This window comes from Rhamphochromis longiceps, linkage group LG12 (assembly GCF_057381845.1).
Source record: "Rhamphochromis longiceps isolate RC_006_pf linkage group LG12, R_longiceps_female_GT1.1, whole genome shotgun sequence".
Taxonomy (NCBI): Eukaryota; Metazoa; Chordata; class Actinopteri; order Cichliformes; family Cichlidae; genus Rhamphochromis; species Rhamphochromis longiceps.
In genome coordinates, this window is record NC_140568.1 from 35,905,544 (window position 1) to 35,977,632 (window position 72,089).

A 72,089-nucleotide genomic window follows, 5' to 3' on the forward strand; every position below is an offset into this window, starting at 1 on the left:
TGTGGCCACAGTTTGTGAAATGTTCAGTGCACACCTTTTTAAGAAATTAAAGATGTGCATTCTGAATATGCCATTATTCATGCACATATGAGTCCAGTTCACATTTAAACAAATGCACATTTAATACCAACAGATCAGTTACTTTCCGGCTTTTCTTAAAGAACTGTATATTTTAACCTGCATAATTGTGTGAAAGGCACAGTTCTCTAATATACTAACACTTTTTGTAAAATTACACTGACCGAATACATTTCCTAGACAATTTACCCGATTGAAACGACCACATTATTACTCTAATGATTATCCTAACAATCAGCCAATCTGAAAACGTCCAGTTTTCAACTTAAGCACCTTGAGGGACCAGTTGTTGTGATTTGGTGATATATAAATAGAAATGAATTGAGTCTTCATTTTAAAATTGGATTATTTGTTTTCACAAGGAAGACAGATCCCCAGAGTGTAACTGTGTAAATAATGTACAAGAAGAGTAAGGCAAGCACACACACTCATGTAAGTTCAGCTCAGCTGTAGTGCTTTTAAAATCCACATGATGGCAGCTTTGACGTGCGATGCTCTGCTTGCTCTCATGCTTTCAGAGGAGAAATATCAACAGAAGTTTGCAGTTCTGGCCCTTGGAGCCGATGCATAATTATTATTATTATTTTTTTATTTCCATCTGAAAATGGATCTGCAAAAATTTATTCAGAAGCCGATTTACAACCTTGAGGAATAATTTACCAATTTAGGCCTATGGACAATAGATAGTTGGGAAAATATTTAGATGGGTGTTTTTTGTTCCCATCACAAGGCTAGAGAAAGAATTTAAAAGCTACACCTAAGCTACACCACAAAAGGTTTTAGCAGCCACTCTAAATTTGATGCAACAAATATGAAACAGTGCTTACTTCAGTTACAGCAGTACTGTTTTCATAACAAGAAGAACCTGAACGGGGATCTTATGGTAAAAAAAAAGTGTTTAGGCTTTTAAAAAGATGCAAGATTCTTTACTTATATTTTGTTTAATTATAGCTATACCTTTACTGGTGCATACAATTCAAATAACAGATCAAGTCAAAGTCAAAGTCAAAGTCAACTTTATTTGTCAATTCTGCCACATGTACAGGACATACAGAGAATAGAAATTTCGTTACTCTCAGATATACTAATGTGTGTGTATGTATAAATATATGTAGATATGCATAAGACTATCTATATTATATATAAATATGTGATTTTGGAGGATGTAAACAGTACAGCTTGACAAAAGAATTGCACATCAGAGCTATATATAAGTAAGTTTAAAAACTAAAGTGATAGAAAATGCTGCATTTAAAACCACTCTTTACACTATTTGTGTGAAGCTGTAGAAAAGGCTGCTATAGGGAGCTTGATTTAAATATTTCAACCATATGACATAATTGTAGGATTTAGAAGTAACAAAAAACAAGCAATATTCATAAAAAAAATGTGGTGCATTTTCACAAATCTGCACATGTAAACCGTTTCTTTAATCAGAAGGTGGCGATATGGAGCTCTACTTCCCCTGCCAAAAACCACAAAAGAAGATTACCGCTAGGTTACCTAGCAGGCTAGCAGTTGCTAAATTTGATCCCGTTTAGTTAGTCGAGAACATTTTAAAATGATCCTGCAGTCATTCAAACCGTGGCTGCTTCGTTGCAGGAGTCTGCCGTTGGCTTGCACAAGAGCGTACCACGCAGATAAAGTCGCTCGACTTGGCTCACAGCCTGATAAACAGACTTCTGAATATCAGGTAGGTTAGCCTGTTGCTAACGCCTGCTAGTCAAACAGTAAGGTAACAGTTCGGAGAGTTCAGACGCATCCAGGTGAGGTGTTTTACACCTGACGGGCAACAGGAACTAATAACGTTCCCAGACACGAAGGAAAGTGTTTGTTTAGTCTGTCCCCTATGTTGAAGTTCACTCTAGAGGTCAGACTCCTTAAAAGCTAAGAATTTATCAGCAATATCAGCGCTGAAGAATTAAGTGAGTTGTGGAGCTAAACAGCGTGCAAAAAAGTCTACCAGTCTAACTGTGAAGGTGCAACCTCTGAAAGTGAAAGACACAAATAACAGCTTTGCATGTCATTGCAACAACAATACATTTCTTAGAATAACTGATTAGTGAGGCTTGATGTTTTATTGCTTAAAGTTGCTAGTTTGAAGCTATAATTTTGTGATTATATCAATGGCACAAAACAGTCAATTCATCCTCAGTGGCACAATCATCAGCTGTTTAAATACAACATAAAAAAATCATATGCACACAAGGACTGTAGTGCTTTCCCACTTACGCCATTAAGGGTTAGTTAGTGGAAGCCAGTTACAGGTACAGATGTCTTGTATGAATCAGACTGGTGTTAATAGCAGGTTACTGTTGGGGTTGAGTGGTGTTTTAATTCAACAGTTAATCTGTTTTTTATGACAGCGTGTTTTTGTCATTCACAATTTATATGTGAATTACAAGTTTCAAAATACAAGATGATCAACTGCCCTTGAAGGTAAACTGTGTAAAAATCTCACCATGTCACGAGGTATCAGTCGATTGCCGATTGCAGTCAACTGAATTTTTTTTCTTACATTAACCAATTCAAGTGCATAGTACTAGCTATGTTGACCACTGTAGGACAAACAACTCTGCCTGCCATTAATCTGTAGTGCGTGTAGGTGTAGTAGGTGCATGTAGTATATGTCCACGTTTATTTACTGGAGGAGGCTGCAAAACCTTGTGAAAGGAGTCCAATACAAATCGATGAAGCACTGCTGTCTTTGCTGCTGTTTTCTGCTGTTTTATCAAGTGCCTCTAACATCTCTGGACTCAGACTCTTAGCAAATAAACTCTCACTAGGTGAGAATCCAATCAAACTGTTTGTTAGAGGCAAAGTGTGATTTTTAGTACAATCAAGCATAATATTAACAGACACAATATTCGCTTATAACCAGCTGTTGCTGTTGTTTAGCTGGTTTGTAGACAGCTGTCCAGAGATCGGAGGTTCGCTTGTCCAATCTGATGACAATAAGTCACTGTGACAATATCTAAGCATGTTTCCATGTGTTAGAGCCCTGACTTCAGTTCAGGAAATAAGGCTTGAGGTGAGCAGGATGAGGATGAGTTTCTAACCACATGCCGCTTGCTCCTTCACATTTTTGCTTCTTTGGTGAACAAGATCTACTCTCAGTTTAAAAACCATAGGTATGATCCTTAAATCATATCACATCTTGAATCTGAAGGTGCAGGCATGAATTAAAATTTGCCTCCATTGTACTGCCTGTGTGTTCTCGTCTCCTCTGCCTTTGGCGTACCACGTATGCGGTCCGTCTCTGGCCACACATATAAAAGGTTATTTGGCAGAACGGTGATGCCCGTCTTGTCCATTGTATTCAGTTTGCAGAGCAACATGGGAGCTTCCACAAACTGCTGACCTCTTCTGTGTTTTTTAATAAAATTATCAATTTGTTGGAACACATAACTAAACACTAATCAGTGTATATTGTATATACAATTTTTTTTATATTAAATAAACTCAACAAATGACTGGAGAGCATTTACATCATCATCATCATTTACATTTTCTTATTTTAGTGCAAATCTCTTACAGAAATTGGATTAAGAGGAAACTCTAACAAATGAATTTCTCTCTTTTTGTTTTTTAGGAGAATTATGACCGAATGAAAGTTCTTCTTGATGAGCTGAAAAGCCGGACAGAAAATATTAAATTGGGTATGTGTTCGCACACAGCAGGTTACGCACTATCCCAGAGATAAATTCATCACTTTGTGTTTTCATTTCAGCAGTTCAAATTAGTGCCTGGGTGATGAAATTGTTGCCCAAACATCATTGCTTACACCTATGTGTTCTAGTAAAGTAATCAGGTTCCACTTGTAGATGATTAAGCCTTAAGGGACCTGCTCTAACACGTAAATGCATAAAAAGCACTTTTTATATGGGAGTATGTGTTAAACTGCATGCCGTTTAACACATAGTTAGCTGTTTACTTGATCTTAACATAATGTAAAAAACATAAAATAATCTACTTCCAAACTCTGTAATGAGAGGTTGCTATTATTAGAGAGGCGTAGCTGGAACTCAGGAGAAAAGTTATGTTTAAAAGCAGTAGACAAGACATATTAAAAAATGTATAAGTTATTATGATTGTGTAGTCTACTGTATAAATATATAATAAAAGTAAGAAATATAAGACTTGTGTAAGATTGTTATTGTTTATAAAACATTTGTTTTTCTCTTCTGTTTATTTGTTTTTAATTCTTTTTCTCTTTTTGGTGAAATGTAGTTAAAAAAGTACAGTATTGCTATTTAGAGCAAGTTCTGTAAAAAGTATAGGTGTAATAAGGTTTCAAATTTTTATTCTTTTGATAAATGATGACATGACTAAAATAAAATGACAAAACATTGCAACTAATTGACCCAACAAAAGGAATAAATGTGCTGAAAGTGACAATAGAAATGATTTTCAGTAAAACACAGAAAGTTGTGACCCCGACCGAGGTACACGTTCGCTTATTTTTCAACCCTACTGGCACACAGAAAAACATCAGTAACTACAAAAGTCACAAAGAAATGAATAAAAGCCTGTCCCACCAGGGATTAACAATTCTTGGTAATTTTATGTTTTTATTTGTCTTACACCATCAGCACTGTCATCAATGCTACTTGCAAGAGTAGTAGTAGTACTTGCAAAATATTCTCAAATTGTTAAGTTTGTAATTTTGTTATTATTCATTTATTACTTTTTAATTAATTCAGGAGGAGGAGAAAAAGCAAGAAGACTTCATACTTCCCGTGGGAAACTGTTGCCTAGAGAGCGCATAGACAGACTGCTGGATCCAGGGTATTACTGCTTACTTCTATCTTTGTCACAGATTTAAAAGTCATGGCTGTTTCATCCCCCCTAGCTTTTGTCCTAGAATTTGTCCTTACACAAACTGTGGTATCACTAGTTTTAAATGTCTGATGGTGTCTACAGTACAGTTCTCTGTACAATGAGAAGAAGCAAAAGAGGATAATATTTCTCTAAACTAAAATGTACTATTTTAAAAGAACTTGTGCAGAAAAACATGGATGCATGGATATGAATTTGTCTTCTTTTCCCCGCTTTTATTTCATGTTATTGCAGGTCTCCATTTTTGGAATTTTCCCAATTTGCAGGATATGAGTTGTATGGAAAAGAGGAAGTCCCAGCAGGCGGTATAATTACTGGAATTGGGCGGGTTTCAGGGCAAGTGCTATAAATGTTTATGATATTCACCAGATTTGAATGTAATGCCTTTAAAAAATAGTGAAAGTGTTTCGTTCTGATGATCATATGTAAAAATGGTTCAGTTTAATAATTTGTCACAGATGAAAATTTATATTTTTAACCACAGGATCAGAGCCAAAGTAATTACAGTGTAGGTTTTCCACTAGAATCTCAATTGAGTACCCCAGGTGCATAATCTAATATTTATTTATTCATTCTTTTCTAAATGTTCATAGAGTGGAGTGTATTATTGTTGCAAATGATGCTACTGTCAAAGGGGGAACATACTACCCAATTACAGTGAAGAAACACCTTCGTGCACAAGAAATAGCCCAGCAGAACCATCTGCCATGCATTTACTTGGGTGAGTATCTCCATATTTGTAAGGGTTTGTAAAACACTAATAAACGATTATCTACAGAATCAAAGAATAATAATATTATTAATAATAATTATTAGTAATAAAAAATAATAATAGTAATAATAATTTTCTACTATCCCTGTTAGAATTTAACTTTAAAATACAGTAGGACTGTTGGGTTAGGGTTTGTCAGTTCACCTGTGCAAGTAGAGCCTGACTGATATATGCAATATGTTATAATGGCTAAAAAAATAAACATTTCAAAAGTAAGAGCGAGATGGATGAAACACTTTAACTGTGTTATAAGTGATGGTGTTGCATAGTTTGTCCACCAGAGGACACTCTGCAATTTCCCTGTTGACAACACTTATTTGGTTCACCACAAACACAACAAACCAGCTTACCCGTGTTGTTGGCAGAATGTAAATGAGTAATCAATGACTTGTAACAGTAAACCAAACTACATTTTCATTATATCTTAGTAAACACTCATAAATAACTGCTGGGGAAATCTGTTTGTTTCACACATCTGAAAAAAAAAAACACTGGCCAGTATATCAGATTTTTAAATCACCAAATATTAGTATCAGTATTGGGCTTAAAACCCTATAACAGCTTCTTAAGGACCTTATGGGAAAAATCCTAATATTTGGGTTGTTTTTTTTTTTTTTTTTTTTGGTCAATATTTACACCAGAGACATCCCAGAATGCCCTGCCTGAGGATAGCAGGGAAGTCTGTCTCTGTAATCTAATTATAGTCGAGATGTTTATAATAAGTGAGTTTGTAATGTTTTTATCTCCTTCAGTGGATTCTGGCGGTGCTAACCTGCCCAGGCAGGCTGAAGTCTTTCCAGACAGAGATCATTTCGGGCGCATTTTCTACAACCAGGCCAGGTTGTCTTCAGAGGGAATAGCACAGGTGATGCATTGTATTAACTCATTTAATGGGCACAAAAGCAGAATGATAAAACCCTAACGGAGTGGCTTTATAATTTGCTTGCCTCCCCCGATTACATCTTTACTAAAGCCCATTATTGGGCTTCCACGATATATTTGTTTACCTTTTAAATAATGACTTTTGTTATTCTTTCATTCTATACGTGTAGAAGGCAATATAAATGAATATACATGAAAGTCACAGTCCTCTATTATGTATTTTTTAAATTATTTAATTTTTTTCACCATGCTGTCTTGGGGCAAAGGCCATTTTGCTGCAAGGCAAAGGCAATAAAAATACTGAGCGACAGATACACAAAAGAAATTAATTATGGCAGCAGGGGCATTCATGGCCTGTTGGAACATTGTGGGAAAAGCTTCCATGAACAGAAATTGACAGCAATCACATGATAAACTGTATTAAATTGAATTTAATATTTATTTAAGAACACAGAAGAGCCTTTATCACCAGGGTTATATCACATTATACTGCTCAGTGTCTGTATTTTTTGCAGTTCTGGTAGCTCTCTCTTTTTTCAACCATACGTGTGTTTACATCCTTGTTGAAACAAGAAAAATATCAAAGAGCAGAGGTGGTATATTCAAATGAATTCCACGCTTGAAGGCTCTTCATGTTTTGCACCTGCAGGCTACTCAAATCCATCTTATATATGATGATGAAGAGAACTGCAGCGGTTTTGCACTGTGCACGGTTTTGCACCTGTCTTGCAGTCACATCTCTATTGATTCAAGGATGATAAAAAGCAGGATATATTGCTCACCAAACCGACCTTCACTGTGTGTTAGTTAGAAAGCTGTTTTCAAATTCATCTGCAGGAAGACGAAAGTTTTTCAGAGCTATAAAATGTTTTGGCCAGTGTAATGTTCTTTTGGAATTTATCCTTCTCTTGGCAGAATAATATATGTTCAGAATTTATTTCTGGAAGAGTGGTTTTCTTGAAAATGGAATGTTTCTATGAGCCCACCTGAAATAAGAGTTGTAGTTCCCACATCTAAATTGAATACCATTCCCTGTCCAATAGGCATCATAAAGTCTGCAGTACTCATAGCTTAAAAGTTGTTGTTCAGTGATGTAATGGCTATTTTGTTTCTAGTATTTAAACTTTTCAAGTGAAACTATAACCAGATTTTTTTTTTTGGTAATGGAGTAGTCATAGGTGGCATTATAACTGCACATAAGGTTAATTGAAGTTTTAAAGAGAAAAACCCCCCTAATCATATGCAAATTATTCAAAGCAGAGTAATGAAGATATCTTTGAAAATGCCTGAAGGATATGTTTTAATATTGTACATGTCTGATATGAGACCTAACTATTTTTCTTCTCTCTTCAAGATTGCTGTCGTGATGGGCTCCTGCACTGCTGGAGGAGCATATGTGCCAGCAATGGCAGACGAGAGCATCATCGTACGGAAGCAAGGAACCATTTTTCTTGGAGGACCTCCACTGGTTTGTTAATTTTTTATTATTTCTGTTATTATTTAACATTAAGTAACTGACAAACAGACAAATATTGTGTTTCATTTTATAGAGCTAAATGTTTGTTCATATAGCAAGCTATATATTTGAACTTGTACTGAATACAAGAGATGAAATGCATATTTCCTGGTAATATAATTCTTTAATAGGTCAAAGCTGCCACTGGGGAAGAAGTTTCTGCAGAAGATCTTGGTGGTGCTGATCTACACTGCAAGTATGAACAGATCATTTTTATGGGATATGTGGGATTCAATATTAGCTCTCATCTTGACTTTTAAATACCAAAGAGATAGCTAAATAGTTTTCGCAAAATATATACATCAGGACTTGATGTTCGAATCCCTGAAAATGACGATTTAATGTCCTCTGTGACCTTGTGTTATACGTCCAGTTTGGGTATTCAAGTGATGCTAATTACAAGCTGGGTTGATAGAAAAGTAGATTGTTCTCTTACTGAAATCATAATGTTATACAGATCCTTAAAGCAAATTCACTTTCCTTGTTTCTGTGTCAATGAGGAGGCAGTACTTCACAATGACAAAGTGTTGTTACACAAAAGAAAAAGACTAAAATATCCAAATATCCCATTTACTTAAATATCCAACTACTTATTGTTATTTTCCCTTATTGTCATGTTGGGAAAGTTCCTACAAGCTTGGAACACCATCATTTTAGACACGTGTCCCATTACTCTTGATAGTTGTTTGGTAGAAGCTTCACCAGGTTTTTTTTTTTTTAGACATCTCTAGATGCTTTGTTAGGTTCAGGTCTGGACCCTGACAGAGTTTTTCCCCAAGCAACACCATTGTTTTCTTGGCAGTATGCTTCAGGTTAGTCTTGTGTGATTCTAGTTGCTTGTTTAACCGAGGTCCTTCTTCCCAGATGACTCAATTCAGTTGAGCAGCCAAATTTAGGATGACTGTTCCAGGATTAAGAATGATGGAGGTTATTGTTCTCTTGGATATTATTGTGTCTTTCCCCAGATCTGTGCTTTGAGACAATCCAATCTAGCACACCTACCAATAGTTCTCTCGACATCATGACTTGTTTTTTTCATCTACAGTCTGCTGTGTGTGCCTTTCCTGATTATTTCTATTTAATTAAGTTAGGCACAATTGGAATCCAGTCAAGTTATATAGACATCTCAAAGATCATTGCTCTGAGTGTCATAGCAAAGGATTTGATTTGACTTGGGTAATTAAAGTGTTTCTCAGTTTCTTTCTTTCTTATTTTGAACCAATTAACAAAATACATTTTGGGCTTTGTCTTTGTTTCATATAAAAATGAACTCAATCCGATTATTAACCCTTTCATCGAAAGCATGAAATGTTCAGGAAACTTTCTACCTACACTATGTACTACATAGAAAGTACTGTAGGTTTTTTTCCCCCACAGTAATGATTTATAAGGTAATATTTCCAATGACTGCCTTTGTTTTTTCTTACTTTGCAGAAAATCTGGAGTGACAGACCACTATGCTTTAGACGATAACCACGCTCTTCATTTAGCGAGAAAGACAGTGAGAAGCCTTAACTACAGAAAAAATATCGAGGTCAGTCTGTTGTTTACAGTCGACAATTTAAATCAAACTGTTCTCTCTGTAGCTTCATTGACACTGAGTCTTTTTGTTTGCTTTTTTTTTTAGGTTACTATAGAACCTCCTGAGAGTCCTCTCTATCCTGCAGATGAACTCTACGGCATAGTCGGAGATAACTTGAAACGTAACTTTGATGTCAGAGAGGTAATTGCCCAGTTTCCAGAACGATGGTTTCAAGTCGCACTTAAAAAAATTCCCTTCTATATTAAGTGATACGCTTTCACAGGAGTGTGTGTAGATCTGTGATGGACTACACCCTATTATTCACTAGCTTGTAGAACTAGAAATAACTTGGAGTAATAATGTTCAGTGTGACTTTATCAGTGTTTCACATCATTGTGGTGGATTGTTGTCCCACTATTCTAACATTTCTTCAGTTCATTGATTTCTGCAGAGCTCTCCTAACATACCTGCACAGCATTTCAATCAGTTTGAGGTCTGGGCTTTTATTGGGCTGTTGCAGCACCTTGATTCTTTTCTTTTTCAGCCAGTCTGTTGTAAATTTTCTGCTGTCCTTGAGATCGTCATCCCGTTACGCAACTCAGTTGTGCCCGTGCTTTAGCTGTCAGACAGATGGCCTCATTTGGCTTTAGAATATGCTGGTGTACAGAGGAGTTCATGCTTGACTCAGAGACTGTAAAGTGCTGCAAAACAAGCACAAATCATCTCTCTTCCACCATGCTTGATAGTTGGCGTGAGGTGTTTGTGCAGATCTGCTGGGTTTGGTTTTCACCTTACATGGTGTTGTGCATTATGACCAAACATCTCCACTTTGATTTTGTCCAAAGGACATTGTTCCAGAAGTCTTGTAGTTTGTTCAGAAGCAACTTTTTGAACCTAAGCTGTGCTGCCATGTTCTTTTCAGAGAGCAGAGGCTTTCTCCAGGCTGCACTAACAAACAAGTCCCTTGTATTTCTAATTGTATTGTCATGAATGTTAACATTTAACATGCTAACTGGACCCTGTAAAATCTGAGATGAAGTTCTTGTTTTTTTTTACGCCACAGAAATAAAAGGCTGATGGAGTATTGTTGTCACCCTCCTGGGTGAGTGGGCAGGTGGGCAGTGTGGGCACCCACAATTGTAAATACAATAACTCAAGAAAGATGCGATGCAGATTTGGAAATCTTTACCATGGGTGCAGCTGCTAGAAGCTAGAGCATTGCTGGGCCTGAACTTTGGTTCGATTTCCTGGGAAGATTGTGGCATTGTATTAACACACACCTGAATATTCCAGACTAGAAAATTTCTGTTCAGTTTTATTTATACAGCTCCAATTCACAACAAACTCTCAAAGCTTCTGCTTTTATAGGTCACACTTGCTGATGATCAGTAAATCAAATACTTCTGGTTAGCAACACCTGGCTGCTACTTATCCTGTTCCTATGGAATTCCTTTGAAGCAATAAGAGTGTACTAAGCTTTTCACAGGACTGCTTGGAAGATTTCTTTACCATTTCTGAACATTTCAGAATCTTATTTGGATATTTTGTAGGATACTGTGTTGAACCTCTTAGTAATTAGTTTAAAATGGTGAGATAAATAATACGACTTTTCTTTGCTATGATATTATTTCTTTAATGTGAGTCAAATATAATAAAATCATTCATTCATCTCATTGTTTAATACAGCCAAAAGACTGATTTACACAATGTGGAAGTGCTATGACTGCTTTAAGATTTGTAAATAAACCAATTTTGATTGGTTTATTTATAAATCTGGCTGTCAGAGGTTCAGAATGCACTTTAACAATGTTGAGTTGTCATGTTCTCCTATCAGCAGCTGAATCAATAATAAGGTGGCTGGCATCAGTCACTTTGCTTTTCTGCTGTGTGGCAGTGCTTGCCAGATATTCTCTATTGGTTTAAAGCTTGTGCCCTTTGATTCTTGATGTAGACCCGCGAGCTAGAATTACTGCTTACTCTACAGATGCCAAAGTGTTTGTAGTGTAGAATAGTATTGGCAGTCCATTTAAGGTTGTAAGATCAACTGAGTGCAGCCTCTTTACAGGAGTTTTTCAAGTGTAGCATTGCTTTTAGCAGAGTGAAAATCACTTAAATAAGTAGAAATTGTTGAAAAGTTGTCACTATCTGTGTTATTTGACATTGCATCACATTTTTTATAACTTTTGTTTACTGATTGGATTGCAGGTCATTGCCAGAATTGTAGATGGCAGTAAATTTGATGAATTCAAGGCATTCTATGGAGACACGCTTGTTACAGGTATGTGAACTAGTATTGATTTCAATTTCCAAGACATGGTTGATTTTTTTTTTCTTCTCTAAATTTAAAACCTGACCATTGTTTGAGTTCATTCTTGTGAATTTGTACCTTTTAAGGATTTTCAAGGATATTTGGTTATCCCGTTGGAATCATTGGGAACAATGGAGTCTTGTTCTCAGAGTCTGCAAAAAAGGTAAAGGCACTTTATAGCTACAGATAAATCAAACTGTAAAAACTGTCTTTTATCTGCAAAAACAATACAATAAATAAATAAATAAATAAAACCTATACAAAGTTAAAAGCTGAATTTCCAGGAGACTGAGCTTTGTACTGTTTTTGTGCCTCTCAAAATGTCAAGGACTTTAAACACTGTGTGGAAATAGTACAGATAGCGTGCTCCACAGATATTTGCTGCTTATGAACACCAACATTTTTCTGTTTGTAGGTTATTTGCACTTCTCATTCACATTAGAGTTGTAGTGTTTCTCCTATGCAAGAAGCCTTAAAATGCACCTTTACATCCTTTCACGAGTAGTCTGATAACTATGATAGCATTTAGAAACCATGCACGGAGAACAGTAATAATTTTCATTCAGTGTAATTCACTTAATTCTCAAGCCAATTTGCTGTGCACAGAGCTGAACTTTATACAGGCTTAGGGAAGATGAGGGGCCAAATTTGTGATTATAGACTAATAAGTTTTTCTAAGCACGTTTTGAATTGGATTACAAGCTTGACCTGAACGAAGATTTCTTTCATTCATTTTTATTTTTTATTTTTTGCGAGGTCTCAACATGACATTATAAGCATTGGCTATCTCGTCACTATAATTACTTTCAAAAGGGTCTGATACAGTGCCTCAGACAAAGATGTGGAACAGACATGCTCGGGGAGCATATTCAAGAAAAATCAATACAGTACCTGCATTTCTGAGACACGCTGTCATCGCTAAAGACATGCCCAGGCTTCCATTATGCTAACTTTTAAACTGTTAAAAGCTTTTTCCAGTTTTTTCTGTTTTGATAAAAGGGAGAGGTATCAGAGATACGATTAGATTTCTGTTGTTCACACATTCAAATTCAAATTTTATTTGTCACGTACACAGTCATACACAGTACGATATGTAGTGAAATGCTTGGACAACTGCTCGTGACCTAAAGAAAACAAAAAAGGAAAAGGCTATGAATAAGATAGGAAATAAATATGCAAAATTAAAAAGGGTAAATTTAACTAGGAAGGAATAAAATATAAATTAAGGTTAAAAATGAAATAACTGTACAACACAAATTAGAATGAAGGGTAAATTTAACTGGGAGAATAAGATAAAATATATAAATTAAAGTTGAAAATAAAATAACTGTACAACAAAATACACAATATAGAACTATATAAGAATGTATGAAGAAATATAAATAAATATATACACAATAACAGCAGCATATACACAATAACAGCAGCGTGATTTAAGTAATGAAGTGAAACAATGTCCAGAATGTCCAGTGTGTGTAAGAACCATATGTGTGGGTCAGTACTGTGTGGTGGTGTGATTGAGAGACCGTATCGCCTGCGGGAAGAAGCTCCTCCTCAGTCTCTCTGTGTTGGTCTTCAGGGAGCGGAATCGCTTTCCTGACCTCAACAGAGAGAACAGTCTGTTGTTGGGATGGCTGAGGTCCTTCACGATCTTCCTGGCCTTGGTCCAGCACCGCCTGCTGTAGATTGAGTGCAGGTCAGGGAGCTCGGAGCGGATGGTGCGCTCAGCTGACCGCACAACCCTCTGTAGAGCTCGTCTGTCCTGCATGGTGCTGTTCCCGAACCAGGTTAAGATGTTTCCCGCCAGGATGCTCTCTATGGTGCACGAGTAAAAGTTCCTGAGCACCTTGGAGGGCAGGGTTAGGGTCAGGAGCAATGTTATAGATAACCTTATCTCATACTACCTCATGCTACCATATTATCTCAATAGAACACTTTGCTCTCAGACTGCAGGCTTACTTGTGTTTCCGAGAGTATTTAAATGTAGAACAGGAGGTTTCAGGCCCCTCTTCTACGGAACCAGGTCCCAGTTTGGGATTTGGGAGACAGAGACCCCCTCTTTTTTTAAGATTAGGCTTTTGTTCTTATAGTTAGGGCTGGATCAGGTGAACACACTCTTAGTTATACTGCCATTGGCCTAGGCTGCTGGGGGCTTCCCATAATGCACTGAGTGTTTCTTCTTCTTCACTCATCTGTTTTCACTCTTTGTGTTTATACTAATAAAGAGTGTGTTGCATTTAATCATCAGCTACTCGTCTTTTGTCCTGTCTCCCTTCCCTTACCCCCAGCTGGTGGCAGTAAATGACTGCCCCTCCCTGAGCCTGGTTCTGCTGGAGGTTTCTTCCTGTAAAAGGGAGTTTTTCCTTCTCACTGTTGCTTGCTCAAAGAAGGGTTTCTGACTGTTGGTTTGTTCTCTTTATTATCGTAGGGTCTTTACATTAAAATATAAAGCACCTGGAGGCAAATGTTGTTTTGATTTAGCGCTATATAAATAAAGTTGAATTGAAATTGAATAATTTCACAGAGAAGCAGTCATATTTCACATTGTTTCCAACTGTTGTTTGCACTTTGCAACACACAAAAAAATGCTTCACTGAAAGAGAGCCAGTGGAGGAAACTGCCAAAATAAAGAAAACACCTGAGTAATTCAGCAATACAAATATATGGAAATGAGTTGTCTCCACATAGTTCAGTCTTTTGTATGTGTTTGTCTGTTCAATATTTCCTGGCAGCTCTGTGTTATGCAGTGATTTTTTCTGACATAACTGAAGGCCATTCACCGCCTTCGTATTTAAACTAGAATACAGAAAATACAAAGTCAGTGTAGCGGCAGGTGAGCTCGCTCCCAAAGTAACTGGTTTCTGTTATTTCTGGATGGATTGAGGGGAGGCCATGAACTCTGTTGCTTGTTTTATTTATTTATTTATTGTATTAACAGGTGTAATGCAAGATTCAAAAGCATCACCTCAGGCAACATTGTGACAGTTTACATCTTCTTGTGAAAATACAAACTCCAGATGTAATCCAAACTTTTCAGTGGGTTATTACCCAGATTTCACTTCACTGGATAAACTTGTGTGCTTTGAATATATTTTCTTAAAAATTTACACATCTCTTTCCTTTGGCAGTTCATTTAAAGTTTATGGTCTCTTGGTTATTTCTTGAGAGGCCCAAAAAGTAAATCATTACCATCTTGTACTATTTTAAGGTAATACATGTTTGAACTCTGGGCAGTTGTTCTTTAGGTCTGAGAATGTACTACATGTAATGAATATCTGAAATTCTTTTCAGGGGACGCATTTCATTGAATTATGCTGCCAACGAAACATTCCACTTGTTTTCCTCCAAAACATAACAGGTCGGTGGGAATTCTTTATTTACATCGGTAATTTTGTTCTGTTGTGGGGTTTAGATGTTGTTTGTTACTCGGCAAACAATTCTGAATATTATTTACTTTAATTGCAATGTGATCTGTGATCATACAGATAATTTTATAATTTACATCATAACCAAATCTTATTATATGATGTACAAATCTGTTTCATTAATCTCCCAGTTTGACTTATTTCGTGTTTAAGATTAACACAGCCAGACTTTCCTCCTTGAAATAACAACACAGGCTTAGGCTATCTCTTGTCTTCATCTTCATCTCAGGCTTCATGGTGGGTAGGGAGTATGAAGCAGGAGGAATTGCCAAGGATGGAGCCAAGATGGTTACTGCGGTTGCCTGTGCCAGTGTACCCAAGATTACTGTTATCATTGGCGGCTCCTATGGTGCGGGAAACTATGGCATGTGTGGCAGAGCCTACAGGTATGAAGAAATTCTCTGTAGGGATTAGAGGTTTGTTGGAATAAAAACGCAGCCCTGGTAACAGCTAAAGTAAATTAATTCATTGTGAACTATTGCGAAACACATTAGCTGCTTCTCTGCGAAATTCAAGTGTACAAAATGTACAAAATGCAATTGCCTTTCATTTTGTGCATCAGATAGCCTTGGACTTCTTGCGTGTAGGTGGTAGTGACCTTTTGTAACAGTAAAAGAGACTTTCTAAGTGGAACCCTTTCAAAGCTAAGAAGTATTTTAAAATAAAAAAAATCAATTTTAATCAAAATAAAGTGACATTTATTACTCGAGGATGTATCATTATTTTGTCTTTAATTTTTGTCAGCTATTTTTCAAAGACTAGGAGTGATAAGAAGCTGAATTATTGATGTGTAGCATCCTTAGTGAAGAGCACTCTACAACAGAGTGCAGTGTATTTGTATAGGTAGATAGACTGATGGATAGAAGTCTTAAAATCACTTGAGGAAGTTTATCAGATTTTGCACAGCTCCCTCTGGATAGAAAAAAATGGTTTTAACAGTATTAAAATTACCATTCAAATAGCTTTAAGCATGTATGAAGTCAGTGGAATGATAATATTATTGTGGGCACACTCATGTTTAATTCCTATCAGGTTATTTGAGCTGTAATAAGCGTCCTCATGTAAATTGAAATAAGCATAAATGATTTAGTGTTTTGGAAAGTTGGAGCTGATACTCACCCTCCCTTAGTCTTTCTATGAAATATCAAAGAAGTACTTTTCCCCAGGTTAAGCCCTCCTAGTCTCTCAAATCATATTTTTGATGTTCAGGGTTTCTTTTGTTATCCTATTGGTTGTGATCTAGGTGACTATTCTGGCTCTCGAAACATACTCAAATTGACACTGTTTCTTGTCTCACAGCCCACGTTTCCTATACATGTGGCCAAATTCCCGAATCTCTGTAATGGGTGGTGAGCAAGCTGCCACTGTCTTGGCTACCATCACTAAGGATCAGAGGGCACGTGAGGGAAAGGAGGTAATGATTCATGTTAATCGCTTGACACGGCAGACTAAAATCTGTGCTCCGCTGGAAAGGCTTGAATTGACTTTAGTGGGTTTCCTGCCAACAGCATAAACATTATGAAAGACACTTTTCTTTCAATAATGGTTTGACATGGCACAGTGAAATAATTTCAGTGTTAAGTGTGACTGTGATGACTTACCCTGAATAGTGTAGCCATCAAATGGCTGTCATTAAACTGTGTCAGGTATGCTGTTATGGGGCTATTAACCAGTGCATTAATAGCTTCAGAATGACACCTCACATCAGTGCCCTGCTGACAGCCGTTTTGATGATGTTTAAAATGTTTCAACTCAAAAAGGTTGTAAAAACTAATCATTGGGTCAATTTTTGAACAGGTATCAAATATTCTTATTTTTTTCTGCTTTTATTCTACATGTCTTCACAGTGGAACACAGGTTGAACTACCGAGAGCTTATTAAATTATACAGTATAATACAGCTTACATGTTAAACATGTATTAGGTGTACAGTCAGTACTACAGTTGTTTGCCCCACGAAAACACAATTGATAGTATTCTGAGCCTGCACCACTCATCACTTCCACCAAAATAAGAACTTCCTTTGTGATTAACCAACATAAGTCGAACTTTACGTGAGAACTCAAATATCTGGTTCAGTCGTTTAGAGCACAGGATGGTCTTTTCCTTGTCATCTTCCTAGTGCAATTGCAGTGTCCGATTGCAGCCATGTGAGTGCAGCAGGGGTAATTGTGCAGTGAATGTGCAGTATGGTGTCATGTGTCGTGCCTCCTGCAGGCTCTACACTAGGTACCCCTCAAATGAAGTGTTTCCAGTAGAGAGAATGCATCTGAAGCATTTTATCTTCGATTATGTGCTTCATGTGAGAAAGGATAACTTAGGGCGATGAGCTTATGTGTGAAAACATGTCTTCCTGGTTAAAATTAAAGCAGTCCAATATAGAGACCTTGAATTACAGTTTAATGAATTCAGTTTTTCTTCATACCATTTCTTATATTTTTGTTGCTGTTTAATTTAATTTTTCCCCCTTTTTAAAAAAAATTGTTTCTGATATTTACAACAGTTTGGCCCATTTAAATCAGTAAAGATTAGCTTTGCGTTATTTATCGAGTGTTTGATCTGTTTTTATTGTGTTCACAAAGATTGGCTTGGTGTTTTCAAGCTGGGGAAATTGACCTTCATGGCAAATGAAATGGCTGTGTGCTTTCAGCTTTACATTTCACTACACCTTCAATAATTCAGACAACCTTTAAAACGCCTCTGGCGCAGGTCCTTACCGCCTAATTCTATTTTCTCAATATATTCACAGTTCACAGCAGAGCAAGAGGCTGCCATGAAGGAGCCAATCGTGCGGCGGTTTGAAGAGGAAGGCAGTCCGTATTACTCCAGTGCTAGGTGAGATCTGCTCATCCAATATGTTGTATTTTAGGGATGTGTGTGATAAAATGAAGGACTACACATAACTGAGTCTTTGAATTTCCAAAATTGGTTTAACTACTGTTGCTAAGATAAAATGTTGTTTCTCGAATGGCAGCACTGGCCACAAATGAACTATCAGCAGGCCACCAGCATGTGTTTATAATTTATTTTTTAGACTCTTTTCAGTAATCTCACATTAGCCTTATTTTCCAAGAACTAAGAAACCACAAGACTATTCATGCAGGACCAGTGATGCTGTGATGTTTTTCTTTAGCATCAGATGTCCTGTTGTTTAAATAATAAGAGCCGTGTTCTTTTCATTTAGTCCCTGAGCTGTTTTCATTGTGTGTTTGTAAGCGTAGAGTACAAATCCTCATGTGGTGATTACATGTGCGTCTTAAAATGAGATGGATAGTATACTGTACATATTTATCTAACTGGAAACTGCCTCACTGACATTAAAAACCAATATAGTTATGAAGGTTAAACACACATTTCAGAGCATGTCGGTGCTTATTTTTGCAGTTAATTGTATAAAATATAAAGAAAGAGAAAGGCCAAGGGGCAATCAAGGCCCCATTACACACTAATTAATCACAAGCTACCCTGAAAGCACTTGTCAAATTTATGTGTGTCATTAATGCTTGAAACCTGTTGTATCAGAATTGCTTGCTGTGGAAGCATCAGTTAATGAATAAAAAAAATTAGCTAACTGCAAAAGAGTAAGAATTTTGAAAACTGATTTATCTCTTCATTTATTTACGACTTAAGCAGGAGCTGGTATTAGTTTCTTAAATATCAGGTCTTGCTTGTCTATTATAATCATTTATCTGATGATACGCTTATGATATACATATACTATATTATATTAACAACAGCCATATTGTTTGCTCTTTAATGAAATATAAGATAAGATAAGATAAGATAACCTTTATTAGTCCCACACGTGGGAAATTTGTTTTGTCCAAAGAGAGGAAGACAAAACCTTGACACTCTATTAAAGTAATTGATTATAGTCCTGCACAAGCACCGCAAGAAGTATCGCATGAGTGAGGAGTAATGTGCCATCTAATAATGTGGAGCACTTTATTATTTTTACAGGCTGTGGGATGACGGGATTATTGATCCTGCTGAAACTCGTATGGTTTTGGGTCTGAGCCTCAGTGCAGCACTCAATGCACCAACAACGAAGACACGTTTTGGAGTTTTCCGGATGTAATGCTCATTTAGTTTGTACATATAGAGACACGAGACTTAGTATAGATTTACTGTTTATATAGTATTTCTCGTAGTTTACCAGATTGAGTAAAAACTCTCACAGAGTTGGGATCGCTCGACTTTGGATACCTTGAGCTGTGACTGGATGATGGAACTGTTGTGAGACACTTCCCCTGTTAAGTTGTGCCTTAACTGTTTTCATTCCAGTGTAAATGCACGTTTTCTTAAATGTGTTTCATTTGTTGGCTCAAGTACTGTAAATGCAAACAATTAAAAAAAATGTGAAAAGTTCAAATTGCTGCCTTTTCATCAATCGTGCATGGCCAGAACGAAAGAAATCTTCATAAGGGGGCACTGTTTAGCTATAAATATCTGAGGTAGTGTAGAGGAAGCATACAAGCACGCACAGAAGGACCTGCGTATATAAAAGGAGAAAAAGTATTTTGAAGATTTCCAAGTTTAGTGTAATTATTTATTATTTAGAGACACTGGAGAGTTTATTCTTGTCTGGCTTTCTGGGGCTTCTGCTTGTTTATTCTTTTATTGTAAAGCACTTTGTGATGTCTGCTGTGGAAAGGTGCTGTGCTACTATTGTGTCAAAGGCACAAATAGGATGTGGTCTTATATCTCATGCTGCAGACAGAGTGTGCTGTGTGCCGAAGCTAAGCCTCAGAACGAGTTCTTCACTTTACCAGCTGGCCAGCCTCTCTTTCCCGCCCTCCCGGTTTTTCATTTTGTCAATTTATCTTTTTAATTGAACATGTTGCACACAGTTGATATGTTCACATATTGGTATAGACCATCTGAATTCCCCCTTGCAACAAGTTAGGTTTTCCTCCGAAGGATTTTCAGAACCCAGGGATTTGGTGCAGGAGTAGATTTGAATGTTTGTATGAAGCCAGGTGGTTAAAATGCTTAACTGGAAGCCCTTCATGCTCCTCTGTGTATGACTGTGTGCCTGGTATACTGAGGCTGTGAGAGCCTCACTTTGGGGAGAGCAAAAATACTCAGGCCATGATATGTGTGGAAGGTGTGTGTGTATGCATGTGTATGCCACCCACACACACACTTTTTAAAACTGGTTTGCTGGTTATTTCTTCCTTCGTGTTCCACCAAATGTCACTGTAGGAGGACTTACCGAGCACAATGGACCCTTCTTCAAAGTTTTTACTGAAGTAAAAAAGCCATAATGATTCAGAAAAGTCCTATTTTAAGAATGTTTTAACATAGAGTATACATCAGAGAGTGAAATATCACTTAAATGTCAAATTTACTTTTGTTCCATTTTTTTTTTTAACCAGGAGATATGCACGTGAGATCTAGAATCCTTTTTGGAAGAGCGTCCTCCACAAGATAGAAATCAACAGTCACAGAACAACACACGCATAATACATTAAAGAAATGAAGTATTGAGATTAAAAATATCACTATAGAAATACCTGAAAAATGTGTTTCACTGTAGGTCAATGTCTAGTTAGACAGGTGTGACAGCCTTCAAGTCATTTCAGATTAGTCATATTTAGTGAGCTCAGCTTCCTAAGATTTAGTTGGTTTTGCAGCAGATTTCAAGCAGATGGAGCAGCATATTTGAAAACACTTTTTTCTCTCTCTCAAATTCAGTAGAGGCTTTGGGGATGGATAAAAGAACTAAGTCTTGGGAGGGAAGACAGTAACTTCCTACGCATTTTTGACTGATGTAGGTCAGTAAGTAAGATGGGAGCAGACCAAGAATAGTTAAATAACAGGATGCCAGCAGATGAGTCTACAGGACAACAAAGCACTAATCCAGCTGAAGCACAGATTCAAACAATCAAAAGCATACGCTGTAGAAGAACTCTACTGAAAGTAGATCCGGCAAAGGAGAAATGCAATGCAACAAAAGTGACTATCCTTGCAATCGCCGACACAAACGTTAAAAAGAAAATACTGAAATGAAGGTGAGTACTCATGTGTAAGTCGACTCTTGGACATATCCTTTGTCTATCTCCATGTCTGCACCATGGTTCCTCATGGGAAGAACCACCTGATGGAATTTTAAAAATCTGATTCAGTGACCAACTAAAAATCAGTTGAAACACAGTTGTGACAGTAATCAGGAAGATAAGAGTGGGGCATAATAACTCTAATCAGAGGTGCAGTAGCTGTCATCCTAGAATGATTCCACAGATAATGCACCACTTACAATCTAGCACTGAAGCACAGATGGTCAAGTGCTTCAGCCTTGGCACAGGGGTTTTCAATGGAAATCTGTCTCCATTGAAAAGCTTAGTACAAAGGACACAAGACTGCAATATAAAACTTTGCTATAGAGCATAAAGAGTAGCTTGAATATTGGCAGCAAATTCTTTAGTCACATGAGACCTAGAGAGCTTTGTTTGGCTCAGATCGATTCCGGCATGTTTGGCCTGATGTTGGCCTGGAACAATGACTGAAATCATTGTCCTGACAGTGAAGCAAAGTTTGATGTTATTGGTGAGTGCAAAAGGTGTTGGAGAGGTGACATTTGTAGATTGCACCATGAATTCTCGTGAACTAGATAATTCCCTGTCTCCAGAAGCCTGCCAGAAGAAGAATAGTGTAACATGACAACAATTCAAAGCGCACAGCAAAAGAGTTTCACACAAGTGTTCTTAAAAAATAAAAACTATGAAATGCTCAAGCATGTGCCTGGCCTGGATCAGAATACCTCTGTAGTAGAAAGTAGAGAAATGTAGAATAACAATTCTCTCTGGAAAAGACAGACTCAACTATTTCTCTCCAGGAGCTTCTATAATGTTTGTGTCTTTCACAATAAAAAGGATTGAGAGTGTTATTAAAAAATAAATAAGTATTAGCTTTAAATTTCCACAATGAAAGGTGTAGTGACTTTTGTTGGATTGAATTCATCCTGTGAGGTCTGTTAATGCAGTTACTGCAAGGTGATCCAGTTTTGACTCATTTCACATGTGATACATAAGTGGTACAGGTGTGCACTCGCTTTTGTTGAAGCTGTTTATTTACAGCCTTAGTGATCTTTCCTACTGACTTGAACTACTTTTAATTACAGTAGCAATTAAACTTATGAAACGTTTTGCCTCTGAGGATGTGAGCTTCTCCTAGGATTCAAAGGAATAAGAGGTAGTTGGGATAATTTCCAAGACAGAGGCAGATTTTTCATGACCTGGCCACTGGCAGCACTGATTTAGATAACCATAAGCATATACTTTCCTGTGTCTCTTTTGTGTGAGTGCTGTGCATCTTGTCTGTGCCTGTGTGCTAAATCGAGTCTGTGTATAGAGCGCCTTCACAAACAAAATGCATTGAAAGAGCTAAAGAAGAAAAGGCCGGCTTTAAAAGAGGCAGTTTCAGTCAGTCGCAGTGAAACAGAACAGTACCTTAGTTGAATATTGTGGTACCTCATAGAGAGGCCGGCCATACACAGTGGGTTGCCATGCGTGGGTCGTGGTATCTAGGGAGTCTGGCAATCTTTCGAGGAAGGCTTCAGAGTAAACTATGGCTGCTGCAGACACTGCACTGAATCATAGCAACAAACCAAAGATTTAAATTTTTTTATTTATTTATTATTTGCTGCATTGTTCCATCGCCACATGAAAGTAATTATAAGAAACCACATTTGCATAGCATATCTTACACCTCTGCACTCAGTTTTTACTTAGATTGTAGTTTGAATACAATCTTCAACTAAAGAATATGTAACTATTTAGCTCTCTGCTCCTCCACAATCACTATTACTTCAGGTTCCAGTGTTGAATTTGTTTGTTTCTCGCCCACCTTGTTCTGTAACATAGTCAAACCTTTGACTTTTATTTGGTCAAGGATAAGAAGAAAGTGGATTTCTCTGTTTTAGATCAGTGAAATGTCAAACTATGCCAGCTACCTGATGTAAAAAAGCAAATATTTGTTTTGTGTACTAGTCATAAATGAATTTAGACAAAATTCAGCTACTCTGTACTCTATAGTTTGCTGCTTAAATTAAACCCTAGGCAATTTAACTGGCACCCATCCTGTGTGTTGGATTTATTAAAGTCTTTGTGAGTTAGTGTTAGATGAGTAGAGTTACATCTTGTTGGGCACATCAGTAACATTCTTTTGACATTCTTACCCTCCACACATTTTCTTTTAGCTCAGCTCTAGTGCTTTAGTTTAATGTTTCATTGATGACAGATCAATTATACTCAATCCCAATAAATCAGCTGGGACACTTATGATTCATGTCACCCCATGGCCTAGAAATAAAAATCTGAGTCATTCTTAATGGCAGTGTCCTGGTGGTAGCATGATGATTGTCTGACAAACACGTCACCCGATGACCACGTGATCCTTAAAATGAAAAATTCAAACTCCTCAAGTATATTTTGTGTATTCATTCACTTTTAAATATTTTTCACTGGATAAATGTAATGACTCATTGTCCACTTGTGCTTTGTTAACTGTGGTTTGACTGCTTTTATATTTGAGGCCCAAATTGAGCCCACTATGAATCATTAAAATAAATCCTTTTAGCCTTTCATTTTATTTATGCTCACGTAATATGTTATATTTTAAGGAGTATGTATATTGCTAGTTTTTTAAAACTAGACTGACACGTGGAGTTGCTGCACTTTTACTTTTTTTTTAGTCTAACAGAAACCCAAATTAGTTGCTTTGAATTTATTAATCGCTGGAAATCGTATTTTATTAGTTTTGAGGCTTGTGCACGACCACATAAGATGAAGTCTTCCATTCCTCCAAAGTACCAACTTTGTGTCCTGGGTCCTGGCAGAAGAGGCTGCAGGCTCGAGGGGCAGCTGCAGCCTCACACCTCACTCGTGCCCGTGTCGGGTGGCCAGGACGGCGAAGTGTGAATCCTTGTGGTGCAATCTACGTCTGCACTATCCCCGGACTGACAGGGTCGGAGGTCCAATGAAATAAGTCGACATATTGAGGTTGTCAAATCAAAGCCAAAGAGGAGGCGCTGTCCCGTCGTCGTCTGAATGACGTCATGCACAAACAGCTGGTCGTTGGCAAATATCTGAAAAAATGTAGACCAGCAGAGCGTCTGAGAACTGCACTCGGGCTGGAGCCCCTCACAAAATATTCTGCTTTTAACGATGTGGCAACTGGAGCGCCTGGGCTCAGGATGTAGCCCTCCGAGGCTCCTCTTGCTTGTTTACACCTATCTCTGCGCTGTTGGAGGTGAGTTTCCATTCAGTGAGTGTTTGATTCGCGGAGCTGTTCCTTTTGTCGGGGTGCTGAAATCCTCCCAGCAGCGGCGGCAGCATCTCATCCTGTCTCTGGCTTCAATTCAGTCTCCGAAACATCCACAGCTGCTGCTTTCAGTCTCGGCCACTGACAAAACGGTTTTCCTGAACACGGACCTGCTTCGGTTACGTTACGTATGGGGAAGGATGCTGCTAATTATGGCTCACAATGCACTGAGTGAAGCTCCTATAGGTTGTAGGCTACGATACGGAGGTCTAAATGTGGTCACAAGAAAACCGATCAGTCCGGACGTGTTGACTCTTGTTACCTTTCATTTGTTCTCGTTTTGCGGAGACGTGAAGGCTCAAAGCCAAGTTAGTGCACGCTGGCACGGCTGACTACAAAATGTGACCATAGTAATGGGATAAAGGGAAAGGTTAAGTCAAACCTTCTTGTTTCCCGTCTTAAATTTAACCTGCTTTGATAGGAGATGAGGACTAAACTGGTTTAACTGGATAATGGGACAATTTTGAAGTTGACTTTTGTAAAATCAAGTTGTTTTTAGGTTTTTAAATGTATGAAAAGTGCAGCATGCTCTCATTATTTCTCTCTATCTGTTTCCTTAAAAAAGAAGAACCTAAGCGTATCCTCCTTGATTTGTTTTCTTTTTTTAAATGTCTATCCATGAAAATTTCTTTGCTGCTTCAAGACTGAGGTGTGCAACAAAAATCTCCCTGTGTGATAACAATGAATCCATACCTACAGCACAGACTGTACTGGCTGTGGCCACTAAGGACCATACAGGTCTGTCTGACTTGTTGCTGTTTTGCTTTATCAATTCTAGTAACTCATTCGACATATTTGGCTTTAGACAGAAAGCCCAGTTTACCCACTTTACCCTTCCCCCCTGCTTTCTTGGATATATCTCAGTAAAACAGAGACAACAGAGAATTAGAGCTTATTCTTTACCATAAAATAATTTATGTTAACCCACTTGATTGCCAGGCAGATTGTGCATGTTTAGATGTGTATGAATTGTTAATGTTTAATATCTCTGGTGTCTGCATCTCCCATTGTGGAAGTGGAAGGTCCAGTAATCTTTACGGCTGCGTGTTATCTTCGAGGCGTTTGTTTCTGTAGGTGGATGTGAGGAGGATGGAGGAGAGAATAGTGTCGACTCAAAATTTGACTTTATCGCTGGCCAGTATTAAATTTGGTGTCATTTAGTGGCTCTTGTTCCAGATGGTTGATCTTTAGCAGCTGTTTTTTTTTTTGAGAGAGATTTTAAAATCTGCTAGAGGAGGAGGAATTTCGAAAAGCAGCAATTACTTTTTGCTGTTCCAAAAAATAAAGTTTAAAGACAGCCCAGCTAAGTATTAATGGATAAATCCCATGTTGAGATGACAAAAAGCAGGATTATGTCTATATTAAGCCTCTAACAGAGTAAAACAGTGGTAGGGAGGTGCTCATTGAAGAGATTATTGAATCCAGAACCACACTATGAGAAAGCCTGTAAGCACTCGGCTGCCTTTATCTTCAAATGAAACGTCTTTATTTGGCTGGCAAACAAACAAGCATATTTAGATATTTTGGCATGTTTACACCTTCAGACTTAAGTGAAGTCTCTGTGCGTGGCTGCTGGAGTGTCACCGAGCCCGGAGCTTTTCACGCGTAGCTTGAAAATAGATATGTCAGTTCATTATTCTAATTTTCTGTATTCATTTTGTCACAACAACCTCAGATCTTGAGATCTCGACGTGTTTGACACGTAGCCTGTCTTGTCAATTAAGTGTGACGGTAACCACCTCTGTATAGCTTGCACATTAGAGAGCATTGGAAATCACAACTATAAAAATGTAAACGCGAGGCTGTGACAGTTGCCAAAGAAACGCACCCTGTTTCAGGATATTCAGTACTTGCAAGACACTGATGCAATTAACACGTGTAAGCAAAATCAAGCCTTAAATATTAACTTGTGATAAAAATGATGATTAAAAGCTATGCTTAGGAAAAACGATTTTTTAAAATCCTTTGGCTATAAACCCCTCTAAGATTTTAGTTTGTGCCAGTAAAGAGGCAAAATGACAATAAGCAAAGGTTTTTAAAAAGGAAGAGTTTGATTTTCTTAGTTCCCTCTACCATCTCTTGACCCACTGTGACAGCCCTGACCCTCTGTTAGTGATCTAGAGACTGTGTGAAGGTGTAGTTTTGATGATGAATGGTGGCTTTCATGTACCTTAGATTATGACACCTGGAAAAAGTGACGATTAGCAATTAATTCTGATTTAAGGATTCCTCTTGAATAGCGTAATCACCATTCACAGTCCTACTTCTAGATGTGCTTCTTTTTTTAAACCTCTTTCTGACCGATCCACTGTAACTACACTTTTTGTGGGCTTAGCTGCAATCTGTAAATGGAAAGAAAAAATCATGTCTGTTTCTTTCTAATCAGCCAAGCAGTGACTGTAGGCTTACTGCAGACTCCAGCACTGTTAGCGCCAAACTCACCCTTTTGAGTTATAGCACTTCAGGCTGTGACCCCAGTCACAGTCTGTTAATGAAAGGGCAAAGAAGAATCTTAATGTAAAGAAGGCTCACATATACCAGAGATAACAGTCCAGCAAAAGGCTGGAATGAGGCTCAAATAAAGACCTGGAGCTTTGTATGGGATTAGGATTTCACTCTTGACAGCAAACCACTTCATTCTTCTCAGTTTCGGCTTCCGTAGTACATCTTTAGTATTCAAGGTTGCCTCCATAGGTGAGTGGATAATGTCGTGGGGGGAGAAAAGAACAGAAAAGAGCTGTTTTGCTCCTTTTACGCAAACATAAGAAAGTATTGCGCATTCAAGACAACCTATTTCTTTACACGTCTGCACCTCATTGCCTTTTCACTCGTTTTATTTATCATTTTTTGTTTTGTTTTGTTTTGTTATTTTACTGTCATCATTTTTAGATTCACTGTATTCTGAAAACAGTGGTGTGAAATTATTTATATTTTTGTACAAATTGTAGGTGAGACAAAAAGAACACCCAAACAATGTCACCACAGGTATTGCAATTTTAATGGCTGACACGCAGAAAGCGAATGCGCCACAAGTGGAAGCATTTTCCTCCAGTGAAACATCAAAGTGCCACCGCATTATTCTCGTAATAATCTGCTGCCTTCTTTTCTACCTACTTGAGTTTATATTTATGATAACGCCTCGCCTAAAAGACGCTTTATGTTCTAGTGTAGCAATTAAGTGACTTGCACACAATTTCCCCCATTTTTTGCCCACCCGCTGGCTGTGCTTGATGCCAGCCCAGCTCATGTAGGTAATGTGGCAGATTACACCTGCTGCTTGTCTGCTGCATTTATATGGAGAGGCTTTGGTGGGTGTAATCCAAGGATTTGACATTATGCAGGACGCGAGTGAGCCTGCATATATCCGTCTCCCGCAGCTTCTTTTGAAGGAGTTAAAAGTCTTTAATCACATATTTTGATTATTTACCTCTTAAAGAAATAATTTGCTGCCTCTGAGGTGAAACTCTGTAAGTCATTACAGCGAGTCACCTTAAAACTGCTCTCTAGTCACAGCAGTGATAGTACAGGCATATTGGGAAATGTTCATAATTAAATATTTATTCTTTGTAAGCAACAGCTTTAATCATGATTCAATGCTTTCAACGATGTTGATATTGGTCTGTTAGTGAGATGGTTGTTCCAAGCACACAGCTTTCCTAATTGAGATGTGCTGACAGTTATTTCATGGGCTACCATAAATGTCCGTGGAGCTATAGATACACTGAATACATGAACATACAAATAAATCCAGGGTTGTTTCCAGCTTAGCAGTCATACTACACTGTGCAACACATTTAATAGATTATAATAGTACACTCTGCAGTCCTTCTGTAGTATGTAGCATGCAGTATGGATGTCATTTTTAGTTTTAAGTTTCCCAGCTACAACCATGAGTCAAAGCATATGGGATGTTCAGTCAGTTGAGTCAAAGTTTCTCTTCCTCAAACCAACCACTGCACTTCAGAGTAAAGCAAAGCACCCGCCTGTCTTGTCTATCTTTTCATTGCAACTTTGCTTCAAGATTTATAGGACGTTGTTACTTTAAAGTAATAGTGGCAGTAAAACTGTTTTCCACCCTGTGATATAGTGCCCTGCATTGGACACTACATCACTTTGATCACCTGACTTTTCATATAATACCATTATTAGGTCACGTTTTTATTTTCTTGCAACTTCCATTAACCTCAGCTATAGTTTGTATGCATTGAAAAGAAATGTTACCAGATCAAATTGGTAACATTCTAAACTAATCTGGTAACATGCCAAACATGATGCGCACGTCAGTATGTTGAAAGTGACTTTTAGTTGTGACAAAGCAGAGTAATGGCTCGATAAGGCTTAAAGGCTATCCACCATCACAAATATTTTTGGGACACATTCCTCTTATTCTCTTCCCTGCAGATTGCCTTTTTGTGACTGAATACTTCACCCGTACGCCTCGTAAGCTGAGTGCTTTCAACTCCTTCGCCAGTGTGGAACTGTTCCACTTCAATGTGCCTGACGACACCATGATGGCCGTATGGAATCTCATCACCTTCAAGGAGCAAGGGGGCACGTTTGGAGACAGCTGCCCGAACCGCAATGTGACTGTGTAAGACACCGAGTTTGGCTTAACACTGTTCTGCTGTTGTTCTCCAACTGAAGTGTTCTTCTTCTCCAGCTGATTATAAGCATCTTAAATACATTTAGAAAAATAAGGGGTTATAGCCTACACGCAAGGAGAAACTGTGAAGCCGTTAGCTGTATGAAGCTTTATGTATTTTTGTCAGTCTCCTGTGTCTCAGTGATATAGCGTCTGAAATAATGGACGCGTTTGTTCCATTCAGATATGAAGAGCTTATTATTAATGTTCTGTATCTGAAACGGTACCAGCTGTGAGTGTGTGTGTGTGTTTGTCATACAGAAACATGGCCTTGGAATCACTTGCTCTAGCAGAAACCAGAACAAAGACCATTTTGAGTGCTTTGGCAGGTGTTTATATGCCTGTCTGTCTGGATTGTCAGTGTGGTGGTGTCATAACTGTGCGCGATACAGTCAATGCTCTACAGGTGCATAGCTGAGATCAAAAGAAAGGTCAAAGATGGATATGTGCTGAATAAATTAACTCCTTGCTTGAAACATCTTTGTCTGGTGTATAAATATATAATATTTTTGAAGACGTGTGGTCTGAGAACTTGTTGCTGTGATTCTTATTTGTGTATAGGATGCCAGCTGTACTTCTGCTGTTAGCTGTTCCCATGGATAACTTTAATATTTAGCAGATGTTCTTGTTGTTTATGACAGTATTAGGCCTAAGGAGGCTGAACTGTGGCTTTGTGATTAATAGGTACTTCAGGTCCGGGGCTCCTCCAGTAATCAACCCCCTGTTCACCCGCTTCCCTCGGGATACAGTCATCCCAGGGTCCTTTGCTGTGACTCTGACCTGGACTCTTCCAAACCGTACAACAGGAGCATTCAACGTGACCAGCCCTCTCCCTGGAGACTGGTTCCTGGCGGCACATTTACCTAAGGATGAAGGCAAGATCTCAGTCAAGGTGAGCCTGCACATTTATCACAAATAAACACCAGAATTCCTACAGCTTTACTGAAAACAAATACTCCGAATGAATCTCTCTTACTACTGAACCACTAGACCAATATTGCCAGCGTTACATCCACGCTGTGAAAAATAGAAACCCCTCTGCACCCAGCATCAGTTGTTTAGAGCTGTAAATGAAAAGACTGCATCATGTTTGTGTTACACATCATTCACCACTTATGACTGGTAAAATGTAAGTGTTATGTATCATAACTCTAATGATATCTAAATCATTTTCTTCATGCTTGCTTAACTCCCCTTTGTGACGGGAAAAAAAATAAATAAAATAAAAATGATTTAAGTGATCCTTGGCATTAGTATTCCAGTATGTACTGCAGAACCTAAAGAGGCTGAACAGTGTCAGAGAGTTTTTCTTCATCTCATCGTGTTCTCCTATTTGGCTGCATAAACACCTGCTGATTTCCATTTCAGGGAATTTATGTGTCACTGGCATGGTGTTCACTTGTGCTTTGTGGTTTCCACTGACTGGCAAAAGTGCACCTGAAATACACAACAATCAAAAATATAATCAGAACTTGCCAGCAGCATCACATATACAGAAGAATTGGTTTGTTTTGGGGGATTTGGGGATATAAGCCACCATGGCTCAAATGTGACCAGCTTCCAATGACACACTCTGTAGATGGAAATAACAAACCTTTTAAAATTTTGCTTTCTGAAGCAATTTTCTAGCAACTAAGATGTTTTTCCTTTAGAAAATAGACACAATTGGAAGCAATGCAAGCAGAAAAGGGAGATGTGTGACGCATTTATAACTATCTCAGTTTAATACCAATCTTAAGAGTAAGTAAGGATTTAGCAACTGAAAACAGAGTCAAAGAGAATAACTGCATTTGCTGAAATGTCCTTTATTGCAAATAGAATATGCTACTCTTTACAGAGCAAAATTGGAGTTCTGTAATACCCTTTTTATATGTCTCTGTAGAGCGCACTGGATGCCCTTGAGCATTTTTATAAACGAAGGGCTAATATTGTGAAGAGGTACATTTGTAAAACGTTCTTTTAAACTTAAACAGGTAGTTGTGGTACCTATACAAGATAAAAACGTGAGTGCAAATGAAAAAAAAATGAAAAGAAAACAAGTCAGCAAAAGTTCCCTAATAAGGTACAAGCCACGGTCTACTTGCTAACAAACCTCTAGGCCAATGCTACACCTTTTCCAAGGAAAGGGGACAGCTTTCTGCTTATCTCTGTGATGCCAGTGGCAAACCATTGTATTTGACACCTTGGGATGAGAATGTGTTGACAGGTACTATGTCCTGTCAATTCAGTGCAGCAGCAATACAACAATACTTACTGCTGACTCAAATACAATAGCATACAATTGAACAGAGTTGAGAACACAAGCTCTAAAAGGTTTTTGTTTTTTTGCAGCTCTCCATGTATGCCTGATAAACTTTGACATACTGTATATTCCAAAGCGAACCTTAAAATTACATCGTCTCGGTGGGCAGCTGTGACTGAAGGAGCTAAAATAATGCATTTAGACAGGGTTTCATTAGGGAGGTTTAGTGCTTTATGGCTCTAATGGAGTTTTAGAGGCTTTAACATCTTGCCAAGAGTGAAATTCTGTGGAAAATGAATGAATGCCCACATCGCTTTTGGTATGAAGAAGGTCAAATGTAAAGCTATTGAACATCAAAACCGTTTGGGCTCACAGTGTAAAACCATTTGCTCTCAAAAGCCCACGTTGGTTGAGCTTTTATTCAAGCACAAGGTGCATGTGCATGTCCAAGCGACAGGCTGTAATAAATCAAAGGGTCACCCCAGCAGCTTCCAGACTAATGACATGCCACAGTAATTGTGACTCGAGAGCAGGAGGGGTCAATGATCAGTTGACAGAAACGAAGGGCCTAATTTGGCATTCACACCTGTCCTGTTGAATCAGGTGCAAAAGGCTTCTCTTCATTTTACAAACAAATTTTACAGCACATCATGTGTAGAAACTAATGCACGGTCTCTTGGCTCTAAATCAGTCTGTCTACTCGGCTCATCTCACAAAGTAATGCACATCAAGCGTTAATGGTTCAGAACAACACAAGTGAAATAGTGGGTGCATGTTACGCTGTGTGGCAGGGAGGGGGAGGACGGAATGATATTAATCCAGGAGGCTGACAGGCTTAATGCACACAGTCCATTAGGAATTTTCAGTCGGTCTGAATGATATCTAATCTCCTCTTTACCAGCTTTTTAAAAAATTGGTGAGTTAACCACAAAAATACAATCTGAACAACTGCTGCTTTATCTTTGTAGGGTCTGTCTGAGGAATGCCAGTATCTGTTCCAGCCTCAGCTCATTGTTCAGAGGCTGATTGGGATTTCAGTACTTTACCCTGGATACTTCATTGACCAGATGATCCCAGTCCATAATAGATCTGCACTTTATAAGTAAGTCACCTACGTGGGCTCCTAGAAACCTGACAGGGGCTTGACTTTGAGAAAAGACACCAGGAGAAAATTGCGTTTTATTTTTATTTTTTGCAGCATAACACTTCCCCAGCCTAATCCTTCATCTGCCTCTTAAGTTATGTTTTTTTAATGTATCTTGCAATTTCATTTTAAAAGGTGCAATTCCTGTGTGTGATTAGTTTGCACACCTTTATCAACTTCACCTACTTTGAGTCTTTTGAGTGGAATAATAAGATTTTGCTTCCAAGGTTAATCTTCATTTTTTTCATGGTCTTCGCGATGGTGCCTAAAGGAAGGAGAGCTGCTATTATGAGTGCTGCATAAATGATGTGAAGGGACTATAATACTATATTTATTTTTTATTTATATTTTATTTTTATCTTAATTTTCTCATGATAAAATATATAGTATATAGATTTAACATAGAAGCCTTTGCAGAATAGATGTGATACACAACATTCAACAAATCTAAAAGACAATTATTTCAATGAAGCTGACTTACATTATGTTTACTCAGTAGAGGTCTACATTTTATTGTGTGGTATAATGCCTAAAACATGTGTTTATGTGTGCCTGTGCAGAGTGTTCATCCCCAATTATATATCAAAGGTGAAGGTTCAGCTGGTAAACTGCAGCACCAAGAACAAGAGTAGTGACAGTTGTCCCGTGGTGCTGAAGATAAGAGCGCGGGCACCGCCAGTGCATAACTCAAGTGCCCTCGACTGCAGGGAGTGGAACCCTTGTGAATTAGTCACCCTTGTACCTGCCTGGGAGCAATGGTATTATATCCTGGTGGAGAGATATCTAAGTAACTCTGACGTCTACTTCCGCATCGGGGTGCAGGTCACAGGTGAGTGTGATGCTTTTTTGCCATATTTTCTGGCTAATGTTAATTTCAGTTGTTTGTAGCAAATTTGTGTTCTTTATTTATATCAGAATAAACACATTATAAACACATAAAAAATCATTTCAATTACAATCATTTCAATAAGCTTCAGACCTGAAGTTAAAAAGTCATAAAGTCAGAATATGGATTTTGTTGGTTAATATTACATAACTTTCACTGCTATTTGCTTCTGGTCATTCAGATAGATCAGTAAAGCCTGATTTAGACTTCTGCAGGAAATCTGTTGTAACTTACAACATAGCTGGAAACCCCTTTTAATCTTATGAAAAATGTAACTACATGTGTATATTATGGTACAGGTCAATACATCTCACAACAACTAAATGGCTTGGTAGGTTACATCGCAAGGTTAAGAAGCGTTTCCTGTTACGTCATAAGTTACAAGGCAGATTTCCCACAGACGTCTGGGGGAAATCTGCCTTTAGACAGTGACCGTTTATAATGTTGCAACTGAGGTTTGACTGAGATTAGACTTTTCGTTTTAAATCAGGGGTTTTAATAATAACACTGCATTAACCATAAACGAATTACCATATAGACATTTTTTAAATTAATATTCCTTTGCGTAGTCACTCCTTTTTATGGATTTAAAAATAATTGGACAGCTGACTGATAAGGAGTGTCATGGCCAGGTAAAACCCAAATCCGCATTAATTCCCTGTAAATTAAGAAGATACAAGGTCTGTACTTGAATTGGTATTTGCACTTGGTAGATGCTCACAGAGCTCCTTATGTGATCCAAAGACATGTTGAAGTAGTCAGCAACTTCAGTGAGGCGATCGTGGCTCAAGAGTTGGGCGTTCGCCTTGTAATCGGAAGGTTGCCGGTTCGAGCCCCGGCTTGGACAGTCTCGGTCGTTGTGTCCTTGGGCAAGACACTTCACCCGTTGCCTACTGGTGGTGGTCAGAGGGCCCGGTGGTGCCAGTGTCCGGCAGCCTCGCCTCTGTCAGTGCCCCCCAGGGTGGCTGTGGCTACAATGTAGCTTGCCATCACCAGTGTGTGAATGTGTGTGTGAATGGGTGGATGACTGGATATGTAAAGCGCTTTGGGGTCCTTAGGGACTAGTAAAGCGCTATATAAATACAGACCATTTACCATTCAAAAGATAGTTTATCTCAGTATGGGAACGCTCAAGAATAGAAAAGCCACAATAGACTTAACTCAAAGATATCTTAAAAAGCCAGTCCAGTTCGGGACCAGTATTCTTTATACAAATCAAACTACTAGCGGAGTGATGGCAGGAGAAGAGTATGGAGAAGGAAAGGGAGCGCTTATGATCAAAGCATGCCGCATCATCTGTCAAGTATGGTAGAGCCAATTTGATGGCATAGGCATGCATGGGTACCAGTGGAACTGGGTCAGTGCAGTATTTTGATGATGAGAAGTAGTCGAGCAAATTCTGAAGTGTATAGTGATATAGCCTTTGTTTTGTTTTTTCATGGGATTCAGTCAAATGCTGCAAAACTGAAGTGATCCACAGAGGGATATTGACTCAGAACATACTGCAAACTAACCCAAGAGCTTCTAAAAACAAAGAAATGTAATGTTCTTAAATAGCCGTAACATTCCCCTGATTTCAGCCCAGTTGAACATGCTTTTAAGTAAAGACAACAGATGGCAGAAAGGACTACAAAAGCAGCTCTAATGAAGCATCTGAAGATGGGGATGGTGCTCTGCTGTGAATGGAGACACAGACAGCTGCAGACAGAGTAGTTGTTCCTGTTATACCTTTTTCAGGTCCACTTAAGAGGGAACATGCACAGGTGTAACATAGTTCCTCCTCGGTTTCAGATTCAGTACATTCATCAATGATAAATTATTTCCATCTAAATTTGAATAAAGTCTTTAATGTCTGTCATTATATTAATTTAGATATTAAAAGATCAAAAAATTTATAAAATGGTTATAACAAAACACATATATTCTTTCTTCTTTTAGAGAATTTCATCATTAAGCTGTATTTTTTATCTGGATTTTAAACTTATGAAAGTAAAATATTGCAAACCAATATTAGTTTTATATTTAATAACCTGGTTTATCTATTGTGTTTAATTGGACAAGTGCTGGAAAAGCAATTGCAAAGAATAAAAAAAGTGCGCTTTAAATGACATAAAAAAATATTGAGTTAGATTAAACTAAAAATTGAGATGCTGATTTAAAAACAAAAACAAAAAAACAAACCCCTTACCTTCTGTTTTGCCTAAATTTCATGATTTGACCTTTATAGATATGGAGATTTAAAATTAATAAATAAAAAATGTATTCTGTTTAAATTTACATTTACATTTTAAAGTGAAGACATCTTTGTGCATTAGTGTTATAGATTGATTTAAATTACCCTTTAATGTTTAATGACACGGCATATTCAGCGCCTGTTGTGATTGTGATTTGGAGATCTATAAATGAACTGAAGGTTTTTCACACTGTGAGGTTTTTGAATTAAACTATTTTACCAATTTTGCCAATTAAAGTATTTTACTGCTTTACTAGATGTTTATCGGTTGGATTTCTCTTTTTTCTTATTATCTGCAGATAAATTGCGGTGTTTATCCATGAGCAGTTTGTCTGCAATTTTATTTATTTTTCTTCCTGCTGCTTTAAAAGACCAAGCTTGGGTGGTTTACCTCATAAATTAGGCCAAACAAAAGCTCAGAGTGGATCTCTGCAGCATGCCATATCAAGTATTCAAAGGTATGCAGTCAAAGTATAGAGGATTATGGCTTTCAGATGCACATAAAAGACTAAATCTTGGCTGTTCTACTCTTATCTAAGCACAAATCAGAAAATGTTTTTCAAAGACTGTCCAAAATGCTCATGCATCTGACAGTTTATGTTTGATGGGATAAGGGATGCCAGACACAGTCAGATCATCAAGAGGCTTCTTCAAGAAAAGACTGGAACCCAAACTGAGGTGATTCGTGCAGGATTGCTAAGAGGCAAATGATACCATCCTTAAGTGCTACATGCTGTTTTTGGGTTGTGGAGAACCAAGATACTCTTTATGCTCCCTCAATGGGGATAGCTCACAAATCTGTGGGACGTCCACTTCCATGTAGCGATCCCCTCCCTTTGCTCGGCACTGTACAGTGCACTTTGTTACTATGGCAACACAGACACTAATTATTCACACTCTGTCTCTCCTCCTGTCTGCCAGGCAGATCTTACTTGACCTTTTGTGGATTTAAATTGGAGAACAGCTCAGGTTGAGGGAGGAGACCATCTGGAGTCCTCACCTTTCTTTCTGTTATTGGTTATTGTTGTTATGAGCTGTCTCAGAAATATGTGCCCATAGTTGAATTTGGTCCAATTTACAGGTGTCACGGTCGCTAGTAATACAAAGTGTGATAAAACTAGGTTGCACTTTATTATTTATTGTTGCTGTTTATAAAGCATTTCATCACTGCAGCTTTTCTGTCCTCAGCAGACAACTGAACAGGGTTCATGTGTTATGCTCTAAATCAAAGGGGGGAAAGCCGCCCACACAAATACAGTACAGTACTTATTGTGTATATACATTTAGTCTTGCCTCTCAGCAGCCATTTTTGTTGGATAAGAGCAACTGCCCATCTAAATGAATGAAAAGAGACTTTAATAAGAGACTTTTACTTTAATTGTAGTGGTCACCAAGACCTAAATATACATCAATATGGAAGGTTTACAGCTTAATTTAAAAACCTACTCGGTTTCAGGACTGAATAAATACAATGCGAATACACATCTTAGATACAGAAAGCCAAGAAAAACAAAAGGTGGACTTATCTATATCATCACAGAAATAAGTTAATATGTCTGCCACCACACAGCCGAACGTATCATGATCTGTATTGTGTATGATGTAATTGGTTAACATGTCTTCTGGTTTAATTACTGGTTGGCTCTTTTTGAGACAGATGGGTGACATTTGCCTCTTCTTCTATAGATTTTTCTATAGATTTTTTTCAGGATTCTTCAAGTGCTCCATCTTTGTCCTCCGTCTACGAGGCTTTACAGATTTTACACAAATGTTACCTGCAGCTGCAGTATTCAGTATTTTTAGGCGTTCTCCACCTGCCTGTACGGACATCAAAATACTTCAAACCCTTTCGAGACAATAATATGCAAACGAGGTTGAGCTAAAAAGCCTTTGAAATCCTTTCCCCTTGGGGACTGTTGGTATTGGATGATACTTTGCCATTCGACATCAGTGACCATTTTGCATTGATTTTCTATGTGTTGGTGGAAAACATACAGTCTACAATCAAGTTAGAGGCAATCCACAGCACTGAATCTTGTTGTATATGTTCTGGAAGCCAGCTGAACTAAATAATTAGGTTTCAGTTCCATTAATATAGTGCCAAACAACAACATGGTTTACTCTGGGTGCTTTACATATATGTCAAGACCTTAAAGAAAACCCATTAATCCCCATTAATGAAATGCTTTCTGTGAGAAAAAAAACCACCTTCTAACAGACAGAGTTTTTAACAGCAGGGTGGGCGGCTGCCTTGGTGATCAGTCGGGGGTCACAAGAGAGCAGAGAGAGAATAAATGATATTGAGGAACAATAGCAAACAATAAACACTGCCTGTAAGCATGGATCTAAAACACAGAGCTCCAGCTCAAACATTTATAGAGACTCTGTTGCTTATAGTGCATATAAGTGCAAATTAAATAACAGCATTGTTTTGACTTTTTTTTTCCTGAACAGATTGCTCCAAACCCAGTTTGTTGAAAGACCAAGCACAACCCAGCTCCTCGATGAACATGCCTCAGTCTTTTGGAACAGCGATGGGTTTCTCCTTATCTGATACACTGTTAATGGCAGCCCTGCCAAGCCTGTCCCAGAACAGCAGTCACCTGCACACCTCAGAAGACAGCATCATTTACCTTGCACCGACTGCAGACACTAACAAGTGCTGGCCGATCCGTCCTACTCTGCGCAATGAGCTGGACACTTTTTCTGTGCACTTCTACGTCTTCTTCGGTCCAAATATATCGATTCCACCGGACAGGGCAGCCGTGTTCGCCGTCAACCTAATGCCCGTTTTAGACAGTGGAGGAGTCCTAAACATGGAGCTCAAACTCAACATGGTGAGGTTTACAGATGATACAACTATTGTTTCTTTCATAATTTCTCGCAGTATTTGTAAAATTGCGAGGCACTGTTAGCTCATCAAATCAGTATTATCATCCTGGTCCAAGGAAGGGATTTGGCCCAAGATGCTGGACAGTGCTCTGGCACCACTCTCACCCTTCGCTTGCTGTATCCTGTGCAGGGATCAGATTGTTATCAGAAAAGTAAATTTGCAACAGTCATAGAGGAGAAAATCAGCAGCTAGCAAGGGTGAATAACTGGGCTCACAAAGTGCCTGGCTGAGCGCGCCTGCTAAATATGGATGCACGTATGGTCATAGACTTTGCTGTGGGAACTGAAAAAGTTCACAATGAAACAGGCGCCAGTGTTTGGGCTTGTGGCATATGTCTCTAATTGAGAGCAAACAAAGTGCAAAAATCAGCCAAGCAGGATTTAATATGTCTGTGTTGATTTGTCCTTCAGATAGTAATGGCATTAGGAATGCACCTGCATTGGCTCTGGAGGTCTACAGGGAGCCAGAAACTGGAGAGCTACAGGCTGGCAGATGGACTTTTAAACATTTTACTTCTAATGGAGAGAAAGCCAGCCAGTGTTGAGACAGCAACAAGATGAAGCACAAAACACTAACAGATAGCTTTGATTGTTTACTTCTAAGGAACATCCTGACAGTTTGGGAAGTATTGCTTAAAATATCGGGTCTATCTCCCCACATTTAAAGATAGAGTAAAAATACTGGTAAACAAAATGTGTTGCCCACAGTACCAGTGATTTAGCACAAAAGATATAAACAGTAGGAAATGTCAGACATTAAAAAAGATGAAAAAGAGCATTTGCAGCAGCAGACTTGAATTTAACACTAAATCTATTACGCTCTAGGTTTAATAGACAAGATAAGTCAATTAATGAGGAAATTAATGTCAGATTAATCATAAATGAAAGTAAACCCTATGTGTAGTGCCCCCTCCCCCCCGTACAATCCTGTCCTCACAGGTTTGAAATTGTCCAAATGCAGCTTATATACTGTTTCTCACCGCTTCAAGACTTTATAATAAGCCAGACTACACATCCATCATCTCTACTGAACACACGCACACACAGATGAAATTAATGATCGATCTTCTCATCTAACCCCCGGTAAGAAAGCAAACAGCCTTCTTTCCAAGATTGTCAGAGAAAATTTTTAAAGGAAATGAAAATAATTGACGGTAATTCATTTAACAGTGTATCTGTCATGGTCCTGGGTCGGTGACCCAGCGCTTTTAGTTTGTTATCATTTTCATGATTGTTTTAGTTCTGTGTTATATTCGGTCTGCCTCTGAGTCTGCGTCTGGATCTGTCTGTCTATGGTGTCACCCCATCTGTTTGTGAAGCTGTCTGTTTAGATCTGTGTCTTGTTTGGTTCCCCGTGTCTGAGTTTCCTGTTTTATTGTGAAGGTCTCTGTCTGATGTGAGTGTGTTCAGTTTACATTTCCCCTGTCCCGTCAGTTCTGATTTCTCCCAGCTGTGTTGCCCTCCTGTCCCTCATCCCCTGATTACTGGTGTGTATTTAAGCCCTGTGTGTTCTCCTGCCTGTTGTCGGCTCGTCTGCATTCATCCGTCTACCTCTGCGTTCTATGGTGTTCCTGTCTCTGCGTCTCTCTGCCCCGCACCCCTTTTGTATGGTCTCAGGTTGGTCACTTAGTTTCTCCCAGTTTAGGTTTCCGTTTGTAAAGTACTCATACCTCGTTGCCTGTTTTTGTCACCACCACCTTTGTAAATAAAACATCACTCGTATCATCAGTTTGCTGCATCTTGGGTCCTCCTTTTCCTCCACACCACACGGCTCCCTCCGCCAGCCGTGACAGTATCAATGGAGTTTGGGATTGCTGTGGCTGCTGTCACCACCCACAAAGGCTACGTGAGCCCCTTGGCTTTCTCCATGGTGTGCCCATTTTCACCTGTTTACTGTATCTGTCCTTTATCTTGCAGCAGAACCTCTCTTTGTATTTATCGGTGCTATCTTTGCAGTAGCAAAGTGTTTTCCCTGACCCCTTTCACCCTCCATTCAACACCCCGGTATACTCCCAAGTGTGTGCTGTTGGTTAATTTTAACTGGGTGCGCACTGCAGATGTCACAAAGACAGTATGCTGGGATGAAACCTGGTTGGTGTGATAGTTGTATGAGCCGTTAGATGTATTCTTCAGAGAGACTGTCATGCTATATTATTCTATGAACAGATTTAACCCCCCTCGGCGATGATCTGTCACTTGCTTGTCACAGGCGCAGAATCCAGTCAGCCGCTGCCTGTGGGGGACTCTGGCAGATTTGCAGGGCTTTAGGAGACAATAGCTGGACCTGCTTGTCTGCCTTGCATCACTCTCTGTGCAAAAGTGTGAAAGGAATGCATATGGCTTTTATTCCCACTGATGCCTCACCTGGCAGTTGATCAGTTTAAGTTTACCTTTGGTAAGGCTCACGCAGAAAAGAAATTAGAAACAGTGTAATGAGCGCATATTCATGAATGCTTTGGCTAACCCTTATGCACTAGTACTTTTGTCACAGTAATAAACTGTTTTGGCAGCATAAAAGTGTTTGGGGGAGTAGATTAAAAAATAAATAAGTGTGATACATGAAAAATAATGCTTACATATTATACTAGGTCCTAATAGCTAAACAGCCAGGGACAAACAATAAATATGTTTTTTTAAAACTATATTAATTTCTTATGTTCATTTTTCTATTTGTAAGTTTATGTTCACATCCAGTATTTCCACGGCCATTTATTTTCATATTTTTAATCAGCCAGTGAAAACTAGGCGCTTTTATGGCAGAGTTGTGCAACACCATCTGTCATTATCACACAGGAGAGGTGTGAAATTGAATGCTAAAATAAATATTGATTAAAACAATCATTTTAAAAATCTTCATAAATATATAATTAAACATATGCACAATAAATAATGAATCTAAAGAAATGTAATATTTTTCACATCTTAATTGTGCACTACGTGTATCTTTTATTTAAAATAATAAACTTGGATTGATACCAATAAATAAATTACAAAAAAAACCCCCCAAACTAATAAAACTTCTGTTGCTTTTGCTAAGCAGCATTCATGTGGTCAGAGGCTGAAACATGTGCTTTAAAAGATATCCAGATAGCAGATATATTATTGATTAAAATTAAAACCCATCACAGAGATTGGAGTTTGGTTTAATTAGTTTGGGCACTGGAATATGGAGGCAGTATATACAGCACATGACAGCTTGTCCATGTTCTTGCATCAGTTGGCATTATCTACTGCCTGGCACATGTCATCAGCATAACTTCTATTAAACTCAGCAAAGCAAAAACATGTCAGTATACAACATAGACAAACTGGCATTCATCAAACCTTTTTTTTTCTCCTCTATTTTAGCAATCAGAGTTGATGCATCAGGGCTGTCGAAGTGATCCTTTTAAAGATTTTCCACAGTAGTTTTCTTCAGTCTTTAACCTTGAGCCTTACTTTGCTGGTAGATAGCACCCCTGATTGAATTATGGGTCTGCCACTCACATTCACCAATCATAACTAACATCTGCATAATGGATCGGGCATATAAATCCTAACATTAAACATGATTAATATAGCAATGCTCACAATCATATTACAAAAGGCTTTACGAGTAAAGCCAGTAAATAAAAAAAACATACAAAATCAACATTAGAATTCCAGACATGAATGTGTTCTTAAAGCAGAACAAGAATAGAATATTATTAACAACACATCACATAATGCCCTGACAGCTAAAGCTATTTTAAGAAGTGATTGAAATCCTTTTAGAAATTCTGGGTTCTGGACAGAAATGATGCAGTGTGCTGAGAAAGCCAGCATCCACGCTGAAGGGAAATTATTTCAGACAGAATGAGCCTCAAAAGTTATCAGTAAAATATCAAAGAAGCAAGGGAATATCGTTGTTTCGAGTGCATGAACGGTTTGGATGATAGATTTGAGAGTGATCACATATATCACATCTCTGTATCTTGAGATAATCTTTCTTCCTTAATTGCATGTGTTTCCTGGGGAACCAGGATGTTTATGGGCAGATAATGAAATGAATAAATGAATCACTGAGATTCATTAATGCACTTTTTAAATAATCATATTTAAAAAGTGCATTGATTCTGAAATAGTCTTATAGTTTTTTATATTTTAAAAGGGGATATAATTTCTAAAAAATGAAAACAAGCTACACATGCTCCATTGATTTTTGAACATCTTTAGCTTTCTTGGCTAACCAGGTTGAGTGCACTTATATTATAGATGTGCTTTTTTAACTTGCAAATAATTTACACACATGTGTCTGTCATGTTATTTTGAGTAAATACACCAAAAACAGGATGGACATCGTCACATTTTGGCTTCATGTAAGCTTTAACCCTGTAACAATTTTCATAGCAGCTTGAATTGCAGGCTGGGGTAGGTCGAGCACTCCATAGTGGGATTTGTTATTTCATATGCGACAGCATACAGTTGAATCCTCGCTAAACCTTGACAAAGTATATTTTGTGTGACAGTGCAAAACCTCACGATTCTGTCAGTTTAAACGGCTTTAATACTGCAGTATTACTGAATCAACAGATGCTCAGGAATGCATATGAGGCCAGCAAAAAAGGAAGTTAAGATTGGTAACTTGTTTTTTAAGAGTGAATTCCAAAAAAGTTAACTTTGAGAAAAGACTGGGACTGTAATCACAACAGTTCAAGATGCTAAGAATTTACAGTTACCTCTAGTATGTCTTTTTTTTTTTGGTTTGTGATGCCGTAATTTCCCATACATGCTTAAAATAATAATAAAGTAATATGGATGTTTATTTATTTATTTTAATTCCTCTATCTTAATTGCCCTAATTAAAAAACAAATGTCTAATAATTAAAGTATGTTTTCTGTTATTTCCTTTGCATCATTAACGCTTCACACACTCTCATTTTGCTCAATTAAAAAATATGTCTCTTTTGACTTTTACACTGAGCTTTGTGGAGCTTTCTAGTGTACAAGAACAGCCGACAGCTTTGTTGTTCTGAATGAAAAGTTAGGAAATCAGTGTCACTGAAATGTGTCCTCATTAAGGTATCAGACTATACCGAACTTTTTGCTTATCCATCTATCCTTCCATCAGTCCATCCTCAATTCAGGGTGAGGGGGAGATCCTATTCCAGCTGTCACAGGGTGAGAGGTGGGGGTACAGCCTGGACAAGTTGCCAGTTTATCACAGGGTATACATCACAGTAAAAGTATAAATTTAACCGTTTAGTGGTGTTTAAGAGCAAGGGAGAAGATTATCGAATAAGATTCACCAGGAATCATCCTTTGCTGACATGAATGGCTGGATAAACCTTTGTTACAAAAGAAAAAGTCAGAGGAAAGAAATCACAAAAAAATTAATGTGTACATACTTGTACTTTTATAATAATCCCTCTAATAGTGCTTGACTGGTCAATTGGCACACCAACCTTGCCATCTAGCTACATTGACTACAAACATCTCTACTTTGATGGAGCTCTTTGACCTGCCAATTAGAATCATATTATCTGGCTTTGGGGTGGCTCTTGCCTGCTTTGCTCTCCCCGTGTTTGCATCTGGTGAGCCACTTTGATATTTGTTGCTTAATCCTTTATCCTCAAACTGTAGAGGAGAGCCAGGATGAAGGAGGGGGAGGGTGTGGGGCTCTCTCAAAATGCCACTGGGTGTGATTTAGTCTTCCCACCAAGAGAATAGAGGCCAGATGGTGAGTTTAGGAAGCCTGAAATCTCAGCACCTGGCAAAGTGTTTGTTAGTCATTGCATTAATCAACAACTTTGCCAACTCCCTATATATACATTATGCCCATTTTTTGCTAAGAGGGTGATAGAAATCTTATGTATTTAAGAAATAATTGTCTAAAGTTATCCCACAAATGTATATAATGTGGTGAATTTCTGAATGTAAAGTTTTCGTCAGAAAGTCTTCTGATTTTTAGCATACTTTGTGGTTTAGTAACTGACCCATCGCTGTACCCACCCACACACACAGAAACAAAAGATGGAGACTGGGTAAATAATGGAGGGGCATTTTAAAACTAATAAAGTGTCAAGTTTGGTGCTTGAGTGCAAATTGACACATCCAGTTTGCTGCTATTTATTGTTTACCAATAGACCAATTTGGACAGCTGTGGCCTCCCTTCACCTCTCTGCAGAATGAACCAATTTGTATAAGCATATGCAGTTCCCGACGCTTGAATAATTCTCCTGGATTTCTTTCAATGCATGAGCATGTTAATGTATAATTGATGCTTCAAGGCGATAAACTGCCAACATCTTCACTTACTGTAGGTGCCTCTGGCAGACAGAGAGAGAGCACTTTACTTGATTTGTTAGTTTTAAAGTTTACTATCTCGTGGCTGTGCAGAAAATAGACCTAAAGGTAATCATGAACAGTGTTAGCTCACCAGAATGATAGCAGCAGATGGTTGATGGTTGGACGGATGAATGACGTTTGATTATGTGTTTTTCCTGCAGTCTACGCTGAAAGGAGCTAATCTCACAGTGTTTGGCTGCCTCAACCACGGGATGCCACTTTTCTTACGCGAAAACACATCACTGAAATGTGAATCAGGTATGCCAAATTTTGCTTAAACAAAACAGCCACATAGTGTGTGATTTTGAATCTAAGCAAGTTTATTAGTAGAATTGTGAGAACAGCACAAGTAATCGATATTTTTGCCTTGTATGCGCAAAACTTATCTAGTTATGAACCTTCTCTGTCACAGCTTGGACTGTGTTTTATTGTGTTACCTTTTTCTTCAGAATCAGTGGCAGGGTTTTTCCTCTCTGTGAACACCTCCACTAATATCACCAAACTGAGGATTCCCTACCCACAAACAGGCACCTGGTACCTCAGTCTGCGCTCTCTGTGTGCTACTGAACATGGGTAAGACAGAAAGCACTGCTTCCCTTGAGAACTTTACCTGTTTGTTGGTTATGTATTCTATTTTATAGAGCTTCATACCAGTCTCCATATTTGCTATATATTATCTGTGCTTTACATATAGTGTTGTAACTGCTGTAACTTTCTCATCTCATCTTATCCTAAATATATATCAATTAAACCAGCGGTCCCCAACCCCCAGGGTGTGAAATTTCTGGTTTTCAGGGGTTTTATCGTTTTTATTGTTTTTATTGTTTTTTTTTTTTTTAATCGTTTTTATCGTTAAGTCCGTGGCGCAAAAAAGGTTGGGGACCGCTGAATTAAACCAAGTTTTAGTATGTGTTTTTATGCCTATAAAGAGACATTATTTCAGTTTTGGAAATTAATATTTGCTCTGTTAAAATTGTGATAGTTGCTTTTATGGTTATACACTAAATATGAACCGCCTGTCAAACAGGAGGTTGAAAAACTTGGCAAAAAGGCTTGATAAATTGGGTCCAATGGTAAGAATCCTTACAGCTATGCCTTCTTTAAACTATTCTTTAAAATTGTGTAAACTATAATCTCCTGAGTGCTCAACCTAGAAAGTCTCAAAAACATCTTTTACAAGCAGGAATTCAACAAAACAAGCTGAACGTCATACATTTTGACATAAATTTATGACATTCTCATAATCAGTTCTTCGGCCAGGTCCCAATGCTCCACAGCAACCTCTACGAGACAATATTTGCTGTCAATTACACAAAGACAATTGCAAAATAGGACATTCATATCTTCTGAATTTGTCAGCATAACACAATCACTAGTTTGTTTACCAAAATAAATAATTCATTGCCATAATGAAGACACCATGCTTTCTGTTTGAATGACGAAGCCTCCCTCATTGAACCACATCCTCTGCCATCTGTCACCCAGCAGACTGATTTGGCACTGGCTTCATAAATGTGTGTATGGTGCACACCAAGCATATGACATAAAGGAGGGGTAGATTTTGAGGTTTATCCATATTTTCACACTTACCACTTTTTTGCACACGTCATAGTGAATTTTAAATCAAACAATCAAGTTGTAATCGAAATGCACACATTCAGTTTTAATTCAAAGGGTCCAAGAAAAGTTTGCAAAAAGCTTTTTTAAAAAAATGCTATTGCAACGCTGTTTTATTGGTAGTGGTATTTGGATATTAATAGTATACTTTGTAGGTACCAATAAGGCTTTGGCCTACTGCAAAGGCCACACCAGTGTCCCTCTCTTTCTGTTTTTCTCTCCATGTTTATGTAAGTGTTACTTAACTTGTGAATTCAAGAAGTAAAGTATTTTTCTCTGAGGGTTATTTAAAGTCAGTGCGAATCATGTCAGAGAGAGAAGTTAGAGCGAATGTTTTCATTAAGTTTTGTTGTTGTAATGTTATATACGAGTTCGTAAGTATTAGCAATTCAGCAGATTGAGCTGTTCTGGCGAAGCCTTTATGGCACAAAAATGTGAACAGAATGAAATTAAGCAGATTTTTCCCGTCCCACTTGGGAGTTCCAATTGAATTTGAATAACAGATAATAACAGATGGTGTGGGACGTGGACTCATCCTCACACGAACACTTAGCTGATGTATGAAAATGCAGACAAAGATCAGAGTGTTATGTGCTAGATTTCCACGCATTTGCATATACTAAACCAATCAGGTGTCATTAGATGGTAAATGACAGGTGCCCTTCAAATATACAGTTAAGCTGATGTATACAACTAAATAAAAACAAAATAAATAAAATGTTGCAGAAACACATAAAGAAACATATTTGAAGTTTTATTCTCTTTAACTGATTGATTAGCAGTTTTTGTTTTTGTAGTGTTAAAGATGAGCAAATTAAGTAAGTAACCTCTGTCTGTGAATATGCAGTCACCTGTAGACTTAGAGTTTTGTGAGAAATTACAGCTGAGTTACCTATTCAAAATAATTAATGACGGTTAAACTAGAACCCTTGGTGGAATAGACATAATTTACAGAAAATTAGTTTTGTAATTGCGTTATAAAGCTGGAGATTTCCGAGGCCTAATAGAATGAAGTTGTCTGACATCTAGCAATGCCGAAACAACCTTTTGATCTCCAGTGTTTTGTGGTGATGAGGGCTTCTGGAGGACACAAGAAAACTAGACAAAACCCTGCAGGCGCCTGAGCGGCTTTGTGAGACAAAGCTCTAAAAGAGCTTGGAGTGATATGTGAATGTCAGCTGATAACATGTTCACAATAACAATGCTGTTATATTTGTATTTAGTAAGTATATTGTTTACCAGCTTAATTTGGAATGCTAAAAAGTGTGCACAGCTATGCAGTCTATAGATCTGACACATTTGGCCATAAACAAAAATCATTATGCAGATGAAAAACAGTGAAGGCATCACCTGCAATCATATATTTTTGCCTTTTCCAGATTTGAGCAATGCAGCAATGTAACTGCAGAGGTTTATATGCGTGCATACCTGACTCCGTGCATCAATGACTGTGGGACGTATGGACAGTGCAAGCTTCTGCGCACCAACAATTACCTTTATGCTGCATGTGAATGCAAAGCAGGTAACATTTTACTTTAAAAATCTATTGCAGTCCATCACAGTGTCTTACTTTTTCCAGCTTAAATGGACAGCTTTGTTAAATCCTTGTTTATTTATTTGAACTTGTAGTGCACACTGTCAATTAAATTGAAACGAGGTGGTCCGGTAAAGTCTTTTTTGATTCTGTTTTAATATCTAAGTCATGCAGTTATTAATAAAAGAGCGGAAGTTGTTTTATGTAAGGGAAAAATAATTAGTACTGTATATATTTAACAACCTCCTTAAATATTTATCAGTAATTAATTAGTAATTAATAAACAGCAAGCAAGTGCAACCCTGAATGTATAATTACACTTGTCTGTCAAAAGATTCTTTCGCATATGAAAGATAAGACAGAACTTTTCTTTGAGAAAATAGGTCATCACTGCTGCAAAGAATTCCTAATTTGTTGGAAAATACATCATGCGGAGTGACAAGAAAATGAGAACGAGCCAGGTGGGATGGCACAGGTCATTTTCCAAAATTGAGCTGACAATTCTGCAATTAAATTGTATGTGCCACTTTTCAGTGACTCATTCAGTGGCCTGGTATTAATCTTCTAATATAAGGCATTTTGATAAGACAATAAAACACAGTCTTAATTACCAACAGCTTTTCAATAAAAGATGAGCTTATGAAACTAAACAAAGCATGTCCTCTGAGGCTTTTTTAAATCCTGCCTTTGATCTTCTTTTATCAGAGTTGGTTTCTCCTCAGTTAAATTCATTGTCATACTTCACATGTGTGACTACTTCCTGGCAGACGCTTTGCATTCAGCACTTGCCCTTGGCCCATCTCAGACTGCAAAACCTCTGTTCAACAGTGCTCACGAATATTTAATTCACACTGTCTTATTCAATCAACCACTTGATAAAGATCCAATGTACCAAAGCGGGGGTGTTTTAAAATAGAAGTGAGTTCACACAAGGAGGCTCTATTATGCAGGATAAACAACTTCACACATATCTGTTTTTGATTATTTTTGCAGAGAAATGTCTGTTCATAGCAAAAGGCTGCTAAGGCATTATTCTTGTCAAGAGATAATAAATATTTCATACATTTTAAGAGATTAAGGGTTTGAAACAAACAGTTTCACCTGCTGGGGAAACTCTTCTCATTCATAAACCAAAACCACGTTTTTCCTGGAATTGATTGAGGGTTTAAGGAAGTCAGGCACCATTTATGCTTTTCCCAACATGTAAAGCCTGTTAAAAAACAAAAACAAAACAAAAACCTGTCTTAGAGCTTTAGTTTTTTAGGTGAAAGTACCAGATTTACTAAGGTGGTCTGTGTGTATTGGTATTTTAGGCTGGGATGGATGGGGGTGCACAGACAACTCAGAAGCCTATTCGTACAGTTTCCAGCTCCTCTCCACCCTGCTACTCTGTCTCAGTAACCTGATGTTTGTCCCGCCCGTGGCCATCGCCATCCGAAGCCACTACCTCCTGGAGGCTTCGGTCTACATCTTCACCATGTTTTTCTCCACTGTGAGTGAAAAGTGATAACCTAAAGTATATTTTCCTTTTATTTAAGCATGGTACTTTGCTAATAAACAGTTGGTATCAGTAATGCACAAAAGTAAGCATAAAGAAAGAAAGAATCACAAAAGCAGATGTTTTCCGAAAGTCATCAGATTGTGGCAAGGCGAGCTTTAATAGGAAACACATTCTGCATCAAATTCCCGTGTATGCAGATGACATACTCCTATTTCTGAGTAAGTCATTCCAAACTACACCACAGTCAGAAATACTTATGCTTACAATTCTATTCTGCATTGGAAGCATTAAAATGAATGTCCTTCATTAAAACAAAAATGCTCCAGTATCTCTACTATGATCCCCTGCTCAGAGCCATAACTTTATTACTTTTCCACTACGGGAACTTCCCCCAGGCAACAGCGAGTTTTAGAAAACATTTTCACTGCAAAAATGACGACAAAATTAAGTTTGGGTAAATTATTTCACCCCCACCAAAAGTACCGTTTGGCAACTAGAACTGTTAGAATCAAATGAAGTTTTTTGTTTTTGTTTTGTTTTGTTTCTTTCAGCTACAGTACCTTTTAAAAAGCTACATCTAGTATACTAGCACAGAATTACAATTAAGAAATACTGACAATAAACGTTACTATTGATGCTAAGGATGAAATCTTGCTGGAGCCAGAAACAATGCTCGGTATGGCATCATTATTTTTTAATAATCTGCTCCATTTTATCCGCCTCCTAACCAAGAAGAGTGCGTTTTATAGAGTGAAAGAAAACTACATTTAAAAGCAGACCATGCTTTTTCATATCTCAGGGGACTAATTTAATATTTCTCCTTGAAGAAAAGGTTTCACATGCTTTTGTTGAGAAAGTGCCTATTGTGTAATTTTTTGAAATATTATTTAACAAAAGAAATCCTCCTTTATAAAATGATAAAAACCCCAGTTCTCCTTAAAATGAATGATGTCTTACTACGATAATGTGATATACAGTGGGGCAAAAAAGTATTTAGTCAGCCACCGATTGTGCAAGTTCCCCCACCTAAAATGATGACAGAGGTCAGTAATTTGCACCAGAGGTACACTTCAACTGTGAGAGACAGAATGTGAAAAAAAAAATCCATGAATCCACATGGTAGGATTTGTAAAGAATTTATTCGTAAATCAGGGTGGAAAATAAGTATTTGGTCAATAACAAAAATACAACTCAATACTTTGTAACATAACCTTTGTTGGCAATAACAGAGGTCAAACGTTTACTATAGGTCTTTACCAGGTTTGCACACACAGTAGCTGGTATTTTGGCCCATTCCTCCATGCAGATCTTCTCGAGAGCAGTGATGCTTTGGGGCTGTCGCCGAGCAACACGGACTTTCAACTCCCGCCACAGATTTTCTATGGGGTTGAGGTCTGGAGACTGGCTAGGCCACTCCAGGACTTTCAAATGCTTCTTACGGAGCCACTCCTTTGTTGCCCGGGGGGTGTGTTTTGGATCATTGTCATGTTGGCAGACCCAGCCTCGTTTCATCTTCAAAGTTCTCACTGATGGAAGGAGGTTTTGGCTCAAAATCTCACGATACATGGCCCCATTCATTCTGTCCTTAACACGGATCAGTCGTCCTGTCCCCTTGGCAGAAAAACAGCCCCATAGCATGATGTTTCCACCCCCATGCTTCACAGTAGGTATGGTGTTCTTGGGATGCAACTCAGTATTCTTCTTCCTCCAAACACGACAAGTTGAGTTTATACCAAAAAGTTCTACTTTGGTTTCATCTGACCACATGACATTCTCCCAATCCTCTGCTGTATCATCCATGTGCTCTCTGGCAAACTTCAGACGGGCCTGGACATGCACTGGCTTCAGCAGCGGAACACGTCTGGCACTGCGGGATTTGATTCCCTGCCGTTGTAGTGTGTTACTGATGGTGACCTTGTTTGGTCTCAGCTCTCTGCAGGTCATTCACCAGGTCCCCCCGTGTGGTTCTGGGATCTTTGCTCACCGTTCTCATGATCATTTTGACCCCACGGGATGAGATCTTGCGTGGAGCCCTAGATCGAGGGAGATTATCAGTGGTCTTGTATGTCTTCCATTTTCTGATGATTGCTCCCACAGTTGATTTTTTCACACCAAGCTGCTTGCCTATTGTAGATTCACTCTTCCCAGTCTGGTGCAGGTCTACAATACTTTTCCTGGTGTCCTTCGAAAGCTCTTTGGTCTTGGCCATGGCGGAGTTTGGAGTCTGACTGTTTGAGGCTGTGGACAGGTGTCTTTTATACAGATGATGAGTTCAAACAGGTGCCATTCATACAGGTAACGAGTGGGGGACAGAAAAGCTTCTTACAGAAGACGTTACAGGTCTGTGAGAGCCAGAGATTTTCCTTGTTTGAGGTGACCAAATACTTATTTTCCACCCTAATTTACGAATAAATTCTTTACAAATCCTACCATGTGAATTCATGGATTTTTTTTTCACATTCTGTCTCTCACAGTTGAAGTGTACCTCTGATGCAAATTACTGACCTCTGTCATCATTTTAAGTGGGGGAACTTGCACAATCGGTGGCTGACTAAATACTTTTTTGCCCCACTGTATATAATCATTTATTGATAGTGTATACAGTAGTGAGTAGACATTTTATAGATAATGTATTCATACCGGAATTTTTTTTTCTTCTTTCAACAAAGCTGTAAAAATAAAATTGCAAGAAATATAGCTGCAAACATATGCTAGTGGGATTTCATACATAAATAGAGTCTGTATAGCTTCTTTGTCAGTAACCAGCAATAACCTGGGTATTGCTTATTTTATTCAGCTTATCATTCAGCTCAAGCTTTTTACAGAATCAATACTTTTGTGCTGTTGTGCCGTCTATTGTTCTGACACATCTGCGTGTTTTTGTAACCTTTGTGCCTTTCTCTTCTTTTCTCACAGTTCTACCATGCATGCGACCAGCCAGGTATTGTGGTGTTTTGCATCATGGAGTATGATGTTCTGCAGTTTTGTGACTTCCTCGGGTCACTCATGTCAGTGTGGGTCACCGTCATTGCAATGGCTAGGCTAAAATCCATCATCAAACAGGTATGTGTAATTCTGAGCGAAGCCTGTTTCTACTGATACTCAGACTGGATATTTGTTTTCTTTCTATAAAACTGAAAAGTCCTGTTGTAATAGAAACTTTTCCCTTTATAAAGATAAAGATGAAAATGTAAGGCTTGCATAGTGATATCAACAGTTCTTCGATACATTGATCTCAACACAAATGAACTGAGAAAATGCATGTCATCATTAACAGTGCATATTTATAAACACACTAATTTTCTCCACTCTAGGTGCAAAGTAATAAGCGGCACTTCAGCCTGGACACATGAAGTGCAGCTTAGGTCATACCCTTTTATGTGGAGATTATGTTTCTAAATGGATAAACAGCCATTTAGAAAAACAACTCAGCCTGTCACATTTGCTACTTAATAAAATGTTAGTCGTAGGTAGATGTCAGTAGATTCAGACATCCGGAAACAGACGTTTTCAGACCCTGATGCCTTTGCACTCTCCCAGACCATGAACAAAGAGAGATTAGATTAGATTAGATTAAAGGACTGAGAGGCTGTAGCGCTATAAACGAGCACCTCATATGCCTCAATTTTCAGTCATAAATGAAAAGATCAATGTGTTAAAATCAGCATTGCATGGCACTAAATTCTCTGGTTGCTGACATATTGTGTGGGTAATGGTAAACACTAACAGGTGCACCTTCTCCATGGGTCACTCCCTGGCTGCATACCAAGATGGAGCAGTCTGAGGGAAAGTGTGTGCGTATGTGTAAATGTGTGTCCATGTCCATAAATGAGACAGAGAGAGGGGGGAGAGTGGAGAGAGGGTGTGAGGTAGGAGGAGGGTGGGGAGTGCATGAACATCTGCTGTCCTCTAGAGTTTTCATTTTTGCTTAGCGCTGCAGTACGCAGTCACTAATCAAATCGCACATGTCAGGACTGGCAAGTGGGACTTTGTGCGTTTGTGTACTTGAAAGAGACACTGAGTGTGTGTATGTGTGTGTTTGTTTGTATGTTACACTAGTACTAGAGGATAAAGGACCTAAGAACATGGAATATTGTTTGTCTCGCTGTGTAGTATGCGACTTTTGGACCCGCAAAGCTCTTAATGTCTCACAAAAATGTTGGCTGAAAATCATTTTATGCTAGTTCACATAAAGATTGAGCACCAGGAGGCATGTTAGTCTCAACTTGGTGAAAGTTCTGGATCACAATTATGAAGATAATTACACTTCATCACATCTTTGTAATTTTGCCCCTTCCTTACTGAACAGTTCTGAAAACATTGTTCTCACCAATGTAATTGCACTGTAGGACATCAAACATGTTTGTTCAGTCAATCAGAAAAAAATAGCCACATGATTTTAATTACTAGTAGCTAAATAGGTATGCCTGAAATATCTGCTGCAAATAGAAGCGCTGTTTTCTGTTTCAGTGTTTGATGCTCCAAATTTTCTGTTTCCGTTTGCTTTTCATGATATGAAATTAAACCGATATTATTCCTAATATTTGTAAAGTGACTTCACAAATAATTTGAAAATTTGAAAATATACTATAGAATGAATGAGTATGTAACCTTGCTAATAATTTAGCAGTTATTAGCAGTAATCCACAGGAATCTTAGTACATCAAATGTCTGTACAACCTTGTAAAAATGTTTTATATAGGCATATGTTAATATATTACTGGTTCCAGCATTATTTAATTATGAAATTTTTATTTAAAAGATGATAAGTTGACCTTTACTTAGCTCCACTTCATCACATACTGTTTCCTTGGCCGTTATATGACACCTCAGTGTGGTACGGTCATTAGACATGCACCAATACTATATACATTAAATCTGACACACTATATATCTTATTAAGCATGAAAATATAAGTTGCAGATAAAAATAGATTGTTATTGTTTTTTTAGAATTCCTGCAGGCTCATTTGTCACTATGCATTCATGCCTGCATGCAATGCATGCTTGTTTCTGTGCCACTGTGTGATCCACCAGAGCAGCATGACTGATGACTGTTGCTGCAAAGAGTCCTCAGGCTGCACCATGCTGCTCCTTTCCTCCTTGGTGTGTGCCAATTAGTTCTATTCTCCTGCAGACAGGTCATCTCTTACCAGCTCAAAAATCCCCGATTCCTCCTCACATTGCCTACTAGACCCTAGGCATTCTGGATGGGCTCAAGTTCTCCACGAGCATGTGTAGCACAGCTTATTGATTTTTTTCATTCTCACTTTATCTCTTTTATATCCTGTGGCTTTATGTCCAGTTGTGAGCTTGGCAATGAAATAAAATAAAATAACTGATTTTATATATCATGTGGCTCTATTGTTAGCATTTTGTTTTCACTGTTTTATTGGGGCTTTCAGCTGTTTCAAAAGAGGTCTAGTGTATTTTTCTATAAGCACTTTAAAATACCCATTTTGAGTTCACCTGAACTCTGCAGTTATTTTCCCTACGGGTACATTAAAGTGCTTGTATATTTACATAATGAGAGGCTTTTACCTTTTGGAGCACAGACTTGCATGCTGTGTGCTAAAGGTAGCTTGTTGTGGCAGTTAACAATGCAGTAAATAGCTGCCATTATTTTATATTTTCTTGTTTTGAATAGATAACATGAACAAATACTTCTATAGTGCCTCAAAACCATCTGTCAATACTGTCAAACTGTCTATGATTCTCAACCGCGAACCTGTTTGTTCTTTCATAACATGGACATCTTTAATAATAGCTCAATGTTACACGTAAACATGCAACAGCAGACTATTAACTGAAAACTAAAATTTGTAATATATTATTGTGGTGACTAGTAGAAAATAACAACATCCAAAGCCTTGTTGAACTTGTTGACAAAGCACAACAACATTTCTTTTAGTAAGGCACTTATTTCTGTGGAGCATCACAGCTATGATCTCCAATAGAACTTGATGGCAAAAAAACACGTGTGTTAAGAAAAGTATAACTCTGAAAGCCAAATAACAGGATGTCAGCTCAAAACAGAGAAAACGTGAAAGTATAGTCCACACATGAATCACCTGATGGTTTAGAGATTTGATGCAAAGCCATTTTTCCTATATGTATGGAAAAAAGATTACAGCTTTGCCACACTGACAATAGTCTTTACCTCTCCAAAGGTAGAGTTGTGCTATCGCCTGACCGCACAAATATGTTCTTGCTTGTACATGTAACAATGCTGACTGTGTTTATGGAGGGCAGTTATTGATCCATGGTTTTTTTTTTGTCAGGTTCTGTATCTGCTGGGGGCGATGTCTCTGTCCATGGCACTGCAGCTGGATCGTCATGGTCTGTGGAACCTGCTGGGACCCAGCCTGTTTGCTCTGGGCATCATGGCCGTGGCATGGGTAAGAGAAAAATGATCTCCTTATTTATAGGAACTGTAGAGAAACAGTCTAAAGCGATAAATAAATAAAAATAAAAATATGATATGATATAAGGTAAGAACATATAAAGTAAAATAAAAATGTGGATATTACAAGTATCACACTAAAAATCTTTATCCAATATATAAATAACCTTTGAAAATTTATAGTGGGCTGGGTAAAAAAAAAATTTCTTGTGCCAAAATGTATTTTATCACATTATATGTATGCTTATTAAAATTAAATTAAACCTGTATTAATCAGGTGTAAAAGCATTTCTGCTTGTATTTATAGGGTGTAAAATTATTGTGCAATAGGAGATATTTTATTTTATATTTATGCACAACATGAAACTGTTACTTTAATACATAATTTGTGTTTAACATTCACGCTGGTTCAGACATGCAAATAAAATGCGTCTCCACAGTCCCTCGAGTCCCTGATGATAGTAAGTATAAAAGGATTAAATCTGTCATGTAAGCTAACATAGGCTTGGAACATGTGCATGCATAAAAAACTGGTGGTTTTCTGACCAATGAAGCTATTTTACATTAGTATTGAAGGGGCTTTAAAAGTTTTGCAGCCTGTGGGTATTAGTCATGGGTTGTAGTTCCATTATAACTCAGCTTGTACTTTCACTGACTCTTCTTCGAGTCATAATGTGCTCCCTGAACTGAGAAGATAAAAAATAATAGTCTTTCAGGCAAGGTTCTTGTGGAAAAAAAAGCCTTTAACACCAAACCTCTGACATGAGTTTGAAAACAAGGTTTGTGGTTTCCTTGGAGAAAGCTTTGTGCTGAATAAAATGTGGGAGTTGTAGCTCTGAGAGTTATCTATCTGCGAGCTGGAGGATCCTACAGAAATATTGGAAGACGAAGTACTGTTTAATTCCACCATGTAAACCCTGCAGCTTTAGCACAATAAGTAGGAAAGTGTATTTTTTACTATTGTCAAAAATATCTTCTTTCTAAATGCTTTAAAATAAATCACTGCAAATGTATGTAAAGCTACCGGCTTTCAATATTTGGCTGATTTTCTTTAGTCTTTGGCTGATTTGTAATTCAATTATAGATGGTTTGTTGACATATGTTATTTGACGAGTGGCAAATGATATACTGTGACAGTGTCTACGGACTGGAAGTATAAACAGAGACAGATAATCTCATCCTCCCTTGGCAAACGAAACAACAGACTGCATAGGAATAAACTCCTCGCAGCAACCTTTCCATAAAAGGCAGTTGAATCTCATGCTAATGTTGCAGTTTTTAAAGATAAACCCGGGATTCTGCTTTGATTACCTGACACTTAATAATTTATCAGCGGTTCAACAGCGTATGTCTGCATTTCAACATTCTCCGCTCCGTACTCCAACTCCGAGTCTGAGCACTGCACATTTTCTACAAGAGCCCTTTCATTTCAGCTTGTCATGTTTCTGCAAAGCTTGGCATTCTGAATGTTCTCAGACACAACCGAATTAGATCAGTCAAGCGGAGGGCACAGAGCGTCTGCTGCTGTGCAGGGGTGTCATTAGCAGCAAGAGGAAGGGGGGGAAGTTCAACTCTGTCAATGCCAAATATCCCTAATTCTTCAAACTAAATGAGGTCCCTGCCTCATACATAAAAACACAATCCTGGTCTAGAATTATTTGGCTTAACCACAAAAGTATGCAAGGATTTTGCATTCTTCATTGTTAAATGCATACAGAGCCGTTTCGTGCATGTAATTACTTTTGTCATTCACGACCAGCTTACGTTTCCCCTTATATTGTGTCAAATTCTTCATAATAACCTTTTGAGAAAGAAAAAAAATCATTCAAGCAATCAGTGTTTATGAAGCGATGAAAATAGAGACTGAATGAAATTAAATGTTCATTTCTCTTTGCGCTGTAATAGAGGCAATCATGGGACACTTACAGAAAGCATTAGCACATATTCTCAAAAATAGATTTCATATCCAGCTCCAGCAAAGAAACATAAAAAAGCAGATAAAGCATTGACAGGCACGTCACTAATCCATCAGCTGATCCAGATGATAGACTTTTTCTGCGGCGCTAGGCATGAATACAAAATTTCATACAATAAAACCACAAGAGATTCACAGAGAATACCATCCCTCTCCACCTGCAATAAAATAGAGATGTCTAGTGGTCCCTCGCTGAAATCCCACTGGTCTCAGTTCTTTAATGACTCTCCCTGTGTGATCTCCCACTTCAATATGCTCTTTCTACATAAAAAAGTTCATTAAATTAAATTAGTAAGACCGTTAAACACAAGGCCTTGGAGATCAATTCATGTGGAAAACAAACTATGATCTATGAAAATAAACTTCACTATATAAAACACTTTGTGGTTTGCTACGCGAGACTCTGCTGCCTTTGACACACATCATGCTGTTAACATGTGAGCATAAAAGAAACACACATGACAATGTGTTCAAACACGTGTTTACACACAGCCCTGGGAAGCGCACATTATAACTCTGCTTTCTAGTCTGTGGCGATGAGGTCAGATACACATGAATACAAAAATAGATTTTTTCAGGTTCTTAGTGGTTGTTGCTAGGGTTATATTGGTTGCAGGCACCACAGCACATATGGGAATAAATTAAGTCTTTTTCTTGGTCTGTAAATGGATCTCAGTAAAGGATTGGCGCTGTGTTTTTCTTTTCATGGAATTTCTTTTGGAAGCTGTCATTTCCTGTATGAAATTATGAGTGGGTATTAAACTGTTCCCATTGGAAAATGTTACTTTGTGAGCTTTCAGAAAAAAACAGGTGTAAATAGTGATATTGATAATCTTTTTTTTTATGTGTCTGTGGACCTTGTCAGACTGTGCGCACCATCCGGCGTCGACGTTGCTACCCGCCCACCTGGAAGCGCTGGGTGTTCTTCCTTTTCCCGGGCACCATGATTGCCACATCTGCCGTGGCACTCTACGCCTTTGTGGAGACAGAGGAGAACTACTTCTACATACACAGCATCTGGCACATGCTGATTGCAGGGAGTGTGGGCTTTCTCCTGCCACCTCGAGCCAAGCCTGATGCCAAGGTGACCCCACTGAAGCGTAGGCGGGGCTGTGGCTATCAGCTGTGTGTGAATGAGCATGAGGAGCTTGGCCTGGTGGACCCAGGCATCATTTCCATCAATAGCATCTGCACCAGCTGATAAACTCCCCACTGTCAACCTTTTACCTTAGAGACACTTCATTGCCTTCTTTTACTTGGGAAATTCACACACGGGAAATTAAGCCACAGAACTTGAAAAAGCAATGTAAATACTTTAATGCCGATGTGACACTATGTATTTCTTTTTTTCTGTTGTTATTGTCATGGTAATTACTATCAATACAAATGTAATTATTATTATTATTATCTATAGTTAAAGTTCTGATGAATTGTGGGTGTACAGTGACACACTGTTGTTTGTGAATATGTATTTAAAGTCTAAGCTGAAACACTGCTGCTACCTGACAGTGACTGTAAAACTGCTTCTGTTAGTTATTTATTGGTGGTCTTGTACAGTAAACAGGCCAATTATACTATTGTAGGGGTACAGATAAGGGGAGGGATATGGACGGACATTTAACAAGGGCACGGCTTTTCTGAAATTCTTTTGGAATATATATCTTTTGCACTGAGACACAAAAAATGTTATTCTGTAAATTTTTATAAGGATATAAATTACAGTGGGCATCACAAATGTAAAACCTAGCTGTCATGTGGAATGTTAGACTGTCTTTTGCAATGTACTGCTTTTACACGAATGTGCTGATTGTTCTTGAAAAAGAACAGTTCCAAAGTCCAGTTTCCTGTGCTTAGAGAAGAGGGGAGGCAGGATTACTTCAGAGACCTCAAACCAAGACCTCACCTCCCTGCTCTTTTCTGACAGGACCTGTGTGACACCACATTCATGAACAATAAATGTTTTCTTTCTTTGCCTCAGTATTGCTTTGCTTCCTTCGAAGCTTTTAAACGTAGTGCAACTGGCAAAGCCTCCCACAAAGACATCGTAGTGCAATTCCTGGCCCTAATGGATGGCAGTGGTTTTCAGACAGTGAGATGAGATGTTGTCAAAAGCATCCTCCCAGGAATAGAGCTAAAGATAAATAATTCTCCTACAGAGCGGGAGCATGAATGCCGCTTCAGTCCATACTGTTTATATGTAGACTCTCTTCTTATATAAAGAAAAGAAAAGCTGTGAAAGTTTTATTACTGTTTGCTGTATTCCTTTTAGGCATGATCCATCAGTCGTTCTTCAATATTTATCGTTCTGGGTGGTTTCAGGTTTTTGTTCTTTTTATTTCAGAATAGATTAAATAATTTATTGTTTTGGCAGGTGTACAAGTGAAAATTGTACCTGGGCTTGATAGCCCTCCAATAAGATATGATCACAGTGCTCAGAGTGAGAGACATTTTGAAAGTACGCTCATTTAATCCTTTGACTGATACAGCATCCCTGTAGCTGTTAGCTACAGCAAAAAAGACAGAAAACCTGGAATAACAGTTTTACATCATATTAAATAACCAAATATAAGAGTTCTTTGAGTCTTAGCTTGATAACCTACAGTATCAGATGTTTTTTACATGTAAATGCAGTCAGCTGAGAGTTTAAAAGCAAAGCAGTTATATAGTATATTAGGTTATTCTCACTGCTGTTGCCCTCATACATAATATCTATTTACCGTTATACACTTTCATGTCTTTGGACCTTAGACTTTATATAAAGATAAATATAGCCTCTGGGGAGGCAGAGAGCTAGCTGTATAAAAACACAAGTCCAATTGTAAAGAAGTCTATAAGAAAATGATCCTAGTTTTCACTTGATTTGTGGCCTCAGTAAACACTTTTCCTGATGAGTTTTTAATCACCATTGCCAGTTTCAAGGCTTCATCAGTGCCTGATCCTCATTTTGTACATTATGATCCTCATTTAGAATAAAATATATGATAAAGAAGGGAATGCTTTAGAGTGAAGGCTATCTCATGATTATGAGCCTGTTACTCAGTCAGAAGACATTGTGAGACCATGCAGTTATCAGTTCAGTTTCTCCACTGATTGCATTTTCCTTATGTGATGTTTCCCTTATGTGATGTTCACATTTTGATACCTGGCCAACTTTAGCATTTTGGGTCTTTTTTATTCAATTTAGTCATAACAGTCTGTAAAAATACTTAACATATGTTTACTTTGTCCCAATTCCAAACAATTCATCTCAGTCTGTAGTTCAGCTCCCATTAAATAAATAGCCTGTTGGTGCCAGCATATAAACCACACAAGGGACAGAGTTTTGCTCTGTGTGTTGCATACTTAGTTCATGCACTTTATCTATCTTTCTGTCTATCTTGGACCCACACACCTCTTACATGCTTCTGTTGCTCCTTGATAAGGAGGAGAATTTATATCAAGGAACATCTCACAGTCAGGATGATTTTCTAGATGCCATCTAGGATATAAAGTTAAAGATTTCACATCACACCATTTGCGCTGGCCCTGGTTGCATCGTGGTGGCAGTCATGCGGGATGGCTTATTTCTTGGGCATGAGGACCATTCGCTCTCACCATTTTTGACATCCATTTCCCCCCCTTGATGGCTGCTGATGGGACTGTTTGGGAGCAAAATGATGGTCAGTCTCATCGGTGTTTTCAAACTCACTGTTATACTCCGAATTAATGATCCTGCTGTAGCTCACTTGATTGAGTAGGTGAGCCATATATTGAACATTAGAGTCCTTACCACAGGACGAGTTTGAGTTTGCCCCAGACTGTTTCCTGTATTTTAAACCCCTCCTCTCCCAACCCTGCTGTCCAATAAAGAAGGGTTGGGATCCAACAAAGGCAAAAGGACTCTGTACTGAAAAATCTTCTTCCAGACTTTCTCTTTTGTCTGAAATCACAAAGTTCTCTTAGAGAATATTTTCACCATTTTGATTGAAAAGCAGGCACAGGCACAGCTACTTGTTGTTTCCTGTCCCTGATTTACAGTTGTGACAGAATGTGAAACAATACAGAGTAGTTCTCACAAAACAGAGTGTAAAATGTGCAGGAATGCAGGAGCAGAGAGTTGGAGGGTTGGAACACAGACACACAAGAAAAACACACGTTGTATATGTGCTTATATTATAATTTATATGTCCTTTTCCATAAATGCGACAAGGTGTCTGAGGTTGAAATGATATCAAATCACATAATGTTTCTTTTGGTAAGCATTGGAAACAGGTCCAACACCTGAACACCAAACAAGATTAAGACTGTTACTGGGCATCTAAAACATTTATCATCAGTCAACAGAGTCACACGTTAGATTTTTGGAAACTAAGCTAGTACTAGCATTAGCTCCTCGGTACTATCTCGTGATCCAAATATGGTTATGTTGAATTTTTAGAAAACAAACAAACAAATGCCAACAGCCAAAATGTCAAAGAAAAGGTTTCAAAAGAATCTCTGAAGTCTATTAGATGATGTCACTGTGGAAATGTCCATCTTTTATGTACAGTACATGTGCCCGGCATGCAAAATGTATGAGATGAATTCTATAAGCATGCCTGTCTCTGTTGTTTAACTCCACCTACAGTATGTGTGAACGGAGGATTACCAGAGCTTACCAAAGGAGACTTTCATAGCAACTGGAAACTAATATTTCTAAAGAAAACCTGCCACCTGATGTTTTCTTTTTGGTTATTTTTTAAGGCTACTTCCTACACATGACCTCTTCTATTGTTTTAAAATGTTAACTCGCCTTATTAACAACACTTATAATTGAATAACAACTCTTTTTTTAAATTCTACCTTTAAAAGCAAAGTCTTTATTTACAGCTGAAGATAGAAGATTCTACTAAAGCCTCAAACTACTGCAGCTAATTATTTCTCAAGTGTTTGTGTGTGTGTGTGTGTGTGTGTGTGTGTGTGTGTGTGTGTGTGTGTGTGTGTGTGTGTGTGTGTGTGTGTTTGTGTATGTTTTTATGTTCCAGCTAAATAACAAGACTAGCATATAGTGCAAGGAAATCAGCAAAGGTCCATGCAGAATTTCATGGCATACAGTTACATTATTCTCTCACAAACTGAGGCACGATTGTGCCCATTAACAGAGTTGTGTCAGGATATGTCCAAATAAGACCTCCAAAAAATCATAAAAACACATGTTTGTGTGTGTGTGTCTGAGAGAGACTATTGAGCTTTAAAATATAACAGAATGAGGTCTCTGAAGGCTATATAAAGTCCTTACATTGAATTTTCTTCTCTTTGTTTGAAGGGAAAGGCGCAGGAGCCCGATGTCTACACTGTGTTGCTACGGTGCTATTAAATAAGAAACAGTATCAAAATGACTCATACAGTTATTTATGCTTAAAATGTTTGTTGAATCATATTTATATTCATATTCTTTATATAGAATTTCATTAGGGATTTTTAAATGCACAAAGGTACAGCCCACATATTCCACACAACCTAGACAACCTATAGCCTTTGCTGCACTCGACATCTCATCAAAACATCAAAGCATCCTTTTTTTTTCTTTTTCTGTATTATTATTATTTTAAGAATTTAAGAGGCACTATTCTTAAAAAATCTTGTTGGTACTGAACAGGAAAATAAAGTGCCTTTAAAATTCAAAATGAAAGAATGGTTAAGTTAACACAAAACTTTGTGAAGCTGTGTATATTTCAGGGCATTTTCTCAGTCACTCCCTTGCCACATCAATGAAAAGCCAAGAAATGGAAATTCATGTAATAAGAGACTCAATATTCCAAGTGCAGAGTGCACCCCTTGGCGGGAATAAAAAGCCTCAGACTGTACTTAATGAGACAAATTAGACCAAAATGACAAGGTCTTAGATATTGAAATTTCAAACACTGGATATTCTTTTACTTCCATCACACATGAAATCAAAGCTGCAAGAGGCATCTTTATCATAGATTCTTGGCTAACATAACAGGGTTTTTATTACTTTAAAACATCTCCATAACCTACAGTGGGAGAGCTATTTAGTCTTCACTTATTTACATGGCTGTTCCAAGGTTAGTTTCTGCAGTTTGAGGATGCAAAGACAAAGTACTAGGAAATTTGACGAAAAAAATAAGATCTAGCGATCATGCCAAATATCTCTGCTTGCTATTTGGCTAACAGAGTCATGTTTTCAAAATGATCCATTCATTTTCTTAGCTGCTTTCTGATTCAAGGTCATGAGAGGATGGAGCCTGTCCCAGCTGTCACGGTGGAGAGGCAGGGTACACCTTGGACAGGTCTCCAGTGTACTGCGGGGCGAACGCAGAGAAGAAGACAATCTTTCATGCTCATGTTCAGTCCTACGGCCAATTTAGATTCCCCAATTAACTTGATAAGTATGTTTTTGGACTACACAGTTTTTGGAGTATATCCAGAGAGAATCTCATACAAATGATTCCAAGCAAAAAAAGTGCACATGCAGCAATCTTATGATTTGGACTGACTGAAAAATGATTGCCTGCTGTGTTATTTCATATTTTCCAAAGCAATGCAACCTAAACCCAAAGGTGCCAGTTATCTCACTTTTCCCCCAAATATACATAAACGTTTTAAAAATATGGAGTTCACAGGGTGTTTTAATTGGTAGATGATGGTGGCACAAACTGATTTTTTAACATATACCCTACGAAGCATCAGCATGTCTATAGGCTCTCCATCAGGTTCAGTTTGAACTGATTAATGTAATGACTTTTGTTATGATTCTATTGGATTTTCATTTGTAAGAAATCGACAATAGTTTCACTATAATGAGCACTTTTCCAGCTATAAATTATAACAGATGCACAAATCGTATGGAGAGCATAAATTTAAATAATGTGTTAAAACATTAAAAATAAAAATGAATCATGCAAACGGCACAGCAGTGCAGAAGATGTGAACATAAAAACATTACACAGAGCTAATAACATGAGTCAATAACACGAAGAATATGCATATTTGAAGGAACGAAGAAAAACTCCTCGGTGCCGTACAGGGAACACTGCTGAAACGATTAAACTTATTCAAAGCACATTTTTATGTGTTTTGAATGCCCCAGCAATAACAACAGTTTAGCCTTCAACTTTACTCATGTTAGAAATTTTGACCTCGGTGTCAACAGAGCTGCACATCGTGAGCATCCCAAAGTAGGAACAGAAAGGCAGTCTGAGCACAGTTTATATACAAGGTCAACACAAAGATGCATAATGCGGTCGAAGCAGTTGAAATGCCCGAGGGCTCGTGACTAAGTAGCTTTTCGTTCGGAAGGGTTTAAATTTGAAAAAAGTCAAAAGAGCGAGTTAACCCACAACGTCATGTTGGTCAGTCTCCAGTGGTTAAGATGTCCATTGGGTAGGGGTCATTAGGTCCAGTGTCTGTTCTGCATGACTGCATAGCAACCAGGAAATGAGCCCATTTTACAGAACCAGATGCACTCTGGGGTGCAAATGCTAGCTCGTAATGATGTTAGTTTATTAATAAAGAATGTATTACATTTTGAACAGACAAATTCAATCACAGTGAAAATACACAAAGAAAATGTTATTCTTTCTCATTTTTATTCTTATTTCTATGTTTCACTGACCTTTTCATTGAGGTCAAAGCTAGTGTTCCTGTGTAACCATTGGGGGGGAAACATTGACTTTTCCAGCATCCTCATCACTGTATCACTCACTTAAATTGAGCTTGAAACAGTAATGAGCTTCATTTTCCTCATGAGCCACACATTCTGCATAAAGTTGTGATTTAAATATAAATGAGAGATTAGTGTATGTCCATGAGGGAGATTAAAAGTTAGGAAAGAGAGCAGAACTAGTAATTAATTTGTTACAGCTACTGTGACTCTATCAGTTGGAGGAGGAAGAGAGCCTCTTCTTTCACTGCAGGAGCAAACAGTACGGAGACTGCAGGGAAAGTTGAGAGTCTTGAGTTTTATCTCAGCTACTGACCTCGGGGCAGCAGGTTAAATACTGAACTGGGGAACAAGTCCACAGTATTAGGTGGAGGGAAAAGAAGTCAACAGAGTTTCAGACCTCTTAAAGGAACACTGTTTGACACTATTTTGTCCAGTCCCTATTGGCAGCCCATTTTACCGCTACTGCCTACTGGCCACCTGTGTGCAGGCAATCAACACCCATGCCAAGTCCCAAAGTGTTTGTTTCTGCTGTATTAAATATTACATGTTGTTATTCACATACACTCACCACAATAGGAAAGAAAGCTGATTTAAGTTATATTAAACGTGGTATGGTTCTTGGTGCGAAATGCACTGGTTTGAGTATTTCAGAAACCATAGTTAATGTCAATGCTCTGAGAAAAAAAAATGCCTTGTTGGTGCCAGATGTCAGAGGAGAACGGCCAGATTACTTCAGTCTGTCAGAACTCAAATAATGCCTGCATCCATGCAGAAGAGAATCTCTGAAGATGCAATGCATCAAACCATAAAGCAGATGAGCTACAGCAGCAGAACCACACCAGATGCCACTCCTTTCAGCTAAGAATAGCAAAGTAAGGCTACCGTTTGCACAGGCTTACCAAAACTTGACAAAAGAAGACTGAAAAAATGTTGCTTGGTCTGATGACAACTTCCAGGTGGTAGGGTGAGAACTGTAAACAACATGAGTCTTCTGTTGGCTGCTTCCACCAGGAAAACACAGCACATCACAAAGCTCAGATCATCTCAAACTGGTTTCCTGAACATGACAGTGAGTTCATTGTCCTCAAATGGTCTCCACGGTCACCAGATCTCAATCCAATTGAGCACCTTTGGGATGTGGGACAACAGGAGATTTGCATTGTGGATGTGCAGCAATTGTGTGATGCTATTGTGTCGATACAGACAAAAATCACTGAATGTTTGTAGGAGTTTGTTGAAACTATTCAGCACTGTAGACTAAATGGAGCTAGCAAGGTTTACCAAGGTGTACCTCGGTAACACTGGGTAGTGTCCAGTGAGTGTAGCTATATATTATTCAGTCTACAGCTTTTCCAAATTTTATGGTAGGTTGTATTACTTCCAAGCAAATGTCCATTAATTCAGTGGGGAATAACAGGAGACTCAACACATCAGATTTTTATTCTCTTGTTAGAAATCTGAATTTATTTTTGTTTTTATACAATGTAGTTATCGTGATATTACAATACCGCATGCACATACAAGTACTGCCATCTGTAATCTACAACAACTGTTTTATTACTGATATCATGCATTATAAAATATATGATTTTTGATGAGTATGATATTGTCAGTGGTTTGGTTGCCAGCCATTATTGTCATTTGCTACTGTAAATAGTTTATTACTTTATTGTAGCTTAATGTCCTCGACCATGCAGCTTGAATTCATTTCTTGTCTTGATTGAGTGTTATCAGCTTTGTAGCAGTTCCCCTGTCATGGTTATTCCCCTGCTGCTCATGGTTATAAGAGACTGCTGTATTCAACCTTTTAATAAACAGCCTAAACAATGCTGGCTGGGTGTGATTGATCACTATAGGAGTCACAGTCACGGTGGCCAACTGCTAGCTAAACCATAGAACTGAAAACCACATCACACATTCAAAATAATAGTGAAGCCTGAGGAAATTATCACAATGTTACTAAATTAATAGACTAAACTTAATCCTTTAGATTCCCATGTTTCCTTGTGCTTACTCCGAAAATACTGAATTACAGTGTAACAGTTTTTCACAACATTCTCACACAGCTTTGTTCGGTCAATGCTACATCTTGAGCTACTAGTGCATTTTTTGAAACTAGTGAAAATAACATGTAATTAGTTATATGCATGTAAATAAATGTGCAAAACAAATATATGGTTTGCTATTATCACCTAATATTGATAACTCTTCTGGCTTATTATAAATTATAACTATAACTTTTTTTGTATTTTAACTCTGATGGCAGAGAGTGCGTTTTTAAATATCATCATATTTCTTATCTCCAGGTAAGTCCAGTGAAGCACGCAGTGTTCTCTGAAACTTTAGGTTGAGATTTATGAAATAATTTGCTACAATAGGCGCACATGATTGTGCACACATGCAACAGTGTAAGGTAAATTTCGACTTGCATCGATTTGAATCATAGTGTGTATTCTTAATATAAACTCTACTTAATTATGTCACTGCTATGATCATACTTGGTAATATGAATTAAATCTATATGAGAAAAAATGTGGCGTCATTATGATTTGGCATAAATGCTTTTTAAAGACCTGTTGCATATTTCCTATCATTTTTTTTAATTCCATAATCCATGATTAGCCTGGTACACAAGATTTGGAAATTGCCTGCAAGCCATCAGCCTCAAGTACTAAACTGAAATGAGACAAATTGAACATGCATGAGAGTGTGCATTCATCCATTGCTGACACTTAAAAAGGAAGTAGGGGTCTAATTATGGAGTATTTAATGACATCTATGCGCATTGAATACAGATAATCTCAAATCTGTGTCCCATGAACACTTAGGTCATGTTACCCTGAGATAAAAGTGAAAGCTGATGGATCATCATAAAGACATCTTGGGTTCCTTATAGAGTCTATGTTTCTGAGTGGTCTGAATCTTTTACATACTGATCAGTCAATGTCACTTTAAATTTAAAGCAAGGAGGATTTAAAGGGTGTCCTTAATACAGGGGTATAGAAGGGGGAGAAAACTGTCAAAACAGGGTTGCTCTGAATAAGTAGCTTCACATCTCTGATTTGGCTCCGCTCTGCTCCTCCTCCAGATTCCTGTCAGCACATACTGGACCCAAACACATCAAGCAGACAGCCTGGCAGTCTGATGGGACCAGAAAGGTCATGCTACATTTCAGATGCTGTGTAGAAAGGGATCGGCTGGATGTTGGAGCTGTGAGATTTAATAAAGTCTGTTGTGGTATAGGCAATGTGCAGCCCCACACAGACGTCTGTGATAAAAAACTAAATGATGACTGTCTTTTGAAACAGTAAAAAGCCCGGGGTTGTTAGAGTCCTTATGATGCTTGTAGTTTAACAAGCAATAATATTAGGAGTTGTGAATTAGGAGTCTCAACCTTGACTGCTGCTTGTCAGAAAGAAATATAACTCTTCATTGTCAGCACTCTGTGGTTTCTGTTAAGATGCCAACTCTTTCAGTGAGTTTCAAAGTTTATCACATTTTTATCCAAATTAACAGTTAAAAATGGAGTCTTCACATAATCAGTATTCATACTTGATGTCCTATAAAACATCAAGTATGGGTTTGCAGTGGTGGAAATTATTGAGACTTTTTTAAGTAGTGGTCATCAATATTTTCATAATAACAGTGTATGAAATGACAAAGTAAAAACAATGTGCAAATGATCAATAGAGCATACTCGCTTCACTCCCTCAGCTTTATTGAGTTTTTTTTCTAGTTGTAGATTAGCTTCTAGCCTGCAAAATTACTGTTTGTCCTCTGACAAATAATTTAAATGCCAGCAGTTTATGTGACTGTGGGTTATAGCAGCCACAATAGTTAATGACAGGAAACATTACGGAATTAACATTAAAGTCTACACAGAAAAAAGAGCACGATAAATAGTTGGTTTTTAAACCATTGTAGTTGTGGTTTGTACTGTTTGGCTCCAATTTGAGCATAAATGCTGACCTTTTACCTTTAAAATACAGTTCTGGTATGCCTAAAACTAACCAAAGCCAAGTACAGATGTGCATTATATTTCAGGAAATGCTTCTCTGGATTCTATTGACAAACAATTGGCCGACAGTCATGTGAAAAATTTTGTAAATATCTTAAATTGTTTGCCCTTTCCACATTTTACAACAATGTAATACTTCCTTCGATTATTAAATTGTGCAATGCTGAACCAAACATAAGGTTGATTTCTGGTATTTTATCAAAACAAACAGTTTCAATTCAATTCAATTTTATTTATATAGCACCAAATCACAGCAACAGTCCCCCAAGGCACTTAATATTCTAAGGTCCCTACAATATGACAGAGAAATCCCAATAATCAGACTGTGCCTGTGAGCAAGCACTTAGGTCATAGTGGGAAGGAAAAGCTCCCTTTTCACAGGAGGAAACCTCCAGCTGAACCAGGCTCAGGGAGAGACAGTCATCTGCCGCAACTGTTTATGCAGAATAATATTAACAAACATATAAGAAATAATCAGACCCATTCATATATGAATTGATCATATATTCAAAGATGAAAAAATGGATAAAATGGATAAATTCATGAATTCATAGTCTGGGTTGAATAGGTGTCAAATGAATGTTTTTTTCAGGGAAAGTTTTTATTCAAAAATATTTGCAATTCTGTAAATCTGATGATTTTTTTGTTAATGGGGGCTGCCCATGTTCAAACCTTTCCATCTTATAAGTGAAATATGGAAAGATTTAATGTCGTGGTTTGCACATGGCTACATTTGGAAGAGGCTCATTTATCATTATTGATTGCGTCTTATAACAAAAACAATGGTTCAAAATCTGCATCCCGTGCAAAACATATTTTACTGTTGATGTAAACTGGAAAGTGGTAGACAGACCAAGGCAGACATCATAATTAAAGCCAACTGAGCATCTTACCAGTGGATGCAAAAATAGGGATGCAGCAAACATCAACTAAAAACAGCAGCATTTAGTAAACTTTTAGTGAAGACAGTGCACCACAGACTTGTGTTGTCATTGCATCAAGGGACAAAATATTAGACTCCATTCCTTTTTGTTTGTGTTCCTTTCATGTGTTCCCTTACTTGTGCACTTAAAAAAAGAGGACATTAAAATTTCTCCTTGTGCAATGACAAACTTTGCACAAATCAATGCTGTAAAAGCGTCATCTCCCTGTCATGTTTTGATCTAAAATTTTAATATTGAAAGTAGCTGAAATTCTTTTGTGCTGTCAATGTACTTTTAGACAGCACCATTTATAGAACAGATGAAGACCTGAATGAAATCGCACCTAAATGCACAGTTTAAAATGTTCTTATGAGATACACATTACAATATAAATATCCAAAATTGCTTAGTGGACCCCTGAGCTGAGATTATTGTGTTGCACACGCCACCAAAAATGAACTTTCATTCCAAAATATATCAACCAGCTCTCACATTGCTGCAACTTTTGTACACTCTGATATCATTTAGCCCACCGCTTTCATTTCCATTTTTAAAAGCATGTTGCTGTTAGACTCTAGCTTTCCCTAAAAGTTCTCCAGTGTTATAATTGCAGTGGAGCCACAAATATCCCTCTGGTTTTTGGGAGTTATTTCATATCATGAGAGACATCTGTCCTCCCTGTAGCTTCCAGAGGTGTTATGCATTATGCTAAATAGTATCAGCACACCACATGCTGGCTGTGCCAGCTGTTGAGTGTTGTGAAATTATGAAAATCACTCTAAATTACATGATTAAAAGAACTAAACTTTGCTAACAAACTTTGTACCTGTGAGGCTGTCATTCATTAGTGCTTGTTGTACATGTTTTTTTTTCTTTTCTTTTCAAAGTCGACAGGTGTAATTAACCCCTTCATGCTAAACTATGTCCTGTTTTTGGAAACTGTGATCACATACATCGGCATTATTTGACTCATCTTTTATTTCTCGAGTCATAGAAGACAATTTATTATTTAGTGTTTAAAATCTGGCCTGGTGGATGGGTTGACTTGTACAGGAATCATAAAAATGAGAAGATTAAAATTAGTATGACAGATATGGGGTTTTTTTTTTTGTCTCTCGCACCCTCAGTATTTCTGGGGGGTTTGGATTGTTTCACAGCTTTTGAAATGTGAGGTCACATTCCTTCAAATGACTTGATATTTTAGGTTTTCTTATAATTTTGTTTTTAGACTGATTTCAACAAAAGGTGGATCTTTTACACACTTTAAATCTGTCAGTTGACTGACCACTTTCGTCCAAATATCTGTATGAATTCAGTGAAATACAATTTCTGAAAACTGCAGCTTGATTGCAGTTTTCGGACTTTGTATATCCTAATGATTAAATGATTAGATTAAAGGCCAAATTAATCCAATGATGATCTCTGTCAGACTTTTAGTACAATTTCAGAATTAAGATCTTT

At 37.9% G+C, this 72,089-nt stretch overlaps 2 protein-coding genes across 2 annotated transcripts; both read left to right on the forward strand.

The window, feature by feature from the left end:
• The first annotated feature begins 1,559 nt into the window (after positions 1–1,559).
• Positions 1,560–19,713, forward strand: mccc2 (methylcrotonyl-CoA carboxylase subunit 2). Its single transcript, XM_085426112.1, has 17 exons — positions 1,560–1,771; positions 3,671–3,737; positions 4,782–4,866; positions 5,152–5,253; positions 5,511–5,638; positions 6,442–6,554; positions 7,926–8,039; positions 8,219–8,283; positions 9,522–9,621; positions 9,715–9,810; positions 11,815–11,887; positions 12,004–12,080; positions 15,209–15,275; positions 15,572–15,728; positions 16,642–16,756; positions 18,091–18,176; positions 19,302–19,713. Exons 1-17 carry the CDS (start codon positions 1,640–1,642, stop codon positions 19,417–19,419), a joined length of 1,695 nt encoding a protein of 564 aa, XP_085282238.1. The 5' UTR covers positions 1,560–1,639; the 3' UTR covers positions 19,420–19,713.
• A 4,724-nt stretch (positions 19,714–24,437) lies between these two features.
• tmem8b (transmembrane protein 8B) lies at positions 24,438–60,009 on the forward strand. The gene is made up of 13 exons (XM_085427041.1): positions 24,438–24,593; positions 29,067–29,256; positions 29,992–30,199; positions 32,518–32,651; positions 33,254–33,522; positions 38,267–38,649; positions 45,172–45,268; positions 45,460–45,583; positions 48,007–48,149; positions 49,475–49,653; positions 52,579–52,725; positions 55,943–56,059; positions 58,905–60,009. The coding sequence occupies exons 1-13, from the start codon at positions 24,509–24,511 to the stop codon at positions 59,238–59,240; spliced, it is 2,412 nt and encodes an 803-aa protein (XP_085283167.1). The 5' UTR covers positions 24,438–24,508; the 3' UTR covers positions 59,241–60,009.
• The last annotated feature ends 12,080 nt before the right edge of the window (positions 60,010–72,089 follow it).

What these genes read in the sequence shown, in the direction of transcription:
- mccc2 (XM_085426112.1), top strand. Translation starts at nt 1,640, where the DNA reads ATGATCCTGCAGTCATTCAAACCGTGGCTGCTTCGTTGCAGGAGTCTG. An exon ending in GTAACTTTGATGTCAGAGAG is followed by an intron (nt 9,811 to 11,814) that starts GTAATTGCCCAG and finishes ATTGGATTGCAG; the next exon opens with GTCATTGCCAGAATTGTAGA. An exon ending in GGGCACGTGAGGGAAAGGAG is followed by an intron (nt 16,757 to 18,090) that starts GTAATGATTCAT and finishes ATATATTCACAG; the next exon opens with TTCACAGCAGAGCAAGAGGC.
- tmem8b (XM_085427041.1), top strand. Translation starts at nt 24,509, where the DNA reads ATGTGGCAACTGGAGCGCCTGGGCTCAGGATGTAGCCCTCCGAGGCTC. An exon ending in AAGGCAAGATCTCAGTCAAG is followed by an intron (nt 30,200 to 32,517) that starts GTGAGCCTGCAC and finishes TTATCTTTGTAG; the next exon opens with GGTCTGTCTGAGGAATGCCA. An exon ending in CATCGGGGTGCAGGTCACAG is followed by an intron (nt 33,523 to 38,266) that starts GTGAGTGTGATG and finishes TTTCCTGAACAG; the next exon opens with ATTGCTCCAAACCCAGTTTG.